Source organism: Musca domestica, unplaced genomic scaffold (assembly GCF_030504385.1).
Source record: "Musca domestica strain aabys unplaced genomic scaffold, Musca_domestica.polishedcontigs.V.1.1 4, whole genome shotgun sequence".
Taxonomy (NCBI): domain Eukaryota; kingdom Metazoa; phylum Arthropoda; class Insecta; order Diptera; family Muscidae; genus Musca; species Musca domestica.
In genome coordinates this window covers 5,150,160-5,222,248 of record NW_026712328.1, presented here as the reverse complement: position 1 = coordinate 5,222,248, position 72,089 = coordinate 5,150,160, and the positions used below count along the sequence as shown (strand labels likewise).

Here is a 72,089-nt window from a genome sequence, read left to right as displayed (position 1 = left end):
AACAAGGATACGCCGCTACAGACGACATTTACAGGATGGATTGCAGGAGCACATCCTTCCCGTGGATAGAAATGTCAGCATAGCCGAGGTAGATGCAAGTGTAGATGGCCTAAGCTCCGTTTTCAGATCGGCCATAGAGAGCAACGTGCCAACCCAGGAAGTCAGAAATTCCTTCCTTGGAGAACTCCCTCCCAACATCCGAAGATTCATCACCGAGCGGAAAAGGTTACGGGGAATATTAAGACGCACTGCAGATCCTGATCGCCACCCAATCCTCAAGGCCGACATAAGGAACCTAAGCATAATAATCAAGCAACTGATTATTATCCACGAGAAAGAACGCTTCGAGGGCTACTTGGAAAGCATCGAGGTGAACTCGAAGACATACGGGAAGGTCAAAAGAGCCGCTGGCCTGGCATTCCGGCAACCAATAAAGGGAATTATAGACAATAACGGTGTAATTACCTCGGATAATACACAAAAAGCTGAGATCCTGGCAGACTACATACAGGATAACCATCAATCCGAGGGAACAATAGACTATTCCTTCCGCAACATGGTCAACACAGCAGCGGAAGGAATTAGAAACCACTCGCCCTCTGTTGAATTCAGCAATGAATTCAAAGCAGATGGGTCCATCTATAACACACACCGATGGGAAGAAAATGGATTTGTTGATCCAGACATGGTCGGATCAACTATAGCAAGAAGGGCACCGAAGAAGTCTTGTGGCATCGATAAGGTCCCTGATATTGCTGTAAAAAAGGCTGGCGAAGCCATCATTCATTTTCTCACCATATTGTTTAACCACTGCCTCAACATTGGCTATTTCCCAATAGCCTGGAAAGAGGCTTTAGTGGTACCAATTCCTAAGCCCGGAACAGACGCAACCCTAAGGGGGAGCTACAGACCGATATCCCTGCTATCGCCCTTTGGGAAGCTTCTTGAATTCTTCCTTCTGCGCCGAATCAACAGGATCATCGAGGAGAAGAGGATACTAAAGGACTGCCAATTCGGATATAGAGCAAAGCACTCCACAACCCATGCCCTAGCAGCCTTTACAACATACGTCACGGACGGTTTCAAGACCAAAATGGGAACAATTGCAATTGGTCTGGACTTCACCAAAGCCTTTGATACGGTATGGCAACATGGCATTTTATACAAAATGCAATCGTTTGGATTCGATGGACAAACCTGTCGCATGGTAGCAAGCTTTCTCCAGGATCGAGTCTTTCGGGTCAGAGTTGATGACAAACTGTCTGAACAACGACTGGTAAAAGCAGGGGTTCCACAAGGTTCACTGCTGGGACCAGTATTGTACAACTTGTTTGTCAGCGACATCACTGGACCACCTGAAGGAGGATTACTGCTCATGTACGCCGATGACATTTTATTGGCGCTACGAGGTCGCTTCGGAAGCACTGTGGAAAGAAGATTGAATGCGTACATGAATACGCTCCACAACTACTTCAACAAATGGGGACTCAACCTCAACGTTGGAAAATGCGAATCTGTGGTTTACAAAGGGAAACCACAGTCTACGGCAAAGAGCTTCCGAAGATACATCCCTACGATCAAGGTTGGTGATCAACTAATTGAAACTTCCGATAGAATGAAATACCTGGGAATCATCCTACACGACAGATTTGACTTCTGCCGCCACGTGGACTATGTGCTGTCAAAGGCCAAAAAGATGAATTTCGCCTACCAGAGGCTATTCAGGATGCGAGGAGGACTGTCGCCGGACGTAAAACTGCTTATCTAGAAGCAAGTTATCCGGCCCATAATAACCTATTCCTTTGCCGCTTGGGCTGACATATCTTCGGCCCAAATGGAAAGATTAAGGAAATGGGAAAGGAGGATCTTGGCATCGTGCTTAGGAATGAGGCCAACAATTGACGAGAATGGAATATTCAGACGACCACTCAACAGGAATATCTATAACGCCATCGAATTTAGCCGGATAGACGTCTTCATGATGAAGAATGCACTAAACTTTCTGGAGAGAAGCCAAAACGTGGAAAATGGGATAGTGGAACAATTCCTGGACTACCAAGAGGAAATCCCCAATATTCAAAGAAGGAAGCATCTGCCACCCGCAGCTCTACTAAAATTACGCGACGAAGGATTGCTCTACGATGATGAACGCCTAATGTACTACCATCGTAGGTATAACAGATTCGACGCTGACTCTGAGCCTGTCTACAACACGGCTCAGTAATAATATAATTGTAAATAGATTAGTTTAAGTTTATATAGTTTTAAGGTAGATTTAAGTTTTTATTTTATTTTACTTTTTTTTTTTGTATTAGCCTTTTTTTAAACTTTTAAGGCATATCTACACCAACGAATGTTGTTAAAACACTAAAATAATTTAATGATTGCTTAGCATAAAAATGCGGCACCAATATAATCTTAATATCGTAGTCTCCTACATTGTAAGCCCTATGGCAAAGGAGAATGTTTACTTACTAATCTATTTTATACTGTAGCCATTAAGTATATAATGTATAATCTGACAATTTAAAAACAAATAAATGGCAAATTTAAAAGTAAACAAGAAACCATCCATTCTTGTAGTGATCATCAAATGCTTAACATCAAGTTACCCACGCTTGCCCAAGTTGATGGAATTGATAATAAGCAGAAAATAATCACAAATAAAGAATAGTTCCATTTTGTTAAATAAACAACGTTGGTGTTTTATTGCATGAAGCCGTACAATCTACGCCAACGTCGTGTTTTAAAAATAATAAATTCATTACAAAGCGTCCTGACTAAACTGTGTGCCCGCCATTAATGACATAAGTTTGTACAATTCAGATGGCTTCGGACATTATCACCTCCTGAGGTTTAGTTAGTTTATTCTTCTCTGCATGAATAAACCATGTCTCAGGACAATTTGAAGCGGCAGAAACCTCAAACCCACCCGACTGGTCATCAAACTAGAACTACTCGATGACACAGATTGTACATTCGAATTAGAAGCTAATGTGCTGTCACTAGCCGATGAATTATTTTCGTTGAACCCCGACCTACTTGCTGTGGTGACGTTAACATGTTGATACTTCGGAGAAGGTGTTCACACAATAATTAAGAAATTAATATATAATGGAAAAATAGAATCAATAACGATACTAATAATAATTATTATAATCAAAGTAATAATTACGTATGATAAATAGCAATACTGCGCTCGCCTCCAGATTCTACAAACTTACGTACGATTGTTGATGCACTTGGTGATCGGATTCCAATGATATAAATATAGTTATCCGCTATCAAATGACTAACCACGAGGCGTATTCATGACTAATTTACAGGACGCTGTTCCCTGTGGTTTTACTGGATTTTCAAAACTCATTTACTTCAATTAATGTTCCATGTACCAACTGCCCTTCGAATTTTCCCCATAATTTAGCTTTTCAAAGAATAATATTCCTTACAGGCGTATTGGTTCCTTCACCGGATTATATGTCTGCAACCTTATTGCTTTGTTCACCATTCATAGACTTTCGCCAATTGAGGTTGTATGTGACGGGTATCCTTTGAAATTATCACAGGACTTGCAATTCCAAAATTATCGATAAGTTTTCTCTAAGCACAATTTAAATCGTCTCAAATTGTTTTCCATAAGTTTTGTAGTCCTTTTGAGTGTCCTAAAAAATATAATGTTCGCAGGATTGCTTTTCAAAGAAACAAATACAGGATCGCCAATTGTAGAAACAATTGCATGCACAATAAAATCAGTGAGTTGTGGTATACGATTTATTTATATAACAAGTAAAAAAGCAGTAAGTTCGGCCGGGCCGAACTTTGAATACCCTCCACCATTTGGAACGAATTAGAAAATTTTCAAAAAAATAAAATCCAATAAAAATTCTTTTAAAATCTTTAAAATATCTAATATAGGAAGATGCCGATATATGGGGGGATATACGATATTGTGGACCTATAAAGACAAATCTATGTCTGCGTGTAAAGTACTCACAAGGAACTCCGTGTGTGCATTTTCAGACAATACGATTGGAAAATGTGGCTAAAATCATGAAAATACCGAATATCGAGGGGTACCGTTATATGGGAGCTATACGTTATCGTTAACCTATATAGAGAATTCTCTGTCGGTGGGTAAAGTGCTCACAAAGAACCCCTTGTGTACAAAGAACCCCTTGTGACCATTCCGTTGAAAAATGTGGGTAAAATCATCAAAATACCGAATATCGGGGGGTACCGTTATATGTGGGCTATACGATATTGTGGACCTATATAGATAATTCTCTGCTGAGGTATAAAGTACTCACAAGGAACTCCTTGTGTGGATTTTCAGACAATTCCGTTGAAAAATGTGGGTAAAATCATCAAAATACCGAATATCGGGGGGTACCGTTACATGGAGGCTATACGATATCGTGGACCTATATGGACAATTCTCTGCCGAGGTATAAAGTTCCCACAACGAACTCCTTGTGTGGATTTTCAGACAATTCCGTTGAAAAATGTGGGTAAACTTATTAAAATACCGAATATCGGGGGGTACCGTTATATGGCGGCTATACGATATTGTGGACCTATAAAGATAATTCTCTGCCGAGGTATGAAGTACCCATAAGGAACTCCTTGTGTGGATTTTCAGACAATTCCGTTCAAAAATGTGGCTAAAAACATCAAAATACCGAATATCGGGGGTACCGTTATATGAGGGCTATACAATATCGTGGATCTATATAGATAATTCTCTGCCGAGGTATAAAGTACCCACAAGGAACTCCTTGTGTGGATTTTCAGACAATTCCGATGAAAAATGTGGGTCAAATCATAAAATACCGAATATCGGGAGGTACCGTTATATGGGGGATATACGATATCGTGGACCTGTATAGACAATTCTCTCTCAGGGGGTGAAGTACTCACAAGGAACTACTTGTGTTGATTTTAAGACAATTCCATTGAAAAGCGTGGCTAATATCATCAAAATACAGAATATCAGAGGTTACAGTTATATGGGGGATATACGATATCGTGGACCTATATAGACACATCATTTTGAGGAGGTAAAATGCCCACAAGGAACTCCTTGTGTGGATTTTCAGACAATTCCGTTGAAAAATGTGGGTAAAATCATCAAAATACCGAATATCGGGGGGTACCGTTATATGTGGGCTATACGATATTGTGGACCTATATAGATAATTCTCTGCTGAGGTATAAAGTACTCACAAGGAACTCCTTGTGTGGATTTTCAGACAATTCCGTTGAAAAATGTGGGTAAAATCATCAAAATACCGAATATCGGGGGGTACCGTTACATGGAGGCTATACGATATCGTGGACCTATATGGACAATTCTCTGCCGAGGTATAAAGTTCCCACAAGGAACTCCTTGTGTGGATTTTCAGACAATTCCGTTGAAAAATGTGGGTAAACTTATTAAAATACCGAATATCGGGGGGTACCGTTATATGGCGGCTATACGATATTGTGGTCCTATAAAGATAATTCTCTGCCGAGGTATGAAGTACCCATAAGGAACTCCTTGTGTGGATTTTCAGACAATTCCGTTCAAAAATGTGGCTAAAAACATCAAAATACCGAATATCGGGGGTACCGTTATATGAGGGCTATACAATATCGTGGATCTATATAGATAATTCTCTGCCGAGGTATAAAGTACCCACAAGGAACTCCTTGTGTGGATTTTCAGACAATTCCGATGAAAAATGTGGGTCAAATCATAAAATACCGAATATCGGGAGGTACCGTTATATGGGGGATATACGATATCGTGGACCTGTATAGACAAATCTCTCTCAGGGGGTGAAGTACTCACAAGGAACTACTTGTGATGATTTTAAGACAATTCCATTGAAAAGCGTGGCTAATATCATCAAAATACAGAATATCAGAGGTTACAGTTATATGGGGGATATACGATATCGTGGACCTATATAGACACTTCATTTTGAGGAGGTAAAATGCCCACAAGGAACTCCTTGTGTGGATTTTCAGACAATTCCGTTGAAAAATGTGGGTAAAATCATCAAAATACCGAATATCGGGGGTACCGTTATATGTGGGCTATACGATATTGTGGACCTATATAGATAATTCTCTGCTGAGGTATAAAGTACTCACAAGGAACTCCTTGTGTGGATTTTCAGACAATTCCTTTGAAAAATGTGGGTAAAATCATCAAAATACCGAATATCGGGGGGTACCGTTACATGGAGGCTATACGATATCGTGGACCTATATGGACAATTCTCTGCCGAGGTATAAAGTTCCCACAACGAACTCCTTGTGTGGATTTTCAGACAATTCCGTTGAAAAATGTGGGTAAACTTATTAAAATACCGAATATCGGGGGGTACCGTTATATGGCGGCTATACGATATTGTGGACCTATAAAGATAATTCTCTGCCGAGGTATGAAGTACCCATAAGGAACTCCTTGTGTGGATTTTCAGACAATTCCATTGAAAAATGTGGCAGAAATCATCAAAATACCGAATATCGGGGGTTACCGTTACATGGGGGCTATACGATATCGTGGACCTATATGGACAATTCTTTGCCGAGGTATAAAGTACCCACAAGGAACTTCTTGTGTGGTTTTTTAGACAATTCCGTTGAAAAATGTGGCAGAAATCATCAAAATACCGAATATCGGGGGGTACGTTTTAACAAATCTGTGTAAATATTTGAATTCAACGGTTAAAATGTAACCATGTAAATAGTACAATAAGTTAACATCTCTGATTCCTACTACCTTTTCAAGCTACCCTAATTTTAAGCAGAGAAAATGTGTATAAAAGGAGAATGATTTTACAAGAAACCATCCATTCTTATAGTGATCATCAAATGCTTAACATCAAGTTACCCACGCTTGCCCAAGTTGATGGAATTGATAATAAGCAGAAAATAATCACAAATAAAGAATAGTTCCATTTTGTTAAATAAACAACGTTGGTGTTTTATTGCATGAAGCCGTACAATCTACGCCAACGTCGTGTTTTAATAATAATAAATTCTTTACAAAGCGTCCTGACTAAACTGTGTGCCCGCCATTAATGACATAAGTTTGTACAATGGCTTCGGACATTATCACCTCCTGAGGTTTAGTTAGTTTATTCTTCTCTGCATGAATAAACCATGTCTCTGGACAATTTGAAGCGGCAGAAACCTCAAACCCACCCGACTGGTCCTCAAACTAGAACTACTCGATGACACAGATTGTACATTCGAATTAGAAGCTAATGTGCTGTCACTAGCCGATGAATTATTTTCGTTGAACCCCGACCTACTTGCTGTGGTGACGTTAACACGTTGATACTTCGGAGAAGGTGTTCACACAATAATTAAGAAATTAATATATAATGGAAAAATAGAATCAATAACGATACTAATAATAATTATTATAATCAAAGTAATAATTACGTATGATAAATAGCAATACTGCGCTCGCCTCCAGATTCTACAAACTTACGTACGATTGTTGATGCACTTGGTGATCGGATTCCAATGATATAAATATATACGAGGCGTATTCATGACTAATTTACAGGACGCTGTTCCCTGTGGTTTTACTGGATTTTCAAAACTCATTTACTTCAATTAATGTTCCATGTACCAACTGCCCTTCGAATTTTCCCCATAATTTAGCTTTTCAAAGAATAATATTCCTCACAGGCGTATTGGTTCCTTCACCGGATTATATGTCTGCAACCTTATTGCTTTGTTCACCATTCATAGACTTTCGCCAATTGAGGTTATATGTGGCGGGTATCCTTTGAAATTATCACAGGACTTGCAATTCCAAAATTATCGATATGTTTTCTCTAAGCACAATTTAAATCGTCTCAAATTGTTTTCCATAAGTTTTGTAGTCCTTTTGAGTGTCCTAAAAAAATATAATGTTCGCAGGATTGCTTTTCAAAGAAACAAATACAGGATCGCCAATTGTAGAAACAATTGCATGCACAATAAAATCAGTGAGTTGTGGTATACGATTTATTTATATAACAAGTAAAAAAGCAGTAAGTTCGGCCGGGCCGAACTTTGAATACCCTCCACCATTTGGAACGAATTAGAAAATTTTCAAAAAAATAAAATCCAATAAAAATTCTTTTAACAATTCCGTTGAAAAATGTGGGTAAAATCATCAAAATACCGAATATCGGGGGGTACCGTTATATGGGGGCTATACGATATTGTGGACCTATATGGACAATTCTCTGCCGAGGTATAAAGTACCCACAAGGAACTCCTTGTGTGGATTTTCAGACAATTCCGTTGAAAAATGTGGGTAAAATCATCAAAATACCGAATATCGGGGGGTACCCTTACATGGGGGCTATACGATATCGTGGACCTATATAGACAATTCTCTGCCGAGGTATAAAGTACCCACAAGGAACTCCTTGTGTGGATTTTCAGACAATTCCGTTGAAAAATGTGGGTAAAATCATCAAAATACCGGATATCGGGGGGTACCGTTATATGGGGGCTATACGATATCGTGGACCGATATAGCCCATCTTCGAACTTGACCTGCCTGCAGACAAAAGAGAGATCTGTGCAAAATTTTAGCTTCCTATCTTAATTCGTTTAGACTGTAGCGTGATTACAACAGACGGACAGACGGACGGACAGGGCTAAATCGTCTTAGAATTTTACGCTGATCAAGAATATATATACTTTGTTGGGTCTAAAATGACTATTTCGATGAGTTACAAACGGAATGACAAAGTTAATATACCCTCCATACCTTTTTTGGTGGAGGGTATAAAAATCAACATAGTTTATTAACGAACACAATTGGAATAAAGTGAAAACTGAATACATATTTTGATATCCCAAAATGAAACAATTATAATAGTTTTAGCAATGCATGATATGAAATAATTTATTTTGAAGTGCATAGCAAAGTGTACCTACATAGGGTTGAATCTATTTAAATTTATTTTTAAGTGTATCTTCTTTTTTGTGGATGTTATTAAAAGTTTGGCACGGAGGAATTATACGTTTATTTACGTTTTTCTTATTGTTTCTTCATGGTTCGTAGGTCCTAGGTTGTCATCTTAAAATGTAATTAATGTAATGTCGCTCAAGGGCGTTGTATAAAAATATATTTCATTTGCCCAGTAGCATACTACCTCTCATTTTTTACATTAGAAAAAAAAAATAATCGACTTGTCATTCAATATTTTATTTAATTTCGTTTAAAATGTTGTTATAAGTATGTTTGTTTTATGTAAACAGGGAGCCTACTGTGATTCGTAAAAGTATTTGTGGACCCATCTAGGAAGATTGAAAGAAGCCGTATGAATGGAACTTGAGTAGTACTTCAAATCCATTTCATCAATTTCTTTAGAAGAAAATAATTGTTTAGGAGTATTAAGATTAAGTTTTTGGTCTAAGCACCCAACTACAAAACCAATATGTCCACAAGGGTAGGATGGAATTGATGTAACAGCATAAGATACATTAGGGAAATGAACTCGGCAACCGGTCATAACCTCTTTTACATGACTTGGGTCGAGCCAAAAGCTTCCACCTTGCGAGCACACTATTCCACCTACTCTTAAAGCTGTTTTCATTAGGCCATAATAGCTCTCTTTGAAAAGACTTTCCGCTGGTCCAATTGGATCTGAACTATCTGTAATTATTACATCGAATTCGTCTTTATGATCTTTCATGTATTTGAATCCATCGCCGATAACTAGTTTCAACTTCGGGCTATCGAATCCCCTGGCCATTTCTGGAAGAAACTTTTTTGATAAGTCCACGACACGATCGTCTATTTCAACTTGGTGAATTTCCTTGACTTTTGGATGTTTTGCAACTTCACGTGCTACACCTCCATCACCACCCCCAACAATTAGTACTTTTTCTGGATTTGGATGAGAACAAAGTGGTATAAATGATATCATTTCTTGATAAGAAAATTCGTCTCGTGTAGTGCACTGAATAATTCCATCTAGAATAAGGCATCTTCCATATGTTTCCCTAAAAATAAAAAAATGCATATTATTTCAAATGGTGTAAACAATAATAGACAATATTATGTGAGATTGTCACAGGGTGCGCTAAAATTGCGGACTGTTAAAAACACGATCTTTTCACTCGAGCTCATTTTGCGATTGTATTTTAACGCGATACATATTTTACCAGTCGAAAGTTCGTCAAACGAATTTTCGCACACAGATTACAAACGAGCGCGAGAATACAACAACGATCGTTCATTGGATGGAGATTGAAATCATTTTTGACAATGATAACGAACGTTCACGATTGATTGTGATCGCTTATTTTGTCGGTTGTGCGTGAGCGCAGTAAACAATTGTGTTTAGTTTGTTTCTTTGTTTTGGTGTATTTTTTCAGTTTCTGTTATGAATTACACTTTTTAATCTATATTTTTATATTTTGCAATACTTGAAATGAAAAGTATATTTTTAATGAAAAGTAAATAGACATGTAATGCGTTCACACAGGCTCTAAAGCGACCCATAGACCACACAAATTTTTGTGCAAATCGCTTATGTGTGTTAGTGAAATAAGGTTGTATGTGTCACACGTACGAGTTTGTGCAAATCGATCTGAAAAATCAAAACCATTTAGATTTTTCGGCTTGTTTGCGCAAATGTTTGTGTGGTGTGTGGGCGTTTGCACTAAATCTGTTCATTTCGTGATAAACAGTCAAGCATTACACAACAAAAGAAGAAGAAGAATATAAGTTAATTTTTGACTTGCCGCCGTAGTTTTGTTTGTTTGTTTTTTGTTGTTATTTTTTAAAAATGGAAAGAGAAGAAGAACGGAATTTCATTTTGGTGTTTATTGAAGTTTACCGGTCTTTGCCTGCTCTGTGGGACATAAGGTCGAAGGAATATGCAAACAGAGACATAAAGAATTGGCCGTTTCCTTAGCCACTCTTTTGCCCACAAGCGTTTGCGTTTAATTTTTTTTCTTCTTCGCGCTTCTTTTTTATGGCGAGTGCCAAAGCGACGGCAATAGCTGCGTTCTCAAACATTTTTCCGAATGACTTCACTCGCTGAGTACTTACTTCGAATGAAATTTGTGCAAACGTTTGCAACGTGTGTGTGCTGAATACGTGTGAATTTGCGCAAATAATTTGTGTGGTCTATTTGCCGCTTAACATATTTTATTTTCTCTTAGTACCTAGTGTATTTACAAAAACTAACGCTCCATAAAGATCGAATCGCTGGAAATGTTCAAAATTTAATCCTTCTGTATAAATTCGTTCTAAAGATAGATTGATTAGAACAGACGAACGGATATCCCTAAATCGGCACAGAATTTTACGCTAATCAAGAATATATACACTTAGTAGGGTCTAACATGATCTTTATACCCTCCACGAAAAAGTATGGAGGGTTTAAGTTCGTCATTCCGTTTGTAACTCATCGAAATAATCATTTTAGACCCAACAAAGTATATATATTCTTGATCAGCGTAAAATTCTAAGACGATTTAGACCTGTCCGTCTGCTGTAATCACGATACAGTCTGAACAAATTAAGATAGGAAGCTAAAAATTTGCACAGATCTCTCTTTTGTCTGCAGGCAGGTCAAGTTCGAAGATGGGCTATATCGGCCCCCTATAACGGTACCCCCGATATTCGGTATTTTGATTATGTTAGCCACATTTTTCAATGGAATTGTCTGAAAATCCACTCAAGTAGTTCCTTGTGGGTACTTTATACCTCGGCAGAGAATTATCTATATAGGTCCACAATATCGTATAATGTGCTGTCACTAGCCGATGAATTATTTTCGTTGAACCCCGACCTACTTGCTGTGGTGACGTTAACATGTTGATACTTCGGAGAAGGTGTTCACACAATAATTAAGAAATTAATATATAATGGAAAAATAGAATCAATAACGATACTAATAATAATTATTATAATCAAAGTAATAATTACGTATGATAAATAGCAATACTGCGCTCGCCTCCAGATTCTACAAACTTACGTACGATTGTTGATGCACTTGGTGATCGGATTCCAATGATATAAATATAGTTATCCGCTATCAAATGACTAACCACGAGGCGTATTCATGACTAATTTACAGGACGCTGTTCCCTGTGGTTTTACTGGATTTTCAAAACTCATTTACTTCAATTAATGTTCCATGTACCAACTGCCCTTCGAATTTTCCCCATAATTTAGCTTTTCAAAGAATAATATTCCTTACAGGCGTATTGGTTCCTTCACCGGATTATATGTCTGCAACCTTATTGCTTTGTTCACCATTCATAGACTTTCGCCAATTGAGGTTGTATGTGACGGGTATCCTTTGAAATTATCACAGGACTTGCAATTCCAAAATTATCGATAAGTTTTCTCTAAGCACAATTTAAATCGTCTCAAATTGTTTTCCATAAGTTTTGTAGTCCTTTTGAGTGTCCTAAAAAATATAATGTTCGCAGGATTGCTTTTCAAAGAAACAAATACAGGATCGCCAATTGTAGAAACAATTGCATGCACAATAAAATCAGTGAGTTGTGGTATACGATTTATTTATATAACAAGTAAAAAAGCAGTAAGTTCGGCCGGGCCGAACTTTGAATACCCTCCACCATTTGGAACGAATTAGAAAATTTTCAAAAAAATAAAATCCAATAAAAATTCTTTTAAAATCTTTAAAATATCTAATATAGGAAGATGCCGATATATGGGGGGATATACGATATTGTGGACCTATAAAGACAAATCTATGTCTGCGTGTAAAGTACTCACAAGGAACTCCGTGTGTGCATTTTCAGACAATACGATTGGAAAATGTGGCTAAAATCATGAAAATACCGAATATCGAGGGGTACCGTTATATGGGAGCTATACGTTATCGTTAACCTATATAGAGAATTCTCTGTCGGTGGGTAAAGTGCTCACAAAGAACCCCTTGTGTACAAAGAACCCCTTGTGACCATTCCGTTGAAAAATGTGGGTAAAATCATCAAAATACCGAATATCGGGGGGTACCGTTATATGTGGGCTATACGATATTGTGGACCTATATAGATAATTCTCTGCTGAGGTATAAAGTACTCACAAGGAACTCCTTGTGTGGATTTTCAGACAATTCCGTTGAAAAATGTGGGTAAAATCATCAAAATACCGAATATCGGGGGGTACCGTTACATGGAGGCTATACGATATCGTGGACCTATATGGACAATTCTCTGCCGAGGTATAAAGTTCCCACAACGAACTCCTTGTGTGGATTTTCAGACAATTCCGTTGAAAAATGTGGGTAAACTTATTAAAATACCGAATATCGGGGGGTACCGTTATATGGCGGCTATACGATATTGTGGACCTATAAAGATAATTCTCTGCCGAGGTATGAAGTACCCATAAGGAACTCCTTGTGTGGATTTTCAGACAATTCCGTTCAAAAATGTGGCTAAAAACATCAAAATACCGAATATCGGGGGTACCGTTATATGAGGGCTATACAATATCGTGGATCTATATAGATAATTCTCTGCCGAGGTATAAAGTACCCACAAGGAACTCCTTGTGTGGATTTTCAGACAATTCCGATGAAAAATGTGGGTCAAATCATAAAATACCGAATATCGGGAGGTACCGTTATATGGGGGATATACGATATCGTGGACCTGTATAGACAATTCTCTCTCAGGGGGTGAAGTACTCACAAGGAACTACTTGTGTTGATTTTAAGACAATTCCATTGAAAAGCGTGGCTAATATCATCAAAATACAGAATATCAGAGGTTACAGTTATATGGGGGATATACGATATCGTGGACCTATATAGACACATCATTTTGAGGAGGTAAAATGCCCACAAGGAACTCCTTGTGTGGATTTTCAGACAATTCCGTTGAAAAATGTGGGTAAAATCATCAAAATACCGAATATCGGGGGGTACCGTTATATGTGGGCTATACGATATTGTGGACCTATATAGATAATTCTCTGCTGAGGTATAAAGTACTCACAAGGAACTCCTTGTGTGGATTTTCAGACAATTCCGTTGAAAAATGTGGGTAAAATCATCAAAATACCGAATATCGGGGGGTACCGTTACATGGAGGCTATACGATATCGTGGACCTATATGGACAATTCTCTGCCGAGGTATAAAGTTCCCACAAGGAACTCCTTGTGTGGATTTTCAGACAATTCCGTTGAAAAATGTGGGTAAACTTATTAAAATACCGAATATCGGGGGGTACCGTTATATGGCGGCTATACGATATTGTGGTCCTATAAAGATAATTCTCTGCCGAGGTATGAAGTACCCATAAGGAACTCCTTGTGTGGATTTTCAGACAATTCCGTTCAAAAATGTGGCTAAAAACATCAAAATACCGAATATCGGGGGTACCGTTATATGAGGGCTATACAATATCGTGGATCTATATAGATAATTCTCTGCCGAGGTATAAAGTACCCACAAGGAACTCCTTGTGTGGATTTTCAGACAATTCCGATGAAAAATGTGGGTCAAATCATAAAATACCGAATATCGGGAGGTACCGTTATATGGGGGATATACGATATCGTGGACCTGTATAGACAAATCTCTCTCAGGGGGTGAAGTACTCACAAGGAACTACTTGTGATGATTTTAAGACAATTCCATTGAAAAGCGTGGCTAATATCATCAAAATACAGAATATCAGAGGTTACAGTTATATGGGGGATATACGATATCGTGGACCTATATAGACACTTCATTTTGAGGAGGTAAAATGCCCACAAGGAACTCCTTGTGTGGATTTTCAGACAATTCCGTTGAAAAATGTGGGTAAAATCATCAAAATACCGAATATCGGGGGTACCGTTATATGTGGGCTATACGATATTGTGGACCTATATAGATAATTCTCTGCTGAGGTATAAAGTACTCACAAGGAACTCCTTGTGTGGATTTTCAGACAATTCCTTTGAAAAATGTGGGTAAAATCATCAAAATACCGAATATCGGGGGGTACCGTTACATGGAGGCTATACGATATCGTGGACCTATATGGACAATTCTCTGCCGAGGTATAAAGTTCCCACAACGAACTCCTTGTGTGGATTTTCAGACAATTCCGTTGAAAAATGTGGGTAAACTTATTAAAATACCGAATATCGGGGGGTACCGTTATATGGCGGCTATACGATATTGTGGACCTATAAAGATAATTCTCTGCCGAGGTATGAAGTACCCATAAGGAACTCCTTGTGTGGATTTTCAGACAATTCCATTGAAAAATGTGGCAGAAATCATCAAAATACCGAATATCGGGGGTTACCGTTACATGGGGGCTATACGATATCGTGGACCTATATGGACAATTCTTTGCCGAGGTATAAAGTACCCACAAGGAACTTCTTGTGTGGTTTTTTAGACAATTCCGTTGAAAAATGTGGCAGAAATCATCAAAATACCGAATATCGGGGGGTACGTTTTAACAAATCTGTGTAAATATTTGAATTCAACGGTTAAAATGTAACCATGTAAATAGTACAATAAGTTAACATCTCTGATTCCTACTACCTTTTCAAGCTACCCTAATTTTAAGCAGAGAAAATGTGTATAAAAGGAGAATGATTTTACAAGAAACCATCCATTCTTATAGTGATCATCAAATGCTTAACATCAAGTTACCCACGCTTGCCCAAGTTGATGGAATTGATAATAAGCAGAAAATAATCACAAATAAAGAATAGTTCCATTTTGTTAAATAAACAACGTTGGTGTTTTATTGCATGAAGCCGTACAATCTACGCCAACGTCGTGTTTTAATAATAATAAATTCTTTACAAAGCGTCCTGACTAAACTGTGTGCCCGCCATTAATGACATAAGTTTGTACAATGGCTTCGGACATTATCACCTCCTGAGGTTTAGTTAGTTTATTCTTCTCTGCATGAATAAACCATGTCTCTGGACAATTTGAAGCGGCAGAAACCTCAAACCCACCCGACTGGTCCTCAAACTAGAACTACTCGATGACACAGATTGTACATTCGAATTAGAAGCTAATGTGCTGTCACTAGCCGATGAATTATTTTCGTTGAACCCCGACCTACTTGCTGTGGTGACGTTAACACGTTGATACTTCGGAGAAGGTGTTCACACAATAATTAAGAAATTAATATATAATGGAAAAATAGAATCAATAACGATACTAATAATAATTATTATAATCAAAGTAATAATTACGTATGATAAATAGCAATACTGCGCTCGCCTCCAGATTCTACAAACTTACGTACGATTGTTGATGCACTTGGTGATCGGATTCCAATGATATAAATATATACGAGGCGTATTCATGACTAATTTACAGGACGCTGTTCCCTGTGGTTTTACTGGATTTTCAAAACTCATTTACTTCAATTAATGTTCCATGTACCAACTGCCCTTCGAATTTTCCCCATAATTTAGCTTTTCAAAGAATAATATTCCTCACAGGCGTATTGGTTCCTTCACCGGATTATATGTCTGCAACCTTATTGCTTTGTTCACCATTCATAGACTTTCGCCAATTGAGGTTATATGTGGCGGGTATCCTTTGAAATTATCACAGGACTTGCAATTCCAAAATTATCGATATGTTTTCTCTAAGCACAATTTAAATCGTCTCAAATTGTTTTCCATAAGTTTTGTAGTCCTTTTGAGTGTCCTAAAAAAATATAATGTTCGCAGGATTGCTTTTCAAAGAAACAAATACAGGATCGCCAATTGTAGAAACAATTGCATGCACAATAAAATCAGTGAGTTGTGGTATACGATTTATTTATATAACAAGTAAAAAAGCAGTAAGTTCGGCCGGGCCGAACTTTGAATACCCTCCACCATTTGGAACGAATTAGAAAATTTTCAAAAAAATAAAATCCAATAAAAATTCTTTTAACAATTCCGTTGAAAAATGTGGGTAAAATCATCAAAATACCGAATATCGGGGGGTACCGTTATATGGGGGCTATACGATATTGTGGACCTATATGGACAATTCTCTGCCGAGGTATAAAGTACCCACAAGGAACTCCTTGTGTGGATTTTCAGACAATTCCGTTGAAAAATGTGGGTAAAATCATCAAAATACCGAATATCGGGGGGTACCCTTACATGGGGGCTATACGATATCGTGGACCTATATAGACAATTCTCTGCCGAGGTATAAAGTACCCACAAGGAACTCCTTGTGTGGATTTTCAGACAATTCCGTTGAAAAATGTGGGTAAAATCATCAAAATACCGGATATCGGGGGGTACCGTTATATGGGGGCTATACGATATCGTGGACCGATATAGCCCATCTTCGAACTTGACCTGCCTGCAGACAAAAGAGAGATCTGTGCAAAATTTTAGCTTCCTATCTTAATTCGTTTAGACTGTAGCGTGATTACAACAGACGGACAGACGGACGGACAGGGCTAAATCGTCTTAGAATTTTACGCTGATCAAGAATATATATACTTTGTTGGGTCTAAAATGACTATTTCGATGAGTTACAAACGGAATGACAAAGTTAATATACCCTCCATACCTTTTTTGGTGGAGGGTATAAAAATCAACATAGTTTATTAACGAACACAATTGGAATAAAGTGAAAACTGAATACATATTTTGATATCCCAAAATGAAACAATTATAATAGTTTTAGCAATGCATGATATGAAATAATTTATTTTGAAGTGCATAGCAAAGTGTACCTACATAGGGTTGAATCTATTTAAATTTATTTTTAAGTGTATCTTCTTTTTTGTGGATGTTATTAAAAGTTTGGCACGGAGGAATTATACGTTTATTTACGTTTTTCTTATTGTTTCTTCATGGTTCGTAGGTCCTAGGTTGTCATCTTAAAATGTAATTAATGTAATGTCGCTCAAGGGCGTTGTATAAAAATATATTTCATTTGCCCAGTAGCATACTACCTCTCATTTTTTACATTAGAAAAAAAAAATAATCGACTTGTCATTCAATATTTTATTTAATTTCGTTTAAAATGTTGTTATAAGTATGTTTGTTTTATGTAAACAGGGAGCCTACTGTGATTCGTAAAAGTATTTGTGGACCCATCTAGGAAGATTGAAAGAAGCCGTATGAATGGAACTTGAGTAGTACTTCAAATCCATTTCATCAATTTCTTTAGAAGAAAATAATTGTTTAGGAGTATTAAGATTAAGTTTTTGGTCTAAGCACCCAACTACAAAACCAATATGTCCACAAGGGTAGGATGGAATTGATGTAACAGCATAAGATACATTAGGGAAATGAACTCGGCAACCGGTCATAACCTCTTTTACATGACTTGGGTCGAGCCAAAAGCTTCCACCTTGCGAGCACACTATTCCACCTACTCTTAAAGCTGTTTTCATTAGGCCATAATAGCTCTCTTTGAAAAGACTTTCCGCTGGTCCAATTGGATCTGAACTATCTGTAATTATTACATCGAATTCGTCTTTATGATCTTTCATGTATTTGAATCCATCGCCGATAACTAGTTTCAACTTCGGGCTATCGAATCCCCTGGCCATTTCTGGAAGAAACTTTTTTGATAAGTCCACGACACGATCGTCTATTTCAACTTGGTGAATTTCCTTGACTTTTGGATGTTTTGCAACTTCACGTGCTACACCTCCATCACCACCCCCAACAATTAGTACTTTTTCTGGATTTGGATGAGAACAAAGTGGTATAAATGATATCATTTCTTGATAAGAAAATTCGTCTCGTGTAGTGCACTGAATAATTCCATCTAGAATAAGGCATCTTCCATATGTTTCCCTAAAAATAAAAAAATGCATATTATTTCAAATGGTGTAAACAATAATAGACAATATTATGTGAGATTGTCACAGGGTGCGCTAAAATTGCGGACTGTTAAAAACACGATCTTTTCACTCGAGCTCATTTTGCGATTGTATTTTAACGCGATACATATTTTACCAGTCGAAAGTTCGTCAAACGAATTTTCGCACACAGATTACAAACGAGCGCGAGAATACAACAACGATCGTTCATTGGATGGAGATTGAAATCATTTTTGACAATGATAACGAACGTTCACGATTGATTGTGATCGCTTATTTTGTCGGTTGTGCGTGAGCGCAGTAAACAATTGTGTTTAGTTTGTTTCTTTGTTTTGGTGTATTTTTTCAGTTTCTGTTATGAATTACACTTTTTAATCTATATTTTTATATTTTGCAATACTTGAAATGAAAAGTATATTTTTAATGAAAAGTAAATAGACATGTAATGCGTTCACACAGGCTCTAAAGCGACCCATAGACCACACAAATTTTTGTGCAAATCGCTTATGTGTGTTAGTGAAATAAGGTTGTATGTGTCACACGTACGAGTTTGTGCAAATCGATCTGAAAAATCAAAACCATTTAGATTTTTCGGCTTGTTTGCGCAAATGTTTGTGTGGTGTGTGGGCGTTTGCACTAAATCTGTTCATTTCGTGATAAACAGTCAAGCATTACACAACAAAAGAAGAAGAAGAATATAAGTTAATTTTTGACTTGCCGCCGTAGTTTTGTTTGTTTGTTTTTTGTTGTTATTTTTTAAAAATGGAAAGAGAAGAAGAACGGAATTTCATTTTGGTGTTTATTGAAGTTTACCGGTCTTTGCCTGCTCTGTGGGACATAAGGTCGAAGGAATATGCAAACAGAGACATAAAGAATTGGCCGTTTCCTTAGCCACTCTTTTGCCCACAAGCGTTTGCGTTTAATTTTTTTTCTTCTTCGCGCTTCTTTTTTATGGCGAGTGCCAAAGCGACGGCAATAGCTGCGTTCTCAAACATTTTTCCGAATGACTTCACTCGCTGAGTACTTACTTCGAATGAAATTTGTGCAAACGTTTGCAACGTGTGTGTGCTGAATACGTGTGAATTTGCGCAAATAATTTGTGTGGTCTATTTGCCGCTTAACATATTTTATTTTCTCTTAGTACCTAGTGTATTTACAAAAACTAACGCTCCATAAAGATCGAATCGCTGGAAATGTTCAAAATTTAATCCTTCTGTATAAATTCGTTCTAAAGATAGATTGATTAGAACAGACGAACGGATATCCCTAAATCGGCACAGAATTTTACGCTAATCAAGAATATATACACTTAGTAGGGTCTAACATGATCTTTATACCCTCCACGAAAAAGTATGGAGGGTTTAAGTTCGTCATTCCGTTTGTAACTCATCGAAATAATCATTTTAGACCCAACAAAGTATATATATTCTTGATCAGCGTAAAATTCTAAGACGATTTAGACCTGTCCGTCTGCTGTAATCACGATACAGTCTGAACAAATTAAGATAGGAAGCTAAAAATTTGCACAGATCTCTCTTTTGTCTGCAGGCAGGTCAAGTTCGAAGATGGGCTATATCGGCCCCCTATAACGGTACCCCCGATATTCGGTATTTTGATTATGTTAGCCACATTTTTCAATGGAATTGTCTGAAAATCCACTCAAGTAGTTCCTTGTGGGTACTTTATACCTCGGCAGAGAATTATCTATATAGGTCCACAATATCGTATAGCCTCCATATAACTGTACCCCCCGGTATTCGGCATTTTGATGATTTTACCCACATTTTTCAATGGAACTGTCTGAAATGCCACAAAAGGAGTCCCTTGTGAGCATTTTACCCCCTCAAAAAGAATTGTTTATGTAGGTCCACGATATCGTATATCCCCCATATAACGGTACCCCCGATATTCGGTATTTTGATGATGTTAGCCACATTTTTCAATGGAATTGTCTGAAAATCCACACAAGTAGTTCCTTGCGAGTACTTTACCCTCTGAGAGAGTTGTCTATACAGGTCCACGATATCGTACATCCCCCATATAACGGTACCCCACGATATTCGGTATTTTGATGATTTTACCCAAATTTTTCAACGGAATTGTGTGATAATCCACACAAGGAGTTCCTTGTGAGTACTTCATACCTCGGCAGAGAATTATTTTAATAGGTCCACAATATAGTATAGCCCCCATATAACGGTACCCACACGGCATTCGGTATTTTTATGTTTTAGCCACATTTTTCAATGGAATTGTCTGAAATTCCACAAAAGGAGTTCCTTGTGGGTACTTTATACCCCCTAAAAAAGAATTGTCTATATAGGTCCACGATATCGTATATCCCCCATATAACTCTACCCCCGATATTCGGTATTTTGATGATGTTAGCCACATTTTCAATGGAATTGTCTTAAAATCCACACAAGTAGTTCCTTGTGAGTACTTTACCCCCTGAGAGAAAATTGTCTATACAGGTCCACGATATCGTATATCCCCCATATAACGGTACCCCCCGATATTCGGTATTTTTATGATTTTACCCAAAAATTTTTATCGGAATTGTCTGAAAATCCACAAAAGGAGTCCCTTGTGGGCATTTTACCTCCTCAAAATGAAGGGTCTATATAGGTCCACGATATCGTATAGCCCTCATATAACGGTACCCCCGATATTCGGCATTTTGATGTTTTTAGCCATATTTTTCAACGGAATGGTCACAAAGGGTTCTTTGTGAGCACTTTACCCCCCGACAGAGAATTCTCTATATAGGTCAACGATATTCGGTATTTTGATGATTTGAGCCACATTTTCCAATCGTATTGGCCGAACTTACTGCTTTTTTATTTGTTTTACAAACGAAATTACAAAATCAACAAATAAAACACTAAGTTCGGTCGGACTTTTAATGCTTTCCACCATTGGGTAAAAAACAAATACTTTTATATAAAAGTATCTGAATTCAAACTTATTCCACTTTAACGGACCAATACCAGTTGCATAATGCTGTTAAACTTTTTTAAAAAACCATAAAGTGGATGAGTCCGATATATGGGGGCATACTAAAACGGGAACCTCTATAGACAATTTGAAACTTTAAGGATTGTCATCTACTAAATCTTCTTAAATATCAAATTTGAAACAGTTTTGTGGGTAACTGTGACTAGGATTATCAAAATACTGAATATCAGTGGGTATCGTTATATGTGTGCTATGGGAAAACGTGGATCTAAATATTCAATGTTCTGCCATTGAAGCTAGAACCCATTATGAACTATTAATAGCAATTTATAGTGCGTGGAAACATGTGGCAAAATCATCAAAACAGCGAATACCGGGAGGTACCGCTATATGTGGGGGCTATACCAAAACGTGGACCCATATATACTATTTTCCGCCACCGGTCTAGAACCCATTATGACTTACAAATATCAATTATTAGACAAATCCGTGCAAAAGTATGACAGAAACCATCAAAATGCCGAATCTCGGGAGGTACTGTTATATGAAGTCGATACCGAATCAAGGACCTATACACACAATGTTTCACCACCGAAGCAGAACCCTTATGACCTACAAATATCAATGGACGAACGGTCGCCATCAACAGACCACCCGACTTCATTGACTCTGGACGCCGCACTTTCCTTAACCACGGGAAAGCCAATTGACAAGAATTCAGAGAGTTTACCAATCGCCGCTTCAGAGAACTGCCCAACCCATCCCATGTCAGGTAGCAGATTGGTGTTTCCGGGACATCATCAAAGCTGCAGCCGCTCGCTATATACCTGCTGGTCGAATACCTGTAATAAGACCAAATTTCCCAGCAGAGGCAGCGGGATTAGCGAGATGAGCTTCGCCGTACTTACCCTAATAACCCCAGAGTCAGGGAACTTACTCTGGAGGTAAAGAGGTTAGTAGGTGAGCATAAGCGCAAAAAGTTGTTAGAACATCTGAAGCATTGCAACATCAGTACCGGAACGAGTAAATTGTGGACAACGGTTAAGCCGCTCTCGAACCCTGGGAAAAAGGACGATCGGACATCTGTCTCATTTAACGGCGTAGAAGTGACAGATCCGAAGAGGTGCGCGTGTTATTTTAACCAGTTTGTAGAGCACCCCGAGAGTGACAGGGCGAAGAGAAGGATCCTACGCCGTGTACGATCCCTTCCAGCCGAGGAGGTACTTTGCTTTGGCATGTCATAAGAAGCGCAAAGTCATCCAAAGCGCTTGGTCCTGACGGAATCTCAATAGTGATGTTGAAGCAACTGGGTGAACCAGGAATTGAGTTTCTTACAAAGCTCCTTATTCTATCGGTACCACCCTGGTAGTTCCCGATGCCTGGAAAATGGGCAGGGTGGTCCCGCTACTGAAGCCAGGCAAGCACGCCAGCAAAAATTCATACAGGCCGATATCACTTTTGTCACCAGTAGCAAAGACGCTTGAGGCTTTACTCCTTCTCCTGCATAAGAGAGTGTTTCCCAGTAGCCGATCATCAACACGGATTCCGAAAATGTACAGCACAACCAGAGCAGGCCGTGCGATAGAAGATTATGGATTTCTCAAAAGCCATTATTGATGACATTTGCGATCGGTTAAACGCTTACATTGTTGATCTTACCGCCTTTTTTCACTGCGAGGAATATGAAGATATCCGCCACTAAGTCGACGGCCACACTTTTCACCACATGGACTGCGGAGATGGGGCTATCCTTGAATGTGCAGGTCGATGGTGCTATAATTCCGACCACCAACTACCCCAGGGTATTAGGGGTCACATTCGATAGCCTCTTTCAGTCGTCCGCGCATACCACAGCTATCGGCGACAAGATTAGAAGTAAGAACAAGGTCCTCAATTCTCAGGCCTGCAGTACTTGGGGATCTGATAAGGAAACCTTGTTGACCTCTTACAACGCGATAGGTCGGTCTGTGGTAAACTATGCAGCTCCGGTGTGTCCGCCATCGTCAGTGCTACGCAGTGGGAAAATGTTCAGTTCTGCCAGAATGCCGCCCTTAGAACCGCAACAGGTTGCCTTCTCATGGCACCTGTCGACCACCTACATGAGGAGGCGAAGGTCTTATCGGTGCGACAGCATAACAACATGGTATAAGAGAGAGCTTCTGGATCAACAGGCCTATCAAGCGGGACTGAATAGTACTCACTTCAATGCGGTCTCAGAAGCCATTGAAGGATATAGAGTGAATACTGTTCTAGGAGACCATCACTCTCTCGTCGCATCTGAAGAACGAGAGCTGTCCCGATAAACCCGAGTAGTTTTGACTCAATTACGATCCGGATGGTGCAGCCGCCTAAATTCCTACTTGGCCCGGATTAGCAGTGACGTGCAGAACATCTGCCCAGCTTGTGGCACAGGCCCACACGACACGCTGCACCTATTTCGCTGCTCAGCCAAGCCTACTCACCTAACTCCAGTCTCGTTATGGACACAACCCATACAGGTTGCATCCGTTTTGAGACTGGACTTAAAGGCAGAACCTGATTGAATGGAGTCAGAAAACTGGTAACAGAACTAACACAGATGTATGAGCTGCTACAACAACAAATACAAATTTGTAGACAAATCCGTTAAAAAGATGTGGCAAAAATCATCAAAATATTGAATATCGGGAGGTACCGTTATATGAGGGCTATGCAAAAACGTGGACCTATTCATACAACGTTTCGCCACACAAGCTAGAAACCATTATGACCTACAAATAAAAATGTTTAGACAAATCCGTGAAAAATGTATCGAAAATCATCAAAATACCGAATATGGAGAGGTACAGTGGTATTGCGGCTACACCAAAACGTGGACCGATATATCTCATTTTCATTACCTATCATTCTAGACACAAAAGAAGTGGTTGTGCCAAATTTTGAAGCCCTTCGTCAAATAATTGTGATTTCAACAGATAATCTGAGATACATCGTTATATCGACGTAGAATCTGATGATGATCAGGAATGTATATACCTTATTGGGTCTAAGACGAATATTTAGGGATGTTACAAACATAATGACAAAGTTTATATACAGCCTCCCCCCCCCCTTCAAGGTGAAGAGTAAAATAACCCTCGTCCCTTTTTTACTTGTTTTTATTTATTGAAAAGACTAACAGGGATCCCTATCCTATTTTACTGTCAATTGCAGTTTGAGCATCATTTAAGGTTTTTCTTCTTTATTGTGAATGGTATTAAACGTTTGGCCCGGAGGAATTATACGTTTTTCTTTCTTCATGGTTCGTGAATTCTAAGTTATCATCTTAAAATGTAATTGTTTCAATCTATCTCAAGGGCTTTAAATAAATGTATATTTCATTTGACCAGTAGCATACTCAAAATTACCCGCAGAAAAACACACGTTCGAAATATGTTTGGATCCAAGTATGTATATATTTGGGGCTGCTTGCAATCAAATATATATTTGGATGCAAACATATTATGCTTGGGTCGAAGTATATCTGTGTTTGCAACATTTTGTAAAATATTTAAATTTTCATTGTTGGGATTTAAATATACTTTTATGTTAGAACATATTTTTTAACGGGTGAGAGAAAATTTTTGTGTTACAGAGCGTAACAATAGCGCTCCTACACATTTTATAACAAAGGTATTGTGTAGCAGAAGACGCAAAAGCGACGACAAGGGGGTGTAAACTTGTGTTTTGTTATTTGTTGATGCTGTTGCGTGGAGAATGATGAAAACGTTTATAAGTGCGGTTGTAAGATTTAGAAGATTTTCTAAAAGAATTTTAGTTTTATTTAATTCTTTGGTTCCTCTTCTATTGAGCTTTTTTGTCATAAAAGCTATTTTTAAAATAACTTCTGCGGAGAATATCCCAGGCAAAAAACAAGGGAACTGATGAGAATTGGTGGCTCTTTCCGAAACCTAGATATTCCCTGCTTTACCCCATGGTAAAAATTACCATCGTTCTCAACTAATGAACAAACGTTGTTTTTATAAAAAAAAAAAACAATAAAGGGATTAAGCCTGACCATTTTGCAATAACAAAATACTATGGTATCCTGAACAAACAAGTCAGCACTGTTTATCCACGCATAACTTTACCTGCGTCCAAGCATATACATATAATTGCATCTAAGCATATATTTGCTTGTAGTACGCAAAATATGTTTGGAGACATATTTTAGAGAGACAATTTTTTCCCTCCGTGTATAAATGAAATGTCGAAATAAAATTTGACAGTACTTAATTAAAAATAATTTATTTCTGTTTTTCACAGAACTCAACGGTAACTCAAAAAATAGTTAGAGAATCGCACTACTGATTTCGTATTCTACATTCTTTTAATCAAAAATAAAAAATAACACAAAAACTTACAATTCAAAATTTTTAGTGAAATTACAAAAAAAAAAACAAGTTAAAAAGCAGTAAGTTCGGCCGGGCCGAACTTTGAATACCCTCTACCATTTGGAACGAATTAGGAAATTAAAAAAAATAATCGGTTAAAAATTCTGTTAAACTCTTAAAAATACCGAATATAGCCGTTACATTGGGGTCTACATGGGCATTGTTTGTCATAAGCCGTTACCATATTCAAATTCGAAACTTGAAATAAACGGCGAATAATGTAGCTAAAATCATTAAAATACCGTATATAGGGAGGTATCGTTATATCGTATATAAAACAATATATAAAACAATTTTCTGTCATAGGACGTATCATCTATTACGATCTTCAAATACGACATCTCAATTTTCTGTCACAGACTGTAGATCCCATTACGAATTCTAAGAACGTAATTTGAAACAATTCCGGTGAACAATAACGATAAAATCATCAAAATACCGAATATTGGGAGGTGCTGTTATATGGGGCTATACGAAGACGTGACCTGCATAGAAAATTTTCTGTCAAATACCAAATTTGAAACAATTCCGGTGAATAATGTCGCTAAAATCATCAAAATACCGAATATGGGGAGGTACCGTTATATGGGGGCTATATGAAGACGTGGACCTGCACAGGCAATTTTCTGTTTAAGTTTAGAAGCCGTATGAATGGAACATGAGTAGTACTTCAAATCCATTTCATCAATTTCAGTGGAAGAAAATAATTGCTTAGGAGTATTAAGATTACGGTTTTCGTCTAAGCACCTAACTACAAAACCAATATGTCCGCAAGTGTAGGATGGAATTGACGTAACAACATAAGATACCTTAGGAAAATGAACGAAACCGGTCGTGACCTATTTTAAATGTCCTGGATCGAGCCAAAACCTTCCACCTTGCGAGCACACTATTTTACCTACTCTTAAAGCTGTTTTCATTAGGTCACAGTAGCTCCCTTTAAAATGGCTTTCTGCTGGTCCTATTGGATCTGATCTGTCTGTAATTATAACATCGAATTCGTCTTTATGATATTTTATGTATTTGAATCCATCGCTGATAACTAATTTCAACTTCGGGTTATCGAATCCCCTAGCCATTCCTGAAAGAAACTTTTTTGATAAGTCCACGACACGATCGTCTATTTCAATTTTGTGGATTTCCTTGTCTTTTGGATGTTTTGCAATTTCACGTGCTACACCTCCATCACCACTACCAACAATTAGTACTTTTATTGGGTTTGGATGAGAACAAAGTGGTATAAATGATATCATTGAGATACATTATTTTTTGTATTTCCATTAGGAGAGTGAACAAACAAATCGCTCGGTCTAACAAATGTGAACATTCCATGCGAAAAGTAGGGACATTGTAAATTGCCATAGCAAATGCGTACAGAACATTTTTTTAAGGTGAACGCCATTTCTGTTGGTATTATAGGAATTCTAGGTAGCAACATATGATATAGATTTGGTGAGTTTTTATCCAGTCAAAATTCCGTCAACATTTAAGAAATGTAGCGTATTTGGAGAAAATAGTGTCTATGAGAGCAATATCGGAATCTCCACAAAATTTCCTCACAAATTCCAAAGGTAATTGAAACTGATCATACATATCGTCTTTGGTGCACCAAATACATGAAAGCGGCGAAAATATAAGTTAGATTGCAATATAATTAAACAAATTAATTTATACAATACATACTATACTGATGCTTTATCTCCAGTTCCAAATGAAATTTCAAAAATTTACATAGTTTATTTTACTTTCAGGTGATTCTTCATTTATTCATATATTTGGAGAAAAGTATATTTAGCTAACAATCAAACATGCAAACATTTTTCTATTTTATAGATATAGAAGAGGTTTAGTGAAATAGTATTTATTATAATTAAAAACAAATATATAATAAAAAGACTGATTATATCCAACGCTCTTTGAAATGTTGAAGCAAGTACTCTCAGAACCGTTTGAATAATGAACAAAAACGCCTTAATTTCGGCCCGGCCCATGAAATAAATAAAAAAGCTTTACAAATGAAAGGATCGGGATTAAATACTGGATACACTCAAATTTTTCCTAGTGAATGTACCGAATATCGGGAGGTGCCGTTAAATTGTGCATATAGGTCTGCGCTTTCATATCACCCCCATATAACGCTATCTCCCGATATTCGCTATTTTAAATTTTTAATCACATTTTTCAACGGATTTGTCTAAAAGTTGACATTTGTAGTTCTATCTTCGGTGGTTGATCATTGAATGTGTAGATAAACGTTTTCCTATAGTGCACATACAACGATTTCGGTATTTTGACGATTTAAACCACATTTTCTAACGGCTTCATCCACTTTATTGTTTTTTGTAATTATTCAACTAACCTGACTGGTATGTGTAGTTTAAAGTGGAACACGTTTGAATCTAGATACTTCTGTATAAACATGTTCTCTTTAACTGAGGGTATTTTTATACCCTCCACCATACATAGTATGGAGGGTATATTAAGTTAGTCATTCCGTTTGTAACTCATCGAAATAATAATTTTAGACCCAAAAAAGTGTATATATTCTTGATCAGCGTAAAATTCTAAGACGATTTAGTCCTGCCCTTCTGTTTTAATCACGCTACAGTCAAAACGAATTAAGATAGGAAGCAAAAATTTTACACTGGTATGTCCACAAAGCCTTTGCAATTTTACTAGGCTAACAGTAAATAACTACACAATAATTTAATTGAGTCTGCGATTTATACGTAGAAGTACGTAGGTTTATATTTACTGATACCTCGAATACCTCTAATAACAACAAAAATCCGTTTAAAGATAGCAGTCTCCCGTACGTAAATCCAAAGGAATAAATTTAGCATGCTCCTGATTTTCTCATTATCGTATTACGTAATATTACGTGGCATGTTCACGTGAGGGTTAATTGAGTGGTTTCCGGCATTATAATACCTAAAATAGTTTTGTACATACTAAAGCATTACAGTAAATACGTTTTTTATACCCTCCACCATACCATGGAGGGTATATAAATTTTGTCATTCTGTTTGTAACTCCTCGAAATATTCATGTCAGACCCAACAAAGTATATATATTCTTGATCAGCGTAAAATTCTAAGACGATTTAGCCATGTCCGTCTGTCTGTCTGTGTGTCTGTCTGTCTGTCTGTCTGTGTGTCTGTCTGTTGTAATCACGCTATCTTTCGAACGAATGTAGAAAGAAGGCTAACATTTTACACATGTGTTTATTTTTCCAGTAGGCAGGTTAAGTTCGTACATGGGCCATGTAGGTCCATGTTTTCCTATATCCCCCATATAACGGTACCTCCCGATATTCGGTATTTTGATGATTTTAGCGACATTATTCACCGGAATTGTTTCCAATTTGGCATTTGAAGTTCGAAATGGATGTTACAGCCTATGACAGAAAATTGTATAGCCCCCATATAACGGTACCTCCCAAAATTCGGTATTTTGATGATTTAGCGCCATTATTCACCGGAATTGTTTCAAATTACGTATTTAGAGTTCGTAATGGGAACTACAGTCTGTGACAGAAAAATGTCTATTTTTGAGATATCGTATTTGACATTAGTAATGTATGCTATAGCCTGCGACAGAAACTTGTCTACGCTGGTCCAGGTCTTCGCACAGCTCCAATATAATGGTACCTCCCTATATACGATATTTTAATGATTTTAGCTACATTATTCACCGTTTATTCCAAGTTTCGAATTTGAATATGCTAATGGCTAATGGCAAACAATGCCTATGTAGGTCCACGTCGTATAGACCCCAATTTAACGGCAATATTCGGTATTTTTAAAATTTAATTTAATTTTTTAAGGATTTTATTTTTTTTTTTTTTAATTTCCAAATTCGTTCCAAATGGTGGAGGGTATTCAAAGTTTGGTCCGGCCGAACTAACTGCTTTTTAACTTGTTAAGTTCTTGAATTTGTTTTGCTTTTATTTAAAATCCACAAAAATTCGTATAAAAAATTCGTAAATTAAAATTAAATGCACATAAGATCAAATGCGGTAGCAAATGAAACACAGATATTAAAACAAGTAAAAAACTGTAAGTTTGATCGGGCCAATGGGGCAATTTTCAATAAAAAAAAAATAATAATAATAATAAAATCCGTTAATAATGCTGTTAAAATCTTAACAATACCGAATGTAGCCTTTATCTTGGGTCTATACGACGGCGTGGACCTGCATAGGCAACTTTTGTCATATGCCATTACAATATTCAAATGCGAAACTTGAAAAAAATTTGGTGAATTATGTAGATAAAAACATCAAAACCAGGACATGCACAGACAGTTTTGGGTCATAGGCTGTAGTATCCATTACGAACTTCAAACACCAAATTTAAGACAATTCCGGTGAATAATGTCACTAAAATCATCAAAATTGTGAATATCGGGAGGTACCGTTATAAAGGGGCTATACGAAGACGTGGACCTGCACAGACAAATTTCTGTCATGGGCTGTAGTATCCATTACGAATTTTAAACACCAAATTTGAAACAATTCCGGTAATTAATGTTACCAAAATCATCAAAATACCCAATATCGGGGGTACCGTTAAATGGGGGTTATATATAGACAATTCTTTTTCAGGGGTTAAAGTACTCACAAACAACTCCTTGAGTTAAATTTCAGACAATTCCATCGAAAAATGTGGCTAAAATAATCAAAATACCGAAGGGGGGAGGGGGGTACCGCTATATGGGTGCCATACGATATCATGGACCGATATATCCCATCTTCGAACTTGACCTGCCTGCAGACAAAAGACATACCTGTGCAAAATTTTAGCTTCCTATCTTAATTCGTTTTGACTGTAGCGTGATTACAACAGACGGACAGGGCTAAATCATCTTAGAATTTTACGCTGATCAAGAATATATACACTTTTTATACCCTCCACCATACTGTGGAGGGTATATTAATTTTGTCATTCCGTTTGTAACTCCTTGAAATACTCATGTCAGACCCAACAAAGTATATATATTCTTGATCAGCGTAAAATTCTAAGACGATTTAGCCATGTCCGTCTGTCTATCTGCCTGTCCGTCTGTCTGTCTGTCTGTTCGTTGTAATCACGCTATCTTTCGAACAAATTGAGATAGAAGGCTAAACTTTTGCACACATGTATATTTTGCCAGTAGGCACGTTAAGTTCGTAAATGGGCCATGTAGGTCCAAGCTATCATATAGCCCCCATATATCTGTACCTCCCAATATTGTGTATTTTGATGATTGTGGCGACATTATTCACCAGAATTGTTTCAAATTTGGTATTTGAAGTTTGTAATAGATACTATATCCTAAGTCAAAAAATGAGCCATGTAGGTCAGCGTCTTCATATACCATATAACGGTACCCCCCGATATTCGGTATTTTGATGATTTTAGCGACATTATTTAGCGAAATCGTTCCAAATTTGGTATTTGAAGTTCGTAATAGATACTGCAGCATAAAACAGAAAATGGGCCATATAGGTCCACGTCTTCATATAGCCCCCATATACCGTACCGCCCGATATTCGGTATTTTGACGATTTTAGCGACATTATAAACAGATTTTTCTTCAAGTTTCGCATTTAAATATTGTAATAACTTATGACAAAAGTTGCCTATGCAGGCCCACGTCGTCGTATAGTCCCCATATAACGGTACCCCCCATATTCGGTATTTTAATGATTGTAGCTACATTATAAACAGATTTTTCTTGAAGTTTCGCATTTAAATATTGTAATAACTTATGACAAAAGTTGCCTATGCAGGCCCACGTCGTCTTATAAGCATTCGGTATTCTTAAGATTTTTGCAGAATTTTTAACGGATTTTATTTTTTGGAAATTGCCAAATTTGTACCGTATGGTGGAGGGTATTAAAAGTTCGGCCCGACCGAACTTACAGCTTTTTTACTTGTTTGAGTCTAAAATTATTATTTCGATGAGTTACAAACGGAATGACTAACTTAATATACCCTCCATACTATGTATGGTGGAGGGTATAAAAACACCCTCAGTTAAAGAGAACATGTTTATACAGAAGTATCTGGATTCAAACGTGTTCCACTTTAAACTACACATACCAGTCAGGTTAGTTGAATAATTACAAAAAACAATAAAGTGGATGAAGCCGTTAGAAAATGTGGTTTAAATCGTCAAAATACCGAAATCCTAAGATATCGTTGTATGTGCACTATAGGAAAACGTATACCTACACATTCAATTATCAACCACCGAAGATAGAACCCAATACGAACTACAAATGTCAACTTTTAGACAAATCCGTTGAAAAATGTGATTAAAAATTTAAAATAGCGAATATCGGGAGATAGCGTTATATGGGGGTGATATGAAAGCGCAGACCTATATGCACAATTTAACGGCACCTCCCGATATTCGGTATTTTGATGATATAAGCGACATTCACTAGCAAAAATTTGAGTGCATCCAGTATTTAATCCCGATCCTTTAATTTGTAATTTTTTTTTTATTTATCTCATGGTTGAGGGGATCAAGTTGAAGGGATTAAGAGCTTAACCGGGCCGAAATTAAGGCGTTTTTGTTCATTATTCAAATGGTCCTGAGAGTTCTTGCTTCAACATTTCAAAGAGTGTTGGATATAATCAGTCTTTTTATTATATATTTGTTTTTGATTATAATAAATACTATTTCACTAAACTATCTATAAAAAACTATCTATATCTATAAAATAGAAAAATGTTTGTATGTTTGATTGTTAGTAATTTATGGACACAAAAACCGATAAATAGACTTTTCTCCAAATATATGAATATACTTCAGAATCACCTGAAAGTAAAATAAACAATGTACATTTTTGAAATTCCATTTTGAACTGGAGATAAAGCATCAGTATTGTATGTATTGTATAAATTAATTTGTTTAATTATATTGCACATATTTTCGCCGATTTCATGTATTTGGTGCACCAAAGACGATATGTATGATCAGTTTCAATTACCTTTGGAATTTGTGAGGAAATTTTGTGGAGATTCCGATATTGCTCTCATAGACACTTTTTTTTGTCCAAATACGCTACATTTCTTAAATGTTGGCGGAATTTTGACTGGATAAAAACTCACCTTATCTATATATATATATATATATATATATATATATAGCAGACAAGACATAGACAAGGTACCGTCGATGAAAACAGACACCAATTTATATAGTTATGCTCATTTCTTTCACTAAACGAATAACATTGGAGAGAAATGAATGATTCTTTCTTCACTAATAAATTTCTATAAAAAAACAATAATGGGATTGAGCCTGACGATTTTGCAACAACAATATATATATATTATAATCATTTTTATATTAAACATTTTTCTTTTTTTTTGTAATTTCGCATTGTAAATTCTTGTGTTATTTTTATTTCTGATTAAAAGAAAGTAGAATATCAAATTATTAGTGCGATTCTCTAACTCATTTTTGAGTTACCGCTGAGTTCTGTAAAAAATAAGAATAAATTATTTTTAATTAAGTACTGTCAAATTTTATTTCGACATTTCTTTTATAATTTTGAGATTTCATTTCCCAAAATGTACTAAGGGCGATGAAATATAGATAAAAATAGTTCTTTTATTGTGAATATGTACATTACGTCCATTAAAAGGAAAGATGTGCCACGGATGTTACTTCTTAGGCGAATGGTTGGTAAAGGCCATTTTTTCGAAATGTATTCAAAGAGTATTGTATACACTTGAAATTTTTCACCTCAACTTTCCGAGTCCAGTTAATAACGGATACTGATTGACTCCACGGGCATCTCCTAGGGAACTTCCCTTGGCGACTATTTTGGCAAAATATGTATAAGGGATGTTTTTCTCCGATCATGCTTATTTTAAATTTAAATAAAACATATGCCAAATTTTAAAAATGTAAAAAAAAGAACATATTTGATAGATGATTTCTTGTCATTTAACATTAAAATATAAATTCGGGCATATGACACCGCGACTATTTGAACAAAGGTCATTCTACCTTTTATCGACTACCTTTTTAAGAATTTGAGGGTGCATTTCAGCAACAACACGTTGAATAATGGTTTCCAAATCGCCGATCGTTGATTATTGACAATGACTTCCGGCATCCCAAAAAAAAAAAAAAACAAGTAAAAAAGCAGTAAGTTCGGCCGGGCCGAACTTTGAATACCCTCCACCATTTGGAACGAATTAGAAAGTTTTCAAAAAAAAATAAAATCCATTAAAAATTCTTTTGAAATCTTTAAAATATCTAATATAGGAAGGTGCCGATATATGGGGGGATATACGATATTGTGGACATATAAAGACAAATCTATGTCTGCGTGTAAAGTACTTACAAGGAACTCCTTGTGTGGATTTTCAGATAATTCCGTTATATGTGGGATTTACGATATTGTGGACCTATATAGACAATTCCGTTTCAGGGGTAAAGTGCTCACAAAGAACTCCGTGTGTGGATTTTCAGACAATACGATTGGAAAATGTGGCTCAAATCATCAAAATACCGAATATCGTTAACCTATATAGAGAACTAGCTGGCCCGGTCCGCGTTGCCGGCCCGTAGTTTTAGTCTTGCAAATTTTGTATAGCATAATATTTCACAAATCTGGCTCATAAAGGTGAATAAATTTTAACATAAATACTGATCCGACTTAATAGAAATAAATACCTATGGAGGGAGGGCAAAATAATTTCTGAATACTCAAAGTAAACTACGCTTTTACACCCATTACCCAGTCCCCAAGAAGTCTATGTTCTTGTTCATAGTAAAATTCAGTGAAGAATCAACAATGCCCGTGTTGTTGTCCGCCAATCGTTAAAATCACTATAGATCGGCAGCCCTGGGGACTACATGGGGACTGTACCAAAATATTTACCTATGTTGACATTTTTCTGTAAGACGGTACTCACAAAGTAGCCTAAATACAGCAAAATCGATTGGAAAATGTGGTCAAGACCCTCGAAATAAAAAAGCCAAGATGCCAAATAAAGGCCAAATCAGTTGAAAAACGTGGCCAAGAACACGGTCATAGCTGAAATCAAGGATACTTTCATGTGAGAGTTATACCAAAACGTAGCCCACCCAATATTCTCTTGGGGGTTACAAATTCAATAGAATACAAAATTTTCTTTTCTGACTACACATTAGATGTGAAAGTGGACTTGGATACTCCAATGTGGGGACTTTACTTAAATAAATTCCGATGTGGCAATTATCTGTATGATGGTTCCTAAATACAATTTTTTGCCAAATCAATTGATGAATGAGGGCAAGACCAAAATGGGCCCTACTCTGAAAATGTAAAATTTTATGCGAAGAGGTTCTCTACCTCCTTAAAAACAAAGTTGTCAAATAAGGGCCAAAATATGAAAAAAGTGGCCAAGACCCCAAAAATAGCTTAAATCATACAATGGTTATATAAATATGAAATCGGGTTGTACCCTTATCCGTGTGTTATTATCGATATCACGACCTGCCAAATCGATTTAAGGTATCTTGAATGTTTCGGAAGAATTTCTGGAAGGATAGAAATTCCTTTTCTTACTAAAAGTTCCATTCGCTCTACTATTTTGCACCCTTTATATTTGGTGTTTTGCTGATTGTACTCCCAAAGAATTTTGCATTTTAAGCTCTCATTGGACGGATTATTGTCACATGAAAGAAGTAGGTTCACGCTTTGAAATGAGCCCCATTAGGCTTTTTCGTTCATTTTTGTTTGTTTAAATGTGTTCGCATCTTCCAGCTGAACCACGATGTGGGCCCTGGAGTTGAAAGGTAAATGTCAGTTAACATCGTATTTCGCACTTATTTCATTTTTTTGGTGAAAAATTGTATATAGGGAAAATTATTCTTTATTTTGTTCACAAAAAATCCACTGAATTCAATATGATAATACAAATTGAATACAAGTTAAAAAGCAGTAAGTTCGGCCGGGCCGAACTTTTAATACCCTCCACCATTTGCAACGAATTTGGAAATTTTCAAAAAATAAAATCCTTAAAAAATTCTGTTAAAATTTTAAAAATACCGAATATAGCCGTTATTTTGGGGTCTATACGACGTGGACATGCATAGGCATTGTTGGTCATAAGCCATTACCATATTCAATTCGAAACTTGAAATAAACGGTGAACAATGTAGCTAAAATCATCAAAATACCGAATATAGGGAGGTACCGTTATATGGGGGCTATACGAAGACCTGGACCTGCACAGACAATTTTCTGTCACAGACTGTAGTTCCCATAACGAACTTCAAATACCAATTTTAAAACAATTCCGGTGAATGATGTCGCTAAAATCATCAAAATACCGAATATAAGGAGGTACCGTTATACGGGGGCTATACGAAGACGTGGACCTGCACGAATAATTTTTTTCCTTAGGGTGTAGTATCCATTTTGAACTTCAAATACCAAATTTAAAACAATTCCCGTGAATAATGTCGCTAAAATCATCAAAATACCGAATATAGGGAGGTACCGTTATATGGGGACTATATGAAAACGTGGACCTACATGGCCCATTTACGAACTTAACCTGCTTACTGAAAAAATAAACATGTGTGCAAAATTTTAGCCACCTATCTCAATTCATTCGAAAGATAGCGTGATTACAACAGACAGACAGACAGACGGACATCGCTAAATCGACTTAGAATTTTACGCTGATCAAGAATATATATACTTTGTTGGGTCTGATATGAGTATTTCGAGGAGTTACAAACGGAATGACAAAGTTAATATACCCTCCATAGTATGGTGGAGGGTATAAAAAATTGACAAATGAAGAATAACAAATTGAAAAAATCTTCAACTTGTTCGCTGATTTTTTACAGCAAATGTTTAAAGATCCTTACAAAGTTTGTCAATGGAATGTACTATTATTTTAAAATTCGATTCCATTGAATATTTTTTTTTGATTTTTCCCGGTTTGAGAATTTTTGCAATGAGATCTCTTTTTCGTGATTTTTTAGCGATTTTGAAAAAGTATTTTATCTTTTAACTTTGGTGTGACCGCGTTGAATTTTTTCGATATCATCTATGCCGTTTCGCCACCACATAATTCGGTACTAAACTTCCATGTAACCCGCCTCAGGAAATCAAGTCAATTAAATAAATTGGTATTAATATTCGAATTCAAGAATAAAATATAAAAAGCACTACAAATGTACATTAGAAAAAAGTAAGTCAAAATGGACAAAAAATCATGCAAAATAAAGCATTACTATTGTACATTTCAAAAGTCAAAATGAAAATGTTAATACATCACATTAATACGCGATTTTTTTTGGATATTATCCTTTTCGGACAGGATAATATCGGAATTTTACGCTGATCAAGAATATATATACTTTGTTGGGTCTAAAATGATTATTTCGATGAGTTACAAACGGAATGACGAACTTAATATACCCTCCATACTTTTTTGGTGGAGGGTATAAAAAACAAGTGGCGTTAAATCACGAATGCGGATGCCAATTTAACGGCCCATTTTTATACCCTCCACCCTGGAAAGGAGGGTATATTAACTTTGTCATTCCGTTTGTAACAAAAGGTATATATATTCAAAATCAGCATAAAATTCTGAGTCGATTTAACGATGTACGTATTTTTGTTGAAATCACGATGCAGCCCACATTATTTGATGTAGAGTGTCAAAATTTAGCAGAACAATTTGTATTGTGTCTAAAATGGTTGCTATTCAAAATGAGATATTTCGGTCCACGTTTTGATATATTCCCCATATAACGGTACCTCCAGATATTCGGTATTTTAATGATTTTTGCCACATTTCATTGCGGATTTGTCTAAAAATTGGTATTTGTGTGTCCTAATGGGTTCTAATGTTTCCCTTACCCTAAGGTAGAAGGTGTTAAAAGTTCGGCTCGGCCGAACTTAATGTTTTTTTACATGTTTAAAATAATATTGTCTTCAACGAAAATGCTATTTCCATAAGTCTATTGTTTCACCCACAGTATGACAAGTGGCACCACACTGTTGAAACCACATTTCTTTTACATCCACATCTTGAAGTTTTGACAACAAATATTCATTAATCATGATTCTGTAGCGATTTGTAAAGAAACAAGTAAAAAAGCTGAAAGTTCGTCCGGGCCGAACCCACCCACTACCATTTGGTACAAAATTTGGCAATTTTCAAAAAATAAAATCCGTTAAAAATTCTGTTAAGGTCTATACGATGACGTGGACCTGCATAGGCGAGTTTTGTCACAAGCTATTACAATATTCACATGCGAAACTTGAAAAAATCTGTTTATAATGTAGCTAAAATCATAAAAATACCGAATAGAGGGAGGTACCATGGGGATATAAAACGTGGACCTGTACAGAAAATTTTCTGTCATAGGTTGTAGTATCCATTACGAACTTCAAATGCGAAATTTGAAACAATTCAGGTAAATAATGTCGCTAAAATCATCTAACTACTGAATATCGAGGGTACCATTATATGGGGACTATACGAAGACGTGGACCTGCACAGACAATTTTCTGTCATAGGCTGTAGTATTCATTACGAACTTCAAATACTAAATTTGAAATAGTTCCGGTAAATAATGTCTCTAAAATCATCAAAATACCGAATATCGGAAGGTACCGTTATATGGGGGCTGTAGGAAGACGTGGATGTACATGGCTAATTTTCTCTCTTAGAATGTAGTATTCATTACGAACTAAAAATACCAAATTTAAAACAATTCCGGTAAATAATGTCGCTAAAATAATCAAAATTCCGAATATTGGGGTGCCGTTATATGGGGGCATACGAAGACGTGGACCTACATGGCCCATTTTCTGTTTAATGCTGTAGTATCTTTTACGAACTTCAAATACCAAATTTTAAACAGTTCCGGTACATAATGTCGCTAAAGTGATCAAAATACCGGATATCGGTAGCTACCGTTATATGGGGGCTATACAAAGACGTGGACCTGCATTGCCCAAAAATCCTGCAGACATAAAATTTAAAATTTGCCCATCACCCCTTACAAATATTTTTCGCCAATTTCAGATGAATGTCCGGGGATTGATCGAAAAATGTAGGGCTATAGCCCGTAAAGTATCATATTAAAAGCTGTTACAGTACATCTCTACAACTGTACAAGGAACATTTTTACTGAAATACGTAGAGATGGCCGGAATACTGACCGGATTTAATTCCATCTTTGGACATTTCTTAATTATATGATAGACCGAAGGGTAAACGGCCTTTAAAAACAACGGTTTTATGTTTTCTTAAGGTTTGAAGTAGCGTACCTACTTATTGCGATGTAGAAACTACTATTTTATCTCATGTGGACACGCCAAACCCACCCGCCTAATCAATACAAATGGGAGCATTTGAAGTCTTTATATTTACTCCTTACAAAAGTACAATATTGGTAAATATGTCTTAACCAATATTAAAGATGATTGCAGGTTGTTTAGATTGTATAAACAAGGTCGCCTTTATCTGCTGCCACTGCGAATTCGTCATCTCAGACAGGCAATAGATATTTGTTGTGTCTCCAGCTTTAAAAGCTTTGCTAAAAAAGTTGTAAGAAAATTATGGACAAACGAAAGCATTGTTATTTTTTATTGCCTATATTTGTGTGATTTTGCAAATTAAGCGATGAGCACTAAAAAAGAACAAAAGATTTTTTTGTCCGCTGTGGGAAACATAACACTACTGAAAATATAAGATTATAAACCTTATTATAAGTTCGTACATATTATAATCTGTGCGTCGATTTGTGTACATATACCAGCAACCGTCCGTTGCTTAGTTCGGGAAAATGGGAAATATTTATACACTGTTTTGATGTTAGTTTTCAAACAGCTGACAACATAGGTTTATTATAAAGATCAGATTAAAGGTGAATTAATAATATAGAAGTTTGGATATTCATGCAATTATATGCAGGGTATATAAAATTGTCATTCCGTTTGTAAGAATCGACATGAAGCACACAGGTCCCCGTTTATAGCGTTTGATGATATAAGTGTCTAAGTACCACACCTCCACTGTGACCTTCATAAAAAAGAGCATCATTTTATTTTTACCGAAAATTGGTATTAAGAGTAATTTGATATTGTAGAATATTACTCTAAATATTTGGGGGTGTAAGGTGGGTGTAAAACTATGCACCCACCTGGATCTCCTGAACTCTTTATAACTTATGTACTTACAACATGGTCTTCTAAATTGAAAATTATAGCCCACTTGGATGAAAAATGTTGCTAAGAATATATAATAATAACAGAGATAAACAGATAAAGAACGATGCCCGTGTCTGTATCAATATCCGACCGAATTTATTATGACCCCATATAGCGGTACCTCTTAATATCCAATACTTCCCTGATTTTAGTCCCAATTTCTAAGCGGACCGGACCGGAACTTACCATTTTGTATGAAAATTCGCGATACGTATATAAGAAATTCACGTTTGATATAAGCCCCTCATAGCTGTGGTGGTCGCTTTGGGCAGCTCTACTTTCTCTTATTTTCTCTCTTATTTTGTGGTGAGAATTTTCCGGAAAAAAGTTATTCGTGATGGAATTCAAGCTTGATAGTGTGAGTTCTTTATATTTGGCTGGAAAACCACAAGTGGCTATGAGCACTCCAGCATTTAAATGTGAATAAATCTTTTGTGTCTCGTACCATCGCTCGTACCATTTCTCTAAGGGGTTCACTATTCATTACTCACTCTTAAATATCCAGTAAAGTATACTTGTTAGTACACATTTTCTTTAATTTGAAGGTTTCGTTCACTGTGGCGGTTTCCAAACAACTATACAAGTTCAATAAAGGTTTTGTTTATCTCTGTTATTATTATATATTCTTAACTACATTTTTCATTCAAATGGACTATAATTTTCAATTTAGAATAACGTGTTGTAAGTACATAATTTGCCCAACACATGACTGAAGTTATAAAGAGTTCAGGAGAGCCAGGTGGGTGCATATTTTTTGTCAACAGGTATCTTACACCCCCAAATAATCAATAAAAGAAGCTCTGCCTCTGAATTTTTAAATGTAAATCGGTCTATGATAAGCCAAAAGGTGTACGGAATTATGAATTAGGTGGAATTATGATTTTTTTTATTAAGGCCACAGTGGAGGTGTGGTACTTAGACACTTATATCATCAAAAGCAATAAACGGGGACCTGTGTGCTCCATTGTTGATTCTTAGAAACGGAATGACAAATATATATACCCTTAAGTTCATACATATAGAACTTCCGAACTTTCATCTATATTTCGAACTTCTTTCTATATTCTTAATTCACCTTTATTCTGAAACTAACATCAAACTAATATATCCCATTTTCCCTAACGACACAGAGGGCGTTTCCTAGTATATATAGACAAATCGACGCACAGGTTATAATATGTTTACATATTGTTACGTTTTCCACAGTGTTATGTTTTCCACAGCAGACAAAAAAATCTTTCGTTCATTTTAGACCCTCCACCATACTATGGAGGGTATAATAACTTTGTCATTCCGTTTGTAACTCCTCGAAATACTCATGTGCTGTGCTGGTCCACGTCTTCGTATAGCCCCCATATAACGGTATCTCCAAATATTCGACATTTTGATGATTTTAGCGTCATTATTCACCGGAGTAGTTTCAAATTACGTATTAAGCGTTCGTAGTGGGAACTAGAGTCTGTGACAGAAAATTGTCTATGCAGGTCCACGTCTTCGTATAGGCCCCACATATCAGTACCTCTCTATATTCGGTATTTTGACGGTTTTAGGTACAATACTCACCGAAATTGTTTGAGATTTCGTATTTGAAGTTCGTAATGGATGCTACAGCCTGTGACAAAAAACGGTATTTTGATTTTTTTTTTTGATAGACCCCAATATAATGGCTATTTTTAAGATTTGAATAGAATTTTTTACGGATTTTATTTTTTGCAAATTTCAACTTACTGCGTTTTAACTTGTTTTAGTTCTATTCGCTGCATTTGCAAAATCACACAAATATGTGCGATAAAAAAATAACAATTCTTTTGTTTATCCATATTTTTATTACAACTTCTTAAGCAATGCTTCTATTGAAAAGATGGAGATACAAGAAAGTTCTATTGTCTTGAAACCGTTGTTTTTAAAGGCCGTTTACGCTTCGGCCCATCATATAATTAAGAAATTTCCAAAGATGAAATTAAATCCGGACAGTATTCGGGGCATCTTTACGTATTTCAGTAAAAATGCTCCTTGTACATTTGTAAAGATGTACTGTAACAGCTTTTAATGTGATACCGCCCGTAAAGCCCTACATTTTTCGATCAATCCCCGGACATTAATCTGAAACTGGCGAAAAATATTTGTGGGGATGATGAGCAAATTTCTCACCTTTACATCGTGTCATAAATATCAGGGATATGGCTATATGAAAATAACTGTCATATTTTTCAATTGTTGGGCATGCTTTTGCGGTATAGGCCCATCATATAATTTAGAAATTTCCAAACATTTAATTAAATCCGAATTGGTACTTTTTAGTGTGCCTAGTCAAATTTCAATTACATAAAATTTCATTTTAATTCAATTTAAAGTATGTGTTCCAATCACATATCATTTTCTATTTTACTAAACCAACATTATTGTATTGCATACATTACGCAAGTGTTTTGCTTTAACTTACATGTTTTTGGTATCATCATTTATATTATCTAACAATTGTAAAAAATTGCGTTATACAACCGTGTTGTACAAAATACTTTGTACATACTTTTGAGTGCGATTGAGGCGCTGGGAAAATGTAGCAATAAAAATAAATGTTCTAAAATTAAATATTTCCCAGCCGCCATAAAATATCACATGTGAAGAATTCAACTTGAATGAGATGTCAAGTAGCCCTGCAATGTTCTCCATTCAATATTAGAATAGATAAGAACAATTGTGTGGCTGCGACTAGGTTAAGTTAGATTAGTTTCAGTAGTACGTAAGGAGCATATTTTAGAAATAATATATGTTTTCTTTTCTCATTCACGTGTGATATAACTGTGTGTTTTATAACATTAGTAAAGAATTGTGTTATATATGTAACACATAATCGTAAGTCTAAGATGAGACCACCATAAAGAACGTAATTACGTTATTCGATATACAATCACTCTTTTTGATGACACCCGGAAATGTACTATTTGGTGCTGTCTGCAGGCTGGAATTATCAGTCCTTTTTTAAATCGCTACGGAATCATGATCAATGAATTTTTGTTGTCGAAACTTTAAGATGTGGATGTAAAAAATTGGTTTCAACAGTATGGTGCCACTTGTCATACTGTGGGCGAAACAATAGACTTATGGAAAGAGCATTTTAACGACAACATTATTTCAAAAATGGGCCAGGAAAATTGGCCTCCGCATGGCTGGGAACCCACACAAATAGTTCCACAATATTGGCAATCCTTGAGTGGCACAAGTTTTGTTGGTCCTTTAAATATAGATAAACGATTGAAATTTAACTTATTTATATATTTTTGATAGTTTTGAGGTTTTGTTCATTCAATCGGAAGTAAATTCTAAACAGAAATAAACACTAAATAAGAAATAAACACCCGCCACAAAAATGTCAATAGTCTCTGGTACCGACCAAAATGCATCAAATGATTTCGAAACGTTTAAAAGACCATTCTGTACGTAAGTTACTTTCTTTTATAAACCTTGTGAGAAGAGGAGGACATAGCTCGGCTATTATTTCATCATCAGTTTGTAACGTTACAAAATATTCTTTGGGAACGCGTAAAGTATGTATTGTGGATCAGGGTCAAATTATATTTCGATTAAACTCTGTTCTTCTGTTCATTATATTCGTAGGATGAAAATAATTCATCCTTATTAGATATAGCTCTTTATAACGGTACATGCAGATTTTAATTATTTTGAAGCTTTGAAAAACATATTCCCATCAGGATATAAATCCATTATTTAATATGACCCCATATAACAGGACCCCTTTATATTCGGTACTTCAACAGTAGATCCGCAATTTGATGTAAGCCCCATATGACTTTAGGATCGAAATTATAATTATCTTCGAATTGTGTAGTATCTTGATTTTATACCATACACCACTATGTATATTAAGTCGAGCTAACAGTAATTCATAAACGTTTATATTGTGAATTTATTTGAAGAAAATCATACCAATTATGTTCGTCATTGATCGCGTGCTAGGCTTTAAAGCAGCTAAGGAAGACTTAAGTAAATATAGGGTGAAGCATATATTTGGGCTGATATTATTAATCTATTTCTAATCTCCTTTTGATATTTTTTACCAAAACTCATTGAAATGGAATGCTTATTAATGATATGATGGGAATTAAATATCAAATTGACGCTATAACATAAATACAATCGTTTTAAATGGCCGTAAAGGTGGAAGTTCTAATTTCTATTTATTTTTTTTTTGTGCAACAAATGCATATACATTATTAACATAGCCTATAGACACTTTTATCTACTATGTTTTCCGTACACCTTACGGAAACCTACGAATAAAAATTCACATTTAATGTAATAAATATGTTGTTCATGCAATGAAAATTTACGTTGCTTTAAAATTCAATGATTTTTGATTTCATTGAATATACCTATGAAACGGATTTCATTAATGTTAAGAAACTACTTATTTTTACGAAATTCAATAAAAAATGTGAATATAGAAATGATAAATAGACGCGCAGTCTGATATTTATAATCAGAGGGAAAATTGTGATAATTGTTATATTTCAATTTGTGCGCCAAATTAATGAAGCAGTTTCATGAAATGTATGAAACGTTGCGATGTGGAGTTCGTTCTAGGCCAAACAAATGATGCATGGAAAATATCATCTTAACAAAAGGCGACCTGCATTTTGTTCATAAAAAAACGTGGGCAGACGGTCAGACTTACTGATTCCGACTCAGAATGTGATTTTATAAAGATCATCCAAAAAAATAGGATTTATCTTGCGTATTTCTACCTGTTACAAACAAATGTACAACGACAAATTACCATCTACCACAGTGGTGTAGGTATTAAGAAGTAAAAAAAGGCAAGTTCGGCCGGACCGAACATTTAATACCCTCCACCATTTTGAAGGTATCGAAAATTTTTAAAAATCCTGCGAAATATGCCACTTAGGTGAAAACCCTTATATGGGGAATACAAAGATCTCGAAGTGTAAAAGTAGTTTTTATGTCACATGCTGTAATACGAATTTCGAATTTCAAATACGTAATTTGAAGCGATTCCATTGAAAAATGTGGATATACGAAGACATGGACCTATATCAACAATGTTCCGCCACAGGAGCTAGAGCCCATTACGAACTACAAATATCAATTTTTGGACAAATGTGAGGAAAAATAATCAAATTAAGAATATCATTATATTAATGAACAATTTCGTTAATTTTACGTTAATGAAACTCAATGAACCTTTTCTATTCATTCAATGAACCTGTACGTTGGTTCAAAATCAATGACAAATTTCATTGACGGAACGAAGGAATTCATTTATGATATGAAGCTTTTTCTTTCAGTGTATAGTTAGTAGCTTATTGTACTTCATGTACGATTCTACACCCTTTCAGTTGTTATTCGAATTACTTTTGATTAAATTCTTAACATTTATAATTCTAGAATTCAATTTGTGATTCGAAATATTTAAGTTGGAATGCGAGAATCCCAATTGTATTTAGAATTATTTCAGTTGAAATTCGATTATTCCAATTGTGATTTGATTTTTTTCAGATTAGCCGATATTTATAACTTCAATGATTGTAGTCCCAAAAAATTCAATTCCCAATAGATATGAAAGAAAATTATCTATGCAGGAATACGTTTATGTATTGACAAATATTGTGGTTAATTTGCCCAACGATTAGTAATTAAGGACCTTTTAAACATTCGGAGACATCCGAAGCCCCGGTCTATTAGGGACACCGCGAAGTGAGCCAAGTGTGTACGTATGAAGAGGATTCAGAATGAATTTACCAAAATATTTAAGTTTCTCAGAAATCGTTCCGAAACGAATGACGATTTGTCTACCGGATGAATCAACGCTTTAGCAAGAAAACATGCATCATGTTGAACTATATTCACCAGAGCTGCTCCCAATAGAACCGTTTTGTTTTTGTTTGACATAATTTTGCGGATAAGCCAATCGCATTTAAAGCGGGCAAGCGATAACTATATATGTTTCTTGGTCGAAAGTAGAGGGCGGACCAAGTCAAAGTCGAATTTTTAAGAGTCTCCATCTGACTCGGTCTACTCACAATCTCTGTCTCTGATTGAACTTTCGACAACAACGACTGCTGCAATTCTTAACTTCGAGTCTTTTGACAAATTTAAATCTTTTCACGGGCGTACCGTTTACAAACCGAGGACAAATATGTAATATATGATGTTGGTCTGAACAAAAAACGCAACAAGAATTAGGCATACGAAGATAGAAATCATCATATCAATTGTTTCATTATTGTTGTTTTTTTTTTTTTTTCTTTTTCTTGGAATAAAATTTTTGTATAACAATCCCTTATATTGGTCATTACATGTTATGACGATGGGTTTGAGTCTGACCGACATGAGGAGACATCGAGCATTTGGTTGGATGTCACGCAGTGTTATGTGTTTGATAAAACAGGACATAACATGACGAGTGTTTTCTCTCCATGGCGTAAATAGAGAAATATGTCACATTTGCAGCCCTTTAGTGGAAAACCACGCAAATAGTTCCACAATATTGGCAATTCTTTAGTTTTTTTACAAGTTTTGTTGTTGGTTCTTTAAAAATAGATGGCATTCTTTATTTGGCGATACCTCCTTGTCGCATTGAGGTCTCGATGATGATATATTTTTATGGTCCACTTTCAGAGATTTTTAACGCGTTTTTTATCTTGTTGATAAAACTAGTGGTGAGGCTAGAGAATTTTTCAAGAAGTTTCCTGTAACACATCGAATTTTAGAACTAGCCATTTGAAATCATTTATTTGTTTTCAAAAACTATTTGAAATTACTCACGCTTTATGGGAGCAAAGTGTGAAAACAATGTTCTCTTTCATCTTAGAAAGAATTGAATGCACTCTTGAGAGAGAGAACTCGAAACCTGTGTGTTTGCATTAAATGTTGAATGTTGACACTTCTAAATCCTTAAAAAGTGTCTTCTAGAGTTGTCACGTCCTTTTACCCAGGTCTTTCGGTCGTAGATATGTCGATTTTTCTCCTCGTATGTCTCCTAATTCTTGTTGCGTTCTTTGTTCAGACCAATTTTCATTATATTATATTATATTATCATATATTGCATGTTTATCCTAGGTTTGTAAACGGTACACCCGTGAAAAGATTTAAATTTATCAAAAGATACAAAGTTAAAAATTGCAGCAGTCGTTGTTATCGAAAGTTCAATGAGAGACAGATATCGCTTTATTATGAGTACTCCGAGACAGATGGTGACTCTTAAAAATTCGACTTTGACTTGGTCCGCCCTCTCCTTTCGGCCAAGAAACATATATAGTTATCGCTTGCCCGCTTTAAATGCGATTAACTTAGCCGCTAAATCATGTCAGACAAAACAAGGCAGTTCTGTTGAATATAGTTCAACATGATGCATGTTTTCATTTTAAAGCGTTGATTCATCCGGTATATGAATCGTCATTCGTTGCGGAACGACTTCTGAGAAACTTAAATATTTTGGTAAATTCATTCTGCAGTACATGGTACTGTGGCCTCTTCATACGTACACACTGGGCTCACTTCGCGGAGTCCCTAATAAGCCCGGGGCTTCGAATGTCTCCAAATGTTTAAAAGGTCCTTAATTACTAATCGTTGAGCAAATTAACCACAATATTGGTCTATACATAAACGTGCTTCTGTATATATAATTTTCTCTCATATCTATTGGGAATTGAATTTTTTGGTACTACAATCATTGAAGTAATAAATATCCGCTAATCTGAAAAAAATCAAATCACAATTGGAATAATCGAATCCCAACTGAAATAATTCTAATTACAATTGGAATTCTCGCATTACAACGCATACAAAAAGCATAAGTAAATACAGTTATTAACACAAAATATAATTTTATTTTTTCACTAAATAATATTAATTCTTTTATTTTTGTATATCAATCCTTTTTTTATTTTAAACAAATTATTTGAACACATACACTAAAAAATACTGAAAGAAGACACAACTATTATTCACAAAATAAATTTAATATATTTTTCATTTAATAGTTTTTTTTTCACTCGTGCACCAATCCCGATAAACTAAACTCGTTTAACCTTTTTCTCCGCTTTGGGAGTAAAACAAAACAATCGTTTTTCAATCTACGGGAATTGAGATGAAAATTGGAGATGAAAATTAGTTGACTGTAGTAGGGCAATATAATTGTTATTGTAAATCGACCAACTATCGACGTTTCACAAGCAGGAAGCGACAAAGTAGTGTAATATTAGGTGATAGAGTTAAAAACTCACATCCAAATGCTTGCAGGGTGTTAGCTCGACTAAATATACATAGTGGTGTATGGTGTAAAATCAAATTACTACACAATACGAAGATAATTATAATTTCAATCCTAAAGTCATATGGGGCTTACATCAAATTGAGGACCTACTTTTTTCCGATGACAAATTTCCATCCAATAATAGCCTAAAATGTAATAAATAGCACTAAAATCATCGAAGTACCAAATATAAATAGTACTGTTATATTAAGTCATATTAAATAATGAATCTATATCCTGATTGGAAGTTGTTTTTCAAAGCTTCAAAAACTTAAAATCTGCATGTGCCGTTATAAAGGTCTATATCTAATAAGGAATCAATAATTTTCATTCTAAGAATATGATGAACAAAAGAACAGAGTTTAATCGTAATATAATTTGACCCTGATCCACAATACATACTTTACGCGTTCCCAAAGAATATTTTGTACGTTACGTTAAATTATGCCCCAGGTTATGCTGTCCTCTTCTCTTTATAGCGTCAATAACAAGGTTTATAAAAGTAAATAACTTACGTACAGAATGGTCTTTTTGAACATTTCGAAATGATTATTTCTGTTTAGAATTTACTTCCGATTCGACGAATAAAACCTCAAAAATATATAAATAAGTTTAATGTCGATCGTTTGTAAATAGAACGGATGTGGATGATTCTTTTAAATGTTCGCTTTGGCATTTTATTGAAAGAAAAATTGACGACGCCATTTTTTCGATTAATCTTAAGTCGGAAAACGACTTCACATATTGGATACTGGATTTTTAATTCGTAATAATACAAAAGTATGTTTTTAATGGAAAAGATCTACAACCCCCTCTTCTGCGTCCACTATATATGTTTAAGTAAGAATTGCTGTTTCAAATGGTTAAACAGTGAGCATTATTTCAAATCACATAAACGTTAAAATCTGTCTACTACTTATTTCTACATCCTTCATGTAGTATTATAGAGAGATTTCAATAAATATATTTGACAAGCCGCCGCCCTTTGGATTACACCAAATACAAAATGCAACTGACGCTAGACTTGCGAGACGCTACACTTGCAAGCTTTTGGTTTCCAATAAATGTACATGACAATTCGCCAAACGCTTTATTAATACTATCGTGTTTTATTTTTCATCTTTTCCATCGCCCTTGGCAAGTTCGTATCAGCCGTTGCTGATATTATAATCCACGTCATCATTTATATGCACCATCTTACATTGTAGTGAGTGAGCAAAACATTAAAAAGCGTTTCGTTGGTTTGTGGCCATCATAACAATCATTAGGTATTCACTTTTTTCCCAATCAGTTACTTGCGGTCAGACATATTGGAATAAAAGATCACAGAAAAAATAACCGATAATTTTCTTATTTTGCATAACTTTTCTCTCATTGTTTATAAACTGATTAGAGTTAATTTCGTTTACGTATAACTAATTAATTAAAATGCAACCGGTCAATTGGACATTTAATTCCTATAGGGAGTTTCTTTTGCATATCGTAACAAATAAATAAATTGGTTGACTTTAATGGTTTTTTTTTCAATTTCATAGTGGTTGTGATAATTTATTGCTGTTATTTTCAATTATTTTACTCTAAGTTTCTATTGTTGTTTTTTTATTATCCTTATGCGCTAAAATAATTCAATAAATTTGCCTATTCCCACAATTGAAACATTCAATTTGTTGGTTTCTTGTCGCAATTCTTTGTTCATTTGGTTCTTTAATTTGTATTCAATTTTATTGGCAATTTGTTGGATAAATTCGTCGTTAGCGTTGAAATATTTCCTCCTTTGCACTTAGTTTTTGGAAATTGTTTTCACTTTCATGAACAAGTTTCATAGAGCTTCCAACTATACTGTGAGGTTCATTTCAATTTTCTATGCAATAAAGAGCAAGAGAGGTTAGATTGAAAAATTGGAAAATTGTGTTACTTGAGAAAAAAAATTAAATAACTGCCTCCCACTCTTTAGATATTTATTCTCTTTTCGTCTCGGTAGGAGGGAACCCAGGCAAATAGTTCCACAATATTGACAATCCTAGAGTGGCACAAGTTTTGTTGTTGGTCCTTTAAATATAGATAGCTTTCATAGTTTAGCGATTTATACCTGTCGCATTGAAGTCTCAATGTTAATATATTGACACGGCCCACTTTCATGGATTGACAGATATCGAACGTATGTATTATGTTGTTGATAAAACTAGTAGTGAGACTATGTAAATTTTTTAGAAGTTTCCTTTGACAAATCCGATTTTAGAACTAGCCTTTTGAAATCATTATTTATTTGTTTGAAAAAACTATCTGAGGGAGTAAATTGTGACATCAATGTTCTCTTTCATCTTAGAAATTAAATTAAATGTATTCTTTAGACAGAGAGAGAGAGAACACTTCTGTGTTTGCCTGAAATGAGGAATGTTGACACTTCGCTTAATCTAAATCTTTACGAAGTGTTTTCTAGAGTTGTCACATCCTTTTACCCATGTCTTTCGGTCATAGATATGTTAATTTCTCTCCTCGTATGTCTCCTAATTCTTGTTATAATCTTTGTTCAGATCAACATCATATATTGCATGTTTGTCAAGTGTAATGAACCCGAATGCTTAAAAGGCCCCTAATGGCCTAAGGACTTTAAAATCAAAAAAGTTATTGTTTTTATTATGATACTCAGTGGCAACCATGATCCAGAAGTGTAATTACTAACTAATAACATGAGGTCGCTAATAACCACGAATTAATTGAAAACAATAATATAGAAGTCATAGTTAGTACTCATTGAAATATCAAAAAATTAAATTAATACCTCTTCGGTTAAAATAGAACAGAATCGGTGTTGGGGAAGTTGTGGTGTCGAAATATTCTAATCATTAAAAGAACAGCAGCCAACCAATCGTGCTTCATTGCATCCATGGTGTTACTGTTTTGCATTTGCTCTCAACTATAAATTCATGTTCTTATCATAATGACAATTTATATAGACGTAGTACATAAAGTGTACATCGAAAGTTGACGCATATATGTTAAATCCAAAAAATGCAAGACATAGTGTCTGTTTAGGTACTAAATCAGTGTACTACGTATACATCGATGCAGTTAGTACAGGGTCAGATAAAAAAACTACAACAAAGTCAAACGCCATAATTTTTACCTTTTTATACCCTCCACCATACTATGGAGGGTATATTAATTTTGTCATTCCGTTTGTAACTCCTCGAAATATTCATGTCAGACCCAACAAAGTATATATATTCTTGATCAGCGTAAAATTCTAAGACGATTTAGCCATGTCCGTCTGTCTGTCTGTGTGTCTGTCTGTCTGTCTGTCTGTCCGTCTGTCTGTCTGTCTGTCTGTCTGTTGTAATAACGCTATTTTTCGAACAAATTGAGATAGAAGGCTAAAATTTTGCACACATGTATTTTTTCCCAGTAGGCAGGTTAAGTTCGTAAATGGGCCATGTAGGTCCAAGTTATCATGTAGCCCCCATATAACGGTACCTCCCGATATTCGGTATTTTGATGATTTTAGCGACATTATTCACCGGAATTATTTCAAATTTGGCATTTGAAGTTTGTAATGGATGCTACAGCCTAAGACAGAAAATTATCTGTGCAGGTCCACGTCTTCCTGTAGCCCCCATATAACGGTACCCCCCGATATTCGGTTTTTTGATGATTTTAGCGACATTGTTTACCGAAATCGTTTCAAATTTGGTATTTGAAGTTCGTAATGGATACTACATCCTAAATCAAAAAATGAGCCATGTAGGTCCACGTCTTCATATAGCCCCCATATAACGGTACCCCCCGATATTCGGTATTTTGATGATTTTAGCGACATTGTTTACCGGAATCGTTTAAAATTTGGTATTTGAAGTTCGTAATGCATACTTCATCCAAAGTCAAAGAATGAGCCATGTAGGTCCACGTCTTCATATAGCCCCCATATAACGGTACCCCCCGATATTCGGTATTTTAATGATTTTAGCGACATTATTTACAGGGATTGTTTCAAATTTCGTATGTGAAGTTCGTAATGGATACTTCAGCCCATGCCAGAAAATTGTCTGTGCAGGTCCACGTCTTCGTATAGCCCCCATATAACGGTACCCCCCATATTCGGTATTTTGACGATTTTAGCTACATTATAAACAGATTTTTCTTCAAGTTTCGCATTTAAATATTGTAATAATTTATGACAACAGTTGCCTATGCAGGCCCACGTCGTCGTATAAGCATTCGGTATTTTTAAGATTTTAACAGAATTTTTAACGGTTTTTTTTTTTTGGAAATTGCCAAATTTGTACCAAATGGTGGAGGGTATTAAAAGTTCGGCCCGGCCGAACTTACAGCTTTTTTACTTGTTTAAATTTCTTTGAATGAAAGCAAAATATGTCGTAACTAGCATAGAGTTTAAGAATAAGTTTAGATTTGTTTGAAATGGTCACCTTTGGCACGAATTATCGTCTTCAAACGGCCAATGAAAACGTCACACTATCACGCCTGAATTCCATCAGGAATAACTTTTTTCTGGAAAATTCTCACAAAAATGCTTTTGTACGCTTGTAAGCAATATAATGAGCTGTCACTGGAATAATTTTACAATTTGCATACTAACAAGTAAAGAAGCCGTAAGTTCGGCCGGGCCGAACTTTGAAATCCCCTGATCATTTGAAACGAATTAGAAATTTTCAAAAAAAAAAAAAAAAAAAAAAAACAAAATCCATTAAAATTTTTTTCAAAATACCTTATATCGGAATGTGCCGATATATGGGGGGATATACGATATTGTGGACCTATGTAGACAAATCTATGTATAGGGGTAAAGTACTCACAACGAACTCCTCGTGTAGAATTTCAGACAATTCCGTTGAAAATGTGGCTAAAATCATCAAAATACCGAATATCGGGGTGTACCGTTATATGGGGACTATACGATATCGTGGACCTATACCGATAATTATCTTCCAGGGGATAAAGAACTCACAAGGAACTCCTTGTGTGGATGTTCAGACAATACCATTTGAAAATGTGGCTAAAAAAAAATCAAAATACCGAATATCGGAGGGTACCATTATAAGGGGGATATAAGCTATATGTGGCTAAAATATAGACAATTCTCTTTCAGGGGGTAAAGTATTCACAAAGAACTCCTTGTGTAAAATTTCAGACAATTCCATTGAAAAATGTGGCTAAATCATCAAAGTACGGAATATAGGGGGTGGGGGTACCGTTATATGGGGATATATGATATCGTTAACCTATGTAGAGAATTATCTTCCAGAGGATAAAGTACTCACAAGGAACTCCTTGTGTGGATTTTCAGACAATACCATTAGAAAATGTGGCTAAAATTATCAAAATACCGAATTTCGGAGGGTACCATTATATGGGGGATATACGATATTGTGGTCCTATTTAGACAATTCTCTTTCAGGGGGTTAAGCTCACAAAGAACCCCTTGTGAAGAATTTCAGACAATTCCGCTAAAAAATGTGGCTAAAATCGTCAAAATACCGAATATGGGGGGTGGGGTAGCGTTATATGGGGGCTATACGATATCGTGGATCTCTATAGATGATTCTTTTTTAATGGATAAGGAACTCATAAGGAATTCCTTGTGTGGATTTTCAGACAATTCCGTTGAAAAGTGTGACTGAAATCATCAAAATACCCAATATCGGGGGGTACCGTTATATGGGGATATACGATATCGTGGACCTATATAGACAATTCTCTTTTAGGGGTAAAGTACTCACAAGGGACTCCTTGTGTTTCAGACAATTCTATTGAAAATGTAGCTAAAATCATCAAAATACAAATTTGACCTACCTGCAGACAAAAGAGAGATCTGTGCAAAATTTTAGCTTTCTATCTTAATTCGATTTGTCTGTAGCGTGATTACAATAGTCGGACAGGGCTAAATCGTCTTAGAATTTTACGCTGATCAAGAATATATACACTTTGTTGGTCTGAAATGATTATTTGATTATATGGTATAAAAAGACAGGAAAAGTACACAAAGGTACAAACTTTTATAAACTTTGTTAACTTTTTTTATTGGCCTTTATAACATTGGACAATACTGACAATGCTCTAAAAGTGATATTATGTTAACGTGAAGGGTTAGAGCTCTCACAATTTGAATTTGACTGCATTTACGTTGAACAAACTAAACTTTTGGAAGTTCGTATTTAAAGAGTGCATATTGATATTTTCGGCAAATCAAATGGTACATGAATAAAAAGGGTAAACCTAAAGAAGACGCATAACGTTTTATGATATTATTATTATTTTTTTTTTTTTGTCTTGCAGGTTTTTTTTTTTTTCGAATAGAGTTACCAATTTGAGTTGTTAATTTTTTTAAACAAAATTTAGTAATTAAAATAATTTCTTATTTGACAATTTTTTATACCCTCCACCCTACTATAGAGGGTATATTTACTTTGCCATTCCCTTTGTATTTCCGCGAAATATTCATGTCACACCCAATAAAATACATATATGGTTAATAACCATAAAATTCTAAGTCGATTTAGCGATGTTCATCTCACCGCCTACGCCTGTCTGTGGTAATCACGCTATCTTTGGTACGAATAAAATTTTGCACACATGTGTATTTTGTACATTCGGTATTTGGAAGATTTAATCCAAATTTTCAAACGGATTTTTTTAGAATATTGTGGCACCCATTGTGACATAACAGCGTCTATAAAGGTCCAGGTTTCTGTATCCCCCACATAATGGTACTTTCTGATAGTCGGTGTCTTGGGGACTTAGATCACATTTTATACCACAATTATTAAAAATTCGAAATCCAAATGTTTAAGGGGATTTACCTTCTGTGGCAGAACATTGTCTATATAGGTCCGCATTTTCTTATAACCCCCATACAACTGTACCTGCCTAAGATTTAAGCAACATTCTCGAACTGAATTGTTTAAAATTCGGTACTTAGGATTCTTAATGTGCCTCTCAGCCTCTCATTATTCAGTATTCCAATTATTTTGTTGGGTGGTATTGGTGCTCGGCCCTGCCGAACTGAAAGCTTTTTTGATTGTTTTCATTAACTCTCGGACTTTTCGACTTGGCGTCTGAAAGTGACGTACAATTTCGTTTTAGGCAGAAAGTATACGTCTATGTACAATAGTTTTTATGTAAGTTACGTACTACAGGTGAACATTATTTGTTTTATATACCTTCCACCTTGCAAAGGAGGAAATTTACCATTCTGTTCGTAACACCTTTAAATTTTCGTAGTAGATCCCATAAAGTATATATATTTATTAACAGCATAAAATTCTAAGTGGATTCTGTCTGTCATTCGCCAGTGTGTTAAATTACGACAGAGGCCACATTTTTTGACGTTGATATATATAATAAATTGAATCAGATATATCGGTTTGGTATAGCCCCCATATAGGAGTAACTCCCGATATTCGTTATTTTGGTGGTCTTAGTCACAATTTTCAGAATTGTTTCAATGTTGATATTAAGAATTTTAAACGGATACTCCGTATTGTGCAAAACATTGCCTGTTTTATATTGTGCAGAACATTGCCCTTTTATTATATCCTCCATTTAAAGGTACCTCCCGATATTTGTAGTTTATAGTGGAACACGTTTGCATAAAGATACTCTTATGCAAAAATGATTTCTTTAGCTAATGGTGGAGGACATTTAAAGCTCAGCCCAGCCGAAGTTAATGTTTTTGACTTTACTTTATGCCCTCCACCATAGTATAGAGGGTATATTGAGTTTGTCATTCGGTTTGTATCACCTCGAAATATACATTTTAGACCCCACAAAGTATATAAATTCTTGATCAGCATAAAATTCTACATCGATTTAGCGATGTGCGTCCGTCTATCCGTCTGTGGAAATCACTCTCTACGTTTTGGTAAGACTTCATATGACGGTACCTTCCAAAATTCAGTATTTTATTGATTTAAGCAACATTATTCACCGAAATTGTTTCAAATTTGGTATTTGATGTTTATAATGGATGCTACAGCTTATGACAGGAGATTGTCTGTTCAAGTCAACGTCTTCGTATATCTCCCCATATAACGTTACCTCCCCATATTCGGTATTTTGAAGATTATAGCAACATTATTCACCATTTGTTTTAAGTTTCGCATTTCAATACTGTAATGGCTTATGACAAAAGTTACTTAAGCAGGTCCGTGTCGTCGTTAGCCCCTAAAGTAACAACTACATTCAATATTTTTAAGATTTTAACAGAATTTTTTAATGGATTTTATTGTTTTTTAGAATTGCCAAATTCGTTCCTAATGGTGGAGAATAATCAATGTTCGGCTTACAGCTTTTATACTTGTTTAATTTTAAATTGACTTACTATAACAATTTGAATCAATTTTTTGTAAAGGAACCCGATATTAATATAAGGCATTGCTCATATATATTTAAGATGGTTTATAAGTTTAAGAGAAAATATTTTTTAATTTTACATATCAATTATGAGTCTTTAAAAAAATAACAACTCAAATTGGTAACTCTATTTTAAAAAATACCTGCAAGACAAAAAAAAAATAATAATAATTAGTTTGATTCTTAATTAATTCATGACTTTATTGGTGGTTCTTTCTTTTCTTATTCAAACAAATTACCTTTGGTAATTGGGGTGGCGACAGAGGCCGTGTGCTTTCGCTTTCGTTTCTACAAGACAAGTGAACGCAGAGGTTCTAAGTGATCGCAGAGGATCCCTTGTCTATTTCTAATACATATGCAAATACAGACAAGTGAAAGCAGAGGTTCTGAGTGACCGCTGAGGGTCCCATGTCTGTATATTATTACAACTACAACTACTTCCAGTGAGAGCAAGGTGAGCCTACCGCCAACAACAAATACCCAGCGGCGATCCGCTCACTACGGTATCCGCCAAGGGAGTTGTAGAGGAGATGCCAGTCTGCCAATCAGCATCCGTGATTGACGAGTATTGGAAAGTTGTGGTGGAACGTATCGAACTTATACACCCCCTTTTAGAGCATTGTTAATATTGTCCAATGTTATAAAGGCCAATAAAAAAAGTTAACAAAGTTTATAAAAGTTTGTACCTTTGTGTACTTTTCCTGTCTTTTTATACCCTCCACCATACACAACATTCCGTTTGTAACTCATCGAAATAATCATTTTAGACCAACAAAGTATATATATATATATTCTTGATCAGCGTAAAATTCTAAGACGATTTAGCCCTGTCCGACTCTTGTAATCACGCTACAGACAAATCGAATTAAGATAGAAAGCTAAAATTTTGCACAGATCTCTCTTTTGTCTGCAGGTAGGTCAAATTCAAAGATGGGCTATATCGGTCCACGATATCGTTTAGCCTCCATATAACGTTTCCCCCGATATTCAGTATTTTGATGATTTTAGCTACGTTTTCAATAGAATTGTCTGAAACACAAGGAGTCTCTTGTAAGTACTTTACCCCTAAAAGAGAATTGTCTATATAGGTCCACGATATCGTATATCCCCATATAACGGTACCCCCCGATATTGGGTATTTTGATGATTTCAGTCACATTTTTCAACGGAATTGTCTGAAAATCCACACAAGGAATTCCTTATGAGTTCCTTATCCATTAAAAAAGAATCATCTATAGAGATCCACGATATCGTATAGCCCCCATATAACGCTACCCCACCCCCCATAATCGGTATTTTGACGATTTTAGCCACATTTTTTAGCGGAATTGTCTGAAATTCTTCACAAGGGGTTCTTTGTGAGCTTAACCCCCTGAAAGAGAATTGTCTAAATAGGACCACAATACGTATATCCCCCATATAATGGTACCCTCCGAAATTCGGTATTTTGATAATTTTAGCCACATTTTCTAATGGTATAGTCTGAAAATCCACACAAGGAGTTCCTTGTGAGTACTTTATCCTCTGGAAGATAATTCTCTATATCGTATCGTATATCCCCATATAACGGTACCCCCACCCCCTATATTCCGTACTTTGATGATTTAGCCACATTTTTCAACGGAATTGTCTGAAGTCTCTACACAATTAGTTCGTTGTGAGTACTTTACCCCCTGAAAGAGAATTGTCTATATTTTAGCCACATATAGCTTATATCCCCCTTATAATGGTACCCTCCGATATTCGGTATTTTGATGGTTTTAGCCACATTTTCCAATGGAATTGTCTGAACATCCACTTATCCCCTGGAAGATAATTATCGGTATTTTGATGATTTTAGTCACATTTTCAACGGAATTGTCTGAAATTCTACACGAGGAGTTCGTTGTGAGTACTTTACCCCTATACATAGATTTGTCTACATAGGTCCACAATATCGTATATCCCTCCATATATCGGCACCTTCCGATATAAGGTATTTTAAAGAATTTTTCATGGATTTTTTTTTTTTAAATTTTCTAATTCTTTTCAAATGATCAGGGGATTTCAAAGTTCGGCCCGGCCGAACTTACGGCTTCTTTACTTGTTAGTATGCAAATTGTAAAATTATTCCAGTGACAGCTCATTTTATTGCTTACAAGGGTACAAAAGCATTTTTGTGAGAATTTTCCAGAAAAAAGTTATTGCTGATGGAATTCAGGCGTGATAGTGTGACGTTTTCATTGGCCGTTTGAAGGCGATATTTCGTGCCAAAGGTGACCATTTCATTTCTAAAAGACAAGTGAACGCAATGGTTCTGAGTGACCGCTTAGGGTCCCATGTCAATCTACAACTGTATATACAAATACAGACAAGTGAACGCAGAGGTTCTATGTGATCGCAGAGGATCACTTGTCTCTTTTTATTACAATTACCGCCAATGAGATTATATGTCGGCCACATTAAAACGAGAAACTACATTTCTTGCTACAGTGCTTGCTATCTACTGCTAATTTCAAATTTAACCTTTTAAACCATTCTCTTGAAGAATTAGGAAAAATTGTCATCTAATATTCGGTGGTTCCATTATATGGGAGATATAAGAAGATATGGACCTATTGTAGCTATATAATACCAAGAATAGCCCTATATGGGCTATAGTTAAACGTATTCTGCCAATGGATGTAGAACCAAATAGTATAAAATTTGAAATAATTCCGTTAAAACAAGTGACTTCAATATTCAAAACACTGAATATTGCCAAGTACGGTTATATGGATGCTATATGAAAACGTGGACCGACATGGCTCATGTATGAACTAAAGCTGTTTACTAATACATTATACATGTGTGGAAGTGTTTGTTGTACACTAATTCGAAGATAGCGTGATTACAACATGAGCAAGGAGGAGGAAACGGAATGACAAACCTAATATACCATGCATTTCGTTTTAATCATCTCCATTTGGGGAAATCGTTCGGAATGAAGTATGTAAACAAAATTTTATTCAAATATAATTCAGGACGGCTGAAGTTTTTTTTTTGTTTTTGGTATTGTCATATTTTGTAACCGTTCCCAGAAAATTAGCTATACAGGCTTTGGTAACAGTTAAATAAATACATACTACCTAGAGCTGCGCAGGTTAAATGTATTCGATGAACCAGTTATTAGGAGACGAATTTTTAGTGGATTTTTGATGATAGCTTAATTCGGGCGATACCGCTATATGAGGGCTATAAAAAACATGCATCTAGAAGGCCCAGTTTTAATACCATAACTTCTAAGGACTTAATTAAATTTGACTCAAATTGTATTCTTCTATTTTATTCCGTTCGGAAGTCAGAGTGATTTCCACTGACGGAGGAATAGATAGATAGACGAACATGGCTAAATCGACACAGAATTTTATGCGGTTCAGGGATATAAATATTCTTTGTTTGGCTTAAACTGTTTATTGCAAAGAGTTACATACGGAATGACGAATGTTTAAAGGTGTACGAAGCTACACTACATTAGAAGTGTAACCTAAGATCACAAAATCTTCTTTGGCCTGTCTTAATCCTGCGGTCGTGAGCATCCTTTGACATATGTTGTCTTGGAATCTGAATCGAGAGTTACAAGCGGGACCGAATCTATATATATATATATATATATATATATATATATATATATATATATATATATATATATATATATATATATATATATATATATATATATGTATATATATAAATGGTTTATAAGTTAAGAAGAAAATATTTTTTAATCTTACGTATCAATTATGAGTATGTCTTGAAACTTTGATTTTTCTTTGTGAAGAACAGTTTTCACTTTTAAAGAGAAACTTTGACCCGGCCATAATTCATTTTGTATTTCACTAAACCAACCGTGTTGTATTGCGTCCATTGTGTTACTAGTTTGCCCTTATTCACAAGTATAAATTCATATTCTTATCATATTCAAAAATTTAGATGATGTACTAAAGTGTACATCGAAAGTTGACATATATATAAGCGTAGCAAGACACTGTAGTTGTTTAGGTTTTAAGCCAGTATACTTAGTTTACTTTGATGCTGTTAGTATATCTAACTTGTTTCCACTTGTATGGATAAATGATCGTAATATACGGGTTTTCTTTACCCATTCCTTAATATCTAGCCGAGCAGCTTCTAAGTGCCAGTAAGTTCGCATATTCGTTAACTCTAAGTAAACACACAGATTTTTGGGAGTGACAATTCCTCACTAGGAGGATTGCTCGAAGAGTGGGAGTGTTATTCGGACCTACTCTTCGCTCCTTTGTTTTGTGTGGAGCGCTCCCGAGTCACTTCTGTTTCAAAAACGCTCCCACTACATGGAAATATAATGTAGGTAGACACATCAACGGATCTAGTGCCACAATGAACTGTCAATTACTTTTTTGAATTGGTTAAAACTAAGAAAACCCATATTCCAATAGCTACTAAATGATGTTGTGTAGAAAAACTTTTAACAATTACATGCATGAACCCTGCAAACACAAAATATCCAGCAAGTGACTAAGAAGTCGCATGTATGCGAAAGAAATCATCGCGGTTGTTATCGCTTTCTCACCGCGCAAGTTGCATCCTTTGGGAAGACTAAATAGCGTTACTTCTTAGAATCACCGAAGTAATTTCCTCGACAGTTATTGGAAGTACTACACAAGTCAAATTTAATTAAAAAACTGGCAAATATTATCGATTGTCTTTTCAAAAATATATCTTCATATGTTTTAAAAACTATTTTTTTCGGGTAACATCGAGAATGCCTAGTAAAAGTAGAAGAAGTGTGAAAAACAATCAAATATTTTGTGGACAATGCAATCTTGTTGTAAATGAAGAAGAAGAAGAATCAATTGAGTGCGACAAATGTAAAAAAATTCTTCACGTTGTGTGCACTAAGCTGAACAAAAGGGAATATCAACATCTCTTAAAAAATGAATGTGAAGATTTTGTGTGTCACCTTTGTAGTGAGAGTAGTAGAAGCCTTCAAACTGAGCTGAACTTAATAAAAAGAGAGCTAAAGAAACTGGATCAATTAACAGCAATGCATGAAACTATGAATTTCATGTCAAAGCAATATGACGAAATACTTAAAGGAGTTGCTGAAAACAAAAGAAAATTAGAAATAATTGAAAAAGAAAACAAACATTTAAGAGAAGAAGTTAAAGTCTTGAGAAGTTCTATTAAATACATTAATGATGAGAGAGTAAAAAATGATTGCATTATATCTGGTGTTGTAAAAACTGATAATGCTACGGCAATGGAAACTCTCATGAATTTAACTAAAAGTGCTGGTGTTGACATAACCGAAGAAAATATTGAAGATGTATTCTTTATGAGAAAGAAACAATCGAAGAATACTGCTCAATCGATTGTTGTTAAAACGAAATCAAAACAAACGAAAAGCAAGATCATGTCGATGAAAAAGAATTTAAAGGAAAATGAAGAAACAAAAAATGTGTACGTTAATGATTTTCTAAGCCGTGAGACTATGATTTTATTCAATTATGCCAAATCATTAAAGAACGTTGGTTTTCGCTCGGTTTATGCTGCTGATGAGGATGATGTCAATAAATTACTGCTTGAAGCAACAACTCATAAAACCACCCGAGAAAGATGCCAAGATGAAGCTATTGATGAAGAAGAGACATATCTATCATCGTAAATTTTATAAACATTCTTTTTTAATAAGTGTTATCAACTTTGAATAAAATCCATTTTTTCTTTTTTTTTTCTATGTCAAATAATTACTTTAGCGAATTTGCATTATTTAAAAAACATATACAAACTCTGAATAATATACCTTTCAAAGTAATGTCAATAAATATGAGAAGCTTATCTTCCATTAATAAATTTAATAGGTTCAGAACATTGCTATCGAGTTTGCCAACGTTGCCTTGTGTTGTTTCTGTGCAGGAAACTTGGTTTAAGAGCGAAGTTTCTCAAATATATAACATAGCTGGTTACAGAGCGGTGCACTGTTGTAGAGTTGATGGGTTTGGAGGAACTTCTGTATATGTTAGGAATGACATAAAGTTTGATATTATTTTGTGCGAAAGTCGTAATTTTATAGATTTTGTTCAAATCAGTTTGGATGAAGTTAAATGGCTTGGTAAACCTGCAAGGCTTGTTTCATTTTATAGATCCCAAAAATGCCCAACCAATTCATTCCTTTCCTTTGTAGACGAAACGTTGAACAACTTTGGGAGATATCCATGTATGTTTGTTGGAGATGCTAACATAGATATGTTAGACGATAATGCATCAAATGCCATTTCAAGCTTACTTGCAACATACGATTTTAAAAGTTGTCATTCTTTGGTGACAAGACCCGTAAGTGGTACAAGCATTGATCACATTTACTCAAATTTTGAAGGTATTTCCGATATAGTCTCTGTAGAGTGTGAATTGACTGACCATAACATCGTTTACTTTTGTGTAGGTAATTCCATTGTGGATCATGCCAGCAATAATAAAACTTACTCTTTTATTAATCAAGATAATTTGATACGTTGCATTGAACGAGATTTACCTATGTTTTGTATTACTGGAAATCCATCGGTTGATATGGCCAAGTTAATAACCACAATTCAGAAATGTTTGGAAGAATCTACAACTATTAGAACCTGCAACCGATCAGGAAAATATAATATTACTCCTTGGGTAAATGCGAATTTGAGAAAATTAATAGAATTTAAGGAAAAGTTATTAAAATCCAGACGTAAAAATAAAGGCGGTTATTTAATAGAAAAACAGCTTAAGTCTATAAGTAAAATTATAAAGAGATCTTGCAGAGAATCAAGAAGTAATTATTACAGTTATAACCTTGAAAGCCTACGTAGCGAACCAGCCAAATGCTGGAAGTTTTTAAACAAAAATCTTGGCAGGTCAAAGGAAACGAAGGACATTAACATCAGAAGAGGTGACGGTACCATGATTTCGGATGATTTTGAAAAGGTCAATACTTTTAACCAATATTTTTTGGATTCTGTGGAAGAATTGAAAACACGCATTGCTCAGAATGGTAGTGATTACTGGAACTCAATGAGAACTGTAAATTGGATGAATATACATATTAACTTCAATTATACAACCATACATGAAGTGAAACATATAATTCTTCAGTTATCAAAGAAAAGTAGTTCAGGTTACGATAATATTTCTCAAAAACTGTTTCGCTATGCTGTCACTTATTAGCTCCATATCTTGTGACCATTTTCAATTGTATGCTAGACAAGGGTGTGTACCCTGATGCTCTAAAAATACATAAGATTATACCGATTCCTAAAGAACCAAATGTAAGTTGTATCAACAAGTTCAGGCCAATAGCTGTTTTATCAGTTTTTACAAAGGTCTTTGAAAATATATTATGTAAACAGATGACAGACTATCTTGAGAATAACAACGTACTTTGTGATTTTCAGTATGGATTTAGGAAGGGGTGTGGAACAGAAGAAGCTACTGTTAATTTTATTGAAACTGTATGCAATGGATTAGATGATGGTGCAAAAGGCGTATTTGCAATATTCTATGACTTCTCAAAGGCTTTTGACCTTGTGGACCATGGAATTTTGTTAGAAAAATTAAGATTTTATGGCTTTAGACAAAATGCTTTACTAATATTAAAAAGCTACTTGGAGAATAGGAAACAATTTGTTGAAATTGATGGCAAAAAAAGCTCAGAAGCATGCGTTGCACATGGCGTACCTCAAGGAAGTGTCCTTGGACCGTTACTTTTTAAGTTGTATATCAATGACATAGCAAACTTGGGATTATCTGGGAAAATGTTTTTGTATGCGGATGACATTTGCCTAATTTACCCTTATAAACATGAAACAGTTGTAAAGATATATATGGAGCGTGATGCTGCTTTAATTAATGAGTATGCACAAATCAATAAACTTTTTTTAAACGCAAATAAAACGAATATAATACTTTTTAAACCGCATGTTGACAACAATGGTGTATTCAGTATTAATGTTAATGGTACTCAAGTTAGAGAGGTATATTCTGTAAAATATCTAGGCCTATATTTGCAAAGTAATTTATCATGGGATTACCATATTCAACATGTGAAGAAGAAAGTGTCAGGAGCTTTGGGTCTTTTGTATAAGTTTAAAAATAAGTTTAATTATGAAACAAAGTTATTGATTTACCAATCATTGATACATAGTCATCTAAACTATTTAACATTATTATATGGTTTCCGAAAAAGTGTTGAATTTAATTCACTGTCCAGATTGCAAAATAAGGCTTTAAAAATTGTGGCTAATCTTCCAATTTTATACCCAACTAGTCAACTGTAAAAACAGGTGTTTCCTTCTGTTATGCCGCTATGTTGTATTTTCAAATTGCGGTTATTACTGTATATGTATAAATGTATTCATAACATGGGTCATCACACTATTAAATTTTTGGTGAATCAAAACGTTTTTAACACAAGAAACAGCACAAATCTGAGGGTAGCTCGGTGTAGAATTGAACTAACTAAACAAAAAATTTCGTATATAGGATGTTCAGAGTTCAATAAACTACCTAATGAACTGAAGAACCTTCGGAGAATATCATTATTTAAATTTATATTCCTTGGTGCCACTTAGTAGTAACTCCTTGACGGCAACAGTAGTTGTGCTATTGCAGACAAGAAGCGTCGCAAAACTGGCGTTTAGGTGAGGGAGTGAGAAACTCACCTTCAAATGCGTGTGTTGATGCTTTCATTTCTAAAAGACAAGTGAACGCAATGGTTCTGAGTGACCGCTTAGGGTCCCATGTCAATCTACAACTGTATATACAAATACAGACAAGTGAACGCAGAGGTTCTATGTGATCGCAGAGGATCACTTGTCTCTTTTTATTACAATTACCGCCAATGAGAACAAACCGACAACAACCAATGCCCAGCAGCGATCCGCTCACTACGGTCTCGAGGAGATGCCAGTGCGCCAATCAGCATCCGTGATTGATCGAGCAAAGGAAGTTGTGGTGGAACGTATCTAACTTATACAGGGAAGTGACTATTCGCACTATCCACCATATAATTTACAGCATCTTGAAAGTTTTGCCTAGATTATTCATATCTTTAATATTTCAACACATACTCGTATAAAGTTTGACATTCCACCATAAAGTAAGGAAACTTTTATAAATAAAAATACAATAATTTTATATCCGAGCAAGTTTCGGTTGGAAATTACAGCAAAAGTCTTAAAAATATCGTAAAGTGGGCGGTACATTTATATGTCGGCCACATCAAAACGAGAAACTACATTTCTTGCTACAGTGCTTGCTATCTACTGCTAATTTCAAATACAACATTTTAAACCATTCTCTTGAACAATTAGGAAAAATTGTCATCTAATATTCGGTGGTTCAATTATATGGGAGATAAAGGAAGATATGGACCTATTGTAGCTACATAATACCAAGAATAGCCCTATATGGGCTATAGTTAAACGTATTCTGCCACTGGATGCAGAACCAAATAGTATAAAATTTGAAATAATTCCGTTAAAACAAGTGACTTCAATATTCAAAACACTGAATAATGCCAAGTACGGTTATATGGAAGCTATATGAAAATGTGGACCGACTTGGCTCATTTACGAACTAAAGCTATTTACTAATACATTATACATGTGTGGAAGTGTTTGTTGTACACCAATTCGAAGATAGCGTGATTACAACATGAGCAAGGAGGAGGAAACGGAATGACAAACCTAATATTCCATGCATTTCGTTTTAACCATCTCCATTTGTGGAAATCGCTCGGAATGAAGTATATAAACAAGATTTTATTCAAATATAATTCAGGACGGCTGAAGTTTTTTTTGGTATTGTGATATTTTGTAACCGTTCCCAAAAAATTAGCTATACAGGCTTTGGTATGGTAATAGTTAAATAAATACTACCTTGGAGCTGCGCAGATTAAATGTATTCGATGAACCAGTTATAAGGAAACGAATTTTTAGTGGATTTTTGGTGATAGCTTAATTCGGGCGATACCGCTATATGAGGGCTATAAAAAACATGCATCTAGAAGGCTCAGTTTTAATACCATAACTTCTAAGGACTTAAATTAAATTTGACTCAAATTGTATTCTTCTACTTTATTCCGTTCGGAAGTCAGAGTGATTTCCACTGACGGAGGAATAGATAGATAGACGAACATGGCTAAATCGACACAGAATTTTATGCGGTTCAGGGATATAAAAATTCTTTGTTTGGCTTAAACTGTTTATTGCAAAGAGTTACAAACGGAATGACGAATGTTTAAAGGTGTACGAAGCTACACAACATTAGAAGTGTTACCTAAGATATTTAAATACATGGATCCTCACAAAATCTTCTTTGGCCTGTCTTAATCCTGCGGTCGTGAGCATCCACTGACATATGTTGTCTTGAAATCTGAATCGAGAGTTACAAGCGGGCCCTGTCACCGAATCTACGGTAAGCGAGTGGTTTCTGCAAAGGAATCACAGACCACGCAGAATAGGATGACCTAAACCTGGTAATGAACTGCCATTTGGAAAATGGAAGAAGAAAAAAAAAACGTTACGGTACAGAAAATAAATAACTTTATACCGGTGGGTTTTATTCAGTATTACAATGACCAGGTACCAACAAAGCCGGATAGTAGTGTGCAGGTCTTCCAGGGCTTTTCTACACTTAAGGACTGTTTAGAAACAGTATATCAAATCTGTTAAACGCCACTTTGGAGGTATGTAACGCAGTTACCATCATGAGGGTTGCAGTTTAAAACTACTCTTAAAAAGGCCAACAATTTGTCATAGCCATGTGGTGGAGTATGCAGTATGTCCTGCTTTGACAGCATTATCCCTCTTCGTGCTGCCTGGTACTGTATGATATACTAATTCAGCGATTAATTACGATTAAGGCAGCTGGAGGTCAACTTTTTTGCTATATCCTTCAAAGTTTTGAGCTATTTACCTTGGATTTTAATGCGTGCCACCAGACAAATTTTCCATAAGAAAGAATGGGCCACACAACAGTTTATACTTCTAGTATATTTTGGCGGGAGGATTCACTCCTCTGGAATTCTTGCAGGAGAAGGGTGCAATAAAGCCTTTCTCAACCGTTCCCTAACTTTTTTGTTTGAACAATACCAACTCTATCTCTGTTGGTTTGACCCCGAAACCGTTACTGCCTTTCCATTGTGAAAGCTTTGTAAATGCATTCTACATGAGTTTTGATACAGTGGACTGAAATTTACCCGTAATTAACAGCAACTTCATCAGCACAAACAAAAACTTTTGTGTCTATTTTCCAAAGTCCTGTCGAACATTATTAATATTCCTCTGGTTGCTGTTTTCCTAATGGATATCTCTCCAATGATAAAATTGATAATTTTGCTGCTAAACTTATTAGCGTATCATGGACCTTAACGCCGTCTAAGGCATTATGTTTGGATTTGAGGTACACATTGTGGAAGGCTCTTTCTATGTCAAGAAAAGCCGCCTATGTGTAGTTCTTCTTCTTCATGTTTATTTCAATAAAACTGGTCACATCATGTTAACAGGAGAAACAAATTATAGAACTTGTTGGTTCGTTTGTCAGTTTAATTGTAATTTTATTGATACGCTTAAGACACTTGACATTTCTAACTCTATGCATATGCCTAATACAACACAAAATTATCGTGATCTACATTTACTCGCCAGCTAAGCGCTTGTTTATGTGAGAATATTCTTTATTATTAAAGCGTCTCCAGCAGCATAAAAGAGTTATAAATCCCTTATATGTTGGACTAACAATACATAAACATTTATAGCCTAAACCACTTAAAAATCTAATTTATTCCTATGGTCTATCATGTTCATAGTTTTATGAACATTCTCCCGGGTGGCAAATAATTCATATAGACATCCTGGCCTCAGGGGAATTGAATTTCTGTTATGCGTCTAATTTTTATCTTTCTTCTTATGAATAAAACAATTAGAATTATTATTACTATAATTACTAATATAAACGATACGTGTGATGAGAGGTGATGGAACTTCAAGCCTCTCAATTCAACATTTTCTTTCTTTAACTTGTCAACGAATTTCTTTACCTCATCAATTTCTTGATGATTATTGATAAGTACATTTCCAAGGGGTTTGATATATTCTTGTTCGTCCGGACTTACATCCTTCGGAAGAAAATTGTTATCTCGTTATGTACTCTGTGTCAGCTACAAAAATCACTTTACCGATCCTGGCTGTACAAATGGTATCAGAAATACTTTGTTGAACTGGGACAATGCCGATTGAATAGTGGTATTTTTATATATATTACCTGTTGGGACTCCGCAAAAGTTCCGTGACCTGTCATCAAATGTAAGCTCTCTTTTAATTTCATTCCTATACTCATTCCTGGCAGTAAATTTTTCTCAGACAGAGCATCTCGTATTTTTACTATCTCCGCTTGTAATTGTTTGGGAGTTATCAGGGCGGGATGAAACTTCCCGCTGTCTACATCAATTAATGCGTCAATGACCTCTTTTTGGGCCTCGTCGCATTCTTCAAAAAGGGCATAAATTGCTTTTGTCATTATAAAGAGTCTTATGGATTCTCTATACACGAAGTAATTCTCATTTATCGTAGCTCCTATATTCTCAATTTTGCCATTGATATCTGAAAAATGCGAATTCAATTCCTCTGTTGTTCCTTTCAAAACATTTACCGTAACGTCAACTACTGATGTCTGCTGTTTTACTAGCTGCAAATTCAAATCCCTTTGGTTGGCTAATAGATTCTTCATATTGTTCTCCATATTTTTTCCCCCAAATGCCCTGTGTTGAAACGATTGTCCTCTCTGAGGAATAATTTATTGTTGGTCTTTACCATATTAATCGTGAGTACTATATTGTTAATAGTGTACCAACACTGCTCCTGAAGTCTGAAGTCGTCGTCGTATTGATGAAAATTGTTAAATTTGTACCAAATGGTGGAGGGTACTCAAAGTTCGGGATGGCCGAACTTACAGCTTTGTTACTTGTTTTTTTTTTATTTTGCCCCTAAGGATTTTTTGTTTTTTTCTTACAAATATATAATTCTCTTTTTTTTTAATATGTTTTTGTTGCCGCTGGTTCTCTTTTTTTCGAATGAGCATCAAATTAAACGACTTATTGGTTCGTTTGTCAGTTTAATTCTAATTTTATTGAGAAAAAATTATAACTTAAGCGCTAAAACAAAACATAAATATTAGGGGGTCTAGTTTTATACATCTGCTTAAAACTACAACACTTGACATGTCAAATTCTATGCATAGGCCTACACAACACACAATTGTCATGATCTATATTTACTCCCCAGCTGAGCGCACGTTTATGTGAGTATATTCTTTATTATCAATGCGTCTCCAGCAGCATAACATGTTATAATCCCTTATGGTCATATTATACATGCGCATACCTGTACAAGCACTCTAACATGTTGGCCTATAAATACATAAAAATAGCCTAAACCACTTAAAGATCTAATTTATTCCTATAGTCTATCTTGTTCATAGATTTATTACACATCATGAAGATCCATTTCAACTGGCTTTTCTTTTATATATGCTTGTTACGATATGTCTACCAGTCCGTAGGCGATCTCCATTTTATATCCAAGTCTATCAGACTTTCAAGGGTCTTTTAAAGAATAGATGATTTGGCGCTTTCAATCTCTCTTTTAAACTTATTTGAGCTTTGGTTTATGGCGGTCCCAAACAGTGGCAAGGTTAATTATGTACGCTTCATCATAAGAAGATTTTGTTGTCTGCCTAAGCTCTCTACTCCGCCACCCAGGGTTCGACTTTTTGGCGGAAAGAACGCTGACAAGAGTCCCTATATCAGCATAGGATCAAGGTGAGCGTAATAAAAATGTAGTAAAGCTTTCGAACCTTTCCAGTTGTCCTTCATTGATTCTTATCAGAATCCTGCCAACGACAGATGTGAAGAAATATATTTTTATGGTCCGAGGAGCAGCATTCATCTGATACCTTATAATTCATTATTGGGAAACGGCCCGTGGTTGTTAGAGTCATATCTCAAAAGTTGGAGTTGTCCCTCTGTCGCATATTCGAAAATTATATTAAAGTATAAAATAATAATAAATAATAATATCGACATTACTTAAGTTAGAAATATACGTTAAATCATGATATTGCATTATCAGCATTAGATGGAGCAAATACAGTGTTGTTTACATTTCTCAGACCAGAATACTTGTTCTTGTAAATATAAGGTTACTGGACTAGAACAATGTCTACTTCAGACCTAGATATAGATAATAATTCTCCCCATTCTTTTCCAAGGCCGTTCTAATGCCGAGTCCTCTCTTCCCACAGGTAGTTGAACTGATATTGTTTCAATCCGCTGTGAGGAGATCTGGATTTTGCAATTACCTCAGCTTTCAATTGACTCGGGTCACCCCTCGTTGACTTTCTTGAATTGATGGTCTCACTCAGGCCACTGAGGGTATGATCTCATGAATGAGGTCCAGAATTTCCTCACTGTGTACGTCCAGTCTGTCCTTGGATGTCACTGGCATATTGTGTCTGTCATCCCCTTCTCTTCGATCCCTGTTTGGGTAACTATAGTCGTTTGAATGTCCAGGACGTCAACTTTTTGAGTATTACTTGAAATTGTGGAAGGAGCAACACCAGGCCACGACCTATAGTTACTCTTTTTTAATTTTTTTTCCATTATTTAAATAATTTGGTTTATATTTTAGGGGACCGCCCCGATCCGGTTTTGTGTGGAGTACGGCAACTCGCCTTGTAGATCGGGAGATTACTTGACCATTTACATCGAGCCCCTCCCTCCGAGTGCGTATTTAATTCGTAGCTATCCAAGTATATCTATTTGGCATTCCACAATATGCAACCTGTGGACGCGTCCGTTGGCAATCAGCTGTGCATAATCTACAGTGAGCGTGTGCTTTCCACAAAGACTTCTCCATATAATCTGCAGTTTTAAAATATTTTGAGTTTAAAATTTATTAAGAGCTGCTTTATACCTTATACCTCCT

At 35.6% G+C, this 72,089-nt stretch overlaps 2 protein-coding genes and 1 pseudogene across 3 annotated transcripts; all 3 read right to left on the bottom strand.

The window, feature by feature from the left end:
• Positions 1-9,195: 9,195 nt before the first annotated feature.
• LOC131804269 (spermidine synthase-like) lies at positions 9,196-10,421 on the bottom strand. The gene has a single exon (XM_059126875.1). It carries the CDS (start codon positions 10,029-10,031, stop codon positions 9,270-9,272), a length of 762 nt encoding a protein of 253 aa, XP_058982858.1. The 5' UTR covers positions 10,032-10,421; the 3' UTR covers positions 9,196-9,269.
• Positions 10,422-17,967: 7,546 nt separating this feature from the next.
• On the bottom strand, positions 17,968-60,978 carry LOC101888390 (spermidine synthase). Of its 2 annotated transcripts, none has more exons than XM_005191354.4 (2): positions 60,828-60,978; positions 17,968-18,783 (listed from the first exon to the last, which is right to left on the bottom strand). In XM_005191354.4, exons 1-2 carry the CDS (start codon positions 60,959-60,961, stop codon positions 18,042-18,044), a joined length of 876 nt encoding a protein of 291 aa, XP_005191411.1. In that variant the 5' UTR covers positions 60,962-60,978; the 3' UTR covers positions 17,968-18,041. The 2 variants fall into 2 exon arrangements, with proteins under 2 accessions (XP_005191411.1, XP_058982857.1); XM_059126874.1 differs by having other exon boundaries at positions 60,943-60,977.
• LOC131804270 (spermidine synthase-like) lies at positions 18,790-27,924 on the bottom strand (annotated as a pseudogene).
• Positions 60,979-72,089: the final 11,111 nt, after the last annotated feature.

Bases quoted from the DNA above. Each gene is read 5' to 3' on its own strand.
- LOC101888390 (XM_005191354.4), bottom strand. From the start codon at position 60,961: ATGGACGCAATACAACACGGTTGGTTTAGTGAAATACAAAATGAATTA. The intron at 18,784-60,827 runs GTAAGATTAAAA...TTTTATTTTTAG, and splicing joins GACATACTCATAATTGATAC to GGAAACATATGGAAGATGCC.
- LOC131804269 (XM_059126875.1), bottom strand. From the start codon at position 10,031: ATGCATTTTTTTATTTTTAGGGAAACATATGGAAGATGCCTTATTCTA.